Here is a 70,180-nt window from a genome sequence, read left to right as displayed (position 1 = left end):
TTCTAAAAACTAAAGCTATTTTACCCTTTTCCTTCTAGCTTCAGATGCTTATCAAACCTACCTTTCTTGTTCCTGAGAACATAATATATCTGTACTGTCCAGATGGATTGGTAGAAGGCTCTTGCACGGCTGGTGGTTCAAAATTCTAACCTAAGTGCATATACAAAGAACAGAATATTTAATGATTTCCTCCAGTACAGAGATTTTAAGTTGGTTTTTTTTTTATTAAATAAAAATAAAAAAGACATATTTGAACTTTGAGATTGATCTTCGTAACTGTACAAGGCTGAGCCATAATGTAAACAGATTAGTTTGTCAATTTATTGATAGCTTTTATTGTTCTCTGTAAATTCCCTCCCTCTCTGCAGGCCCATTCCTGACACAGTTGATAACCTTATGTAATCATTTAGCAGTAAATACTGTTGCTTCATAAGAGACTGCTTCGGGGGTGTCCTCTTTGTATGGGACTGTCTTTTGGGGCAGTCTAGGAGAGCTTGTGATGAGCTTCAGGACTAATCTCATCTGCTAATTACATGGTGAATAGTAACATGCCAAAGAGTTGCTTGATCCATTCAGAGAGAATAGTGCTAGGTGAAATTTCTTTAATAAGGTGTTCGTTTCACACAACAGCATATCAGCTCTACAGGTGAACAGACTGTACTGCTTACAGTGAGACACCTGAAAAATATTCAAGCCTTGTTTTGATTTCAGAAAAAGAGAGGAATTGGTTACTTCCACTAATACAGTAAACAGCTCAAACAGTTTGGCCCTGGCACTTTGTACTGTATGGTATGTTTGAGTTTGATAGCTTCATCATTCAAAGATGGGGCTGAAGGGGTGTTTTTGGAGAAACCAGGTAGAGACAGGATTCTGTAGGGGTGCTTGCAGTGTGTACAGCAGCATCCCTGTGCCTGTGTTTCTGAAATGTGTGTGTGGTCACTGACTTTTCTCTGACAGGATGGGGGGCCTTCTCTGGGAAAGTGTGGCTGTTCCTGGACCTAGGCATTTAAAGTATTGTTTATGACTTTGAAACTTCCCAGAATGTACTTAACTTCAGATTAATTGCCTAATATTTCCTTTCTCAGAATTTCTCTGAAAAGATATCTCAGCATTTTTATAGGGTCATAGCCTTTTATTGAAGGAATTCAAAAACAAGGAAAAAAGCTAACCAGCGCTTGGCAGCTAATATACAAATATTTAGTATCAGTATGCTGCTGCTGCCATGGTGCAATTGATCTCAGAGTTCCTGAGGAACGTAAGAGGTAGGTTCATTAGGAAAGGAGCATTTGAAACTACAAAATCTCTGAAGTTAACTTCTATAAGACTAGATATTAGGTATTGCTAATACCTAACTAGGTATTGCTGTTTAATTTGAATTTTAGATGAGTACTCTTTCTCAGCTTTTCAAGCTCGCTTTTTCCTTGAAGGACCTCATGGATATCCTTGCTAGACCGGAAGGAAATGTCCATCTCAACAGTGTTTGTGGTGGCCCGTTGTGTTGGTACTGCTTCTGAGAATGAACCAGCACAGCAGTCTGTTCTGCTGTTACAAGTGAAACTTTCACGCGCAAGGACTTGATATCATTTCAGAGATTTTTCTTCTTTTCCTACCTGTTAACAGCACTCAGAACAACACCTCTAAGGTTTCTGCTGCCTCTCAGGTCCACTGCTACCCCTGCATTCCTTGCTTTCTGCTATTCTCTTGCAAATCAAGGGTTTTTCTGTTTGTTTTTATTTTCCTTTTCTTTTTTCTTCCTGAAATAAATCACAGAGGGATATGGGATTGATGGAGAATTCATTCTTTAGCTGAAAATAGAGAGGTTTGAGTCCTTTGTCCTGTTTTTTTTTGTGTGTGTCAGTCTGGGATAAGATGTGGTCCAAGCTTTCTTGTTAACAGTTGTTAAAACTTCTCTTCTGAAGTTGTTGGGGGAATTTTTACATAACGTTTGAAGGTCAGCCAGTTAAATGCTGCTGCAGGAAATGTTTCTTCTTATCCCACTATCTCTTGGGTTTGGGGTTATCACTAGCCAAAAGTCACATTAGTGCTTAGGAAATGAACTTTTTTTGAAAGTAAGGTTACTTCCATATCCAAGATGGTACATCAGTAGACCGAGAGGAGTAGGAGCAAGCGACTGTTGAAGATGGGTGTGCTGATGCAGAAGAATCAGTGTTAAACCCATATCTTCAAAGATCAAGGAGAACTGAAAATTGTTTGCATGATAAATCCTGTGCTTCTATACAGGCCTTTTTGGGGGGTAGATTGTGCTCATGAACATTCTTCATTTTCAGCTATGGTCAGATGTACTTCCAAGGTTACAGCGAGGGCAGTGCAGAAGCTAATGTCCTCACGTCTCGTGAATGAGCTCAGCTGCTCCTTCTGCCCAGTGAGAGCTGCTTCTGCTCCATTGGAGGCACTTTGTAAAATCACGATAGCAATCATCAGTAATAACTTGCAGGCAAACTCTAGTATTTTATGGCAAGGTTTTATTTACGTACAATTTCTTCAACTTGCTTAGAAGTTGGAAATTAGACGGTTTCTTTGCTTTCTCAAGTCATTTATTAATGTAAGGGGAAGGGGGAAACATGGATTATCACTGGCTTTAGTACAATATTGAGAACTTTGTCTGGTGCTGATAGGCAGTGCTGAGTCATTATTTGATCCCAAAGAAGATTGAGTGTTGCTGTCTCGACCCTTCAGAGTTTGATTAGCTTGTGCTACTGTTCAGTGCTCCGCTGATTGCACTGTGTGCTTCTGTTTTGTCTTTATCAGAAACATCTGGACAGTAATAACCTTTGCACATGCTGCAAATGGGCAATTCTTATTGATTTCACTGTAATTAAAAGTACTACTTTACCATTGCTCTTTTAACCTTACTGTTGATTTTTATTGTCCTTAGATAATAAGACGCTCAGTGTGCACCATAGTCATGACCATGTTGGTTAAACAGGGAGTGCTTGAGTAGTCCTAGACAAGAAATCAAACATCCGGTGCTGCTGAGAGTCCAGGAAGATTTTCAATTATACAGTCATAAAGAGGCTGTTAAGAAGGTGGGGTTGTATCATACAGTGAAACAGTTTTAATCCTTATTAAAATAATATGCCGGCTCTGCTGTGAATGACAGAGGTTTGTTTTGTCTCCCAAGTGGTTTGACCTGTCAGCATGAGGATTTCAGGAGACAAAATACTAAGTGTAGTTAGAGTGAGAGCAACCTCCTTGTTTGTTCCATGTTTGTCTTCACGAGGTTTTTGATTGTTCTGTAACACTTCTCTTGGTGTGTATATGCGCTATAACTTTATTCCTGTTTTTGCTGTTTTGATTTAAAAAACAAGTTAGCCATGTTTTTGTTGTTCACTTCCATCCTAGAATTCCTGCTGGCATCAGCTGATGAGCAAGGCCAAACCTTCTATAAAGCCACAATGTTAAATACATTTCTATCTTAGCATCACTTAGGAGGGCAGAGAGAGGAAAAGAGGATGGTGGGTGGTGGTGAAATCCAGTGCAAGTGAATAATGCTTTTTGGAGACTCTGGCAGCATATTGTTGGCTTCCTTGCATAGTAAAATAAAAGACACAAATTTCCACGCTTAGAAACAAGCAGGTATAAACGAGCATGCTGCTGGAGCAAAATGAAAATGTTTTGGTTTGCTACAGCTGGGTACTTCTCACCCAGCTTAAAGGACTTGAGTGAAATGTCTGAAGTGACAACCAGTGAGTGGTGACTTCAAACATAAAGTTCCTATGGACTGGCAAGTGTGATGATTTAAAAGAACAGGAATAAATGGAAAAGCATCTCCAGGAGAGAATAAAAAATGCAGGCCAGGTGAGCGGAAATAACGATTGAGACTAGCATTGCTGAGCATCTTGGTGAGTGTGATATACCAGAAGAGTGTCAACTTGGTTCTTTTGCATTTTTGGAACTCTCGGGAGAAAATCAACAGGCATGCAAATGTGGTGAGCTGGGAGATACAGTCTAGATTTTCGTCATGGTTTTTTCCAATAAGTCTTCAACAGGTTTCCTTACCAGAGAAAAGGAGCTGTCTGGAGGGGAAGATCCCTTTCTTGGGTAAAAAATGAACGAAAATGCAAGAAAGGGGGATGGTAGGGATAGATGTGTGATTTTACTGGCACAGGCAGGTCACAGGTGGAGATGGGTCTGTTTGGATGTAGGCATGTTGTAAATGGCTGGGGAAAAAATGGGAAGCTAAGAAGTGCTGCAGATGCAGTACATTTCTTCAAGAGAAATTGTTCCAACCAGGGAGGATTGTGGAAGGAGCTTTGTGGGCTTTGAAATGTGCAGATCTGACCTAGTCATTTGAGCTGGAAATTGCAGGTCAAAGGAAATGTCCTTCTGTCTTCTCTAGGCAAGCATTTTTATTGCTGTTCCTATTTGTTGTCTGACAAGATGGGTGTAATGCACCCTAAAACCTAGCGAGGTGTGTGGAGGAGTGCTGTAAGTGGGCTGGTCAGTTGAGCAAGAGGGGAATGGGAAGGAAAGAGGTTGAAGGATCTAAAAGCTTTACAAGTTTAAAATCAGGTAAAAAGGCCATGAATAAAATGGAGAGAAATGCAAGCAGAATCTCGGGTTTTAGAGGAGCTGGCAGCAGTCTGCATTGAGTGGACCTCTTGGTGCAGAAAAGGTGCGTGTGGGTTGGAGGAAACACACAGATCCTTTCTGTGGCTGTACCACTTCATTGGAGCAGGAAACAGGCAGGTTTCTGATTTTTCTTTTTTATATGACGTGTCTGAGGGACAAGTGTGTGTAACTGTATGTACGTGTCCAGGGAGGATAGGCAGAAGGCTGAGCGGTGCTGTACAAGGCACGTTTCACACTGCACAAAGACTGGTTGTAGCAGGTGGGCGATACAGAGGCTGTCATGCCAAGTTGGTCAGAGTTTGTGTTTGCAAGCAAATCCCCCAGTTAACCATTTTTCAGTTGCTTCAGAGCAGAGGAAACACCTCCTTTCCAGGCCAATCAAGATGTGCCCCATCTGTGGGTGGACTTCGGTGGTGGAGGGCAAGCAGGAGCGTGGCCAGATGTCACCCTCTGTCTGACTGTGTGTGACCCGAGCTTCTGAGCACCCCTTGGAGGTGGTTCCAGAAAGCAAGGGGCAGCCATTCCTTGGGCTGCTGCTTCGGAACTGCTGTGAGCCACTGCCTTTTGTCCTTGTGCTGAACCCCATCTGACAGGCCAGGTTAGGCTGTTAGGCTTTGATCTCTGACTGCTTCTGCTGGCTGTGTGTGGAGGGAGTGTGATCTTCTTGGCGAACAGGCGGTTGCAGGATCAGCAGTAGCAGCACTCTTGCTGGATAATAGGCACTGATAAATGGTGGAGAAGGAAAAGCAGGTTGTGCGTTAAATCAGTAATCTGTTTGCCACGTGGGCAATCAGGTGGTTGTGGTTAGGTCAGAGGGAAGTGGGGTTTTGCTATGGTTAATGTGTGGATAAGTCTGTGGTTAGGTGTAGTTTTCATATTGAAACCAAATTGTCACTTGTCCTTTATTACAGCAGTCGGGCAAAGCTTTTACTCCCAAGCCTAGCAAAAGTAATGTGAATACCTTGAAAGTTTCCAGGTGTAAAGCGACGACAGTCTATGAGCGAGCTTCTCTTCACCACATCAAGGATTAATTTATAAAAAAGCTTATTAAAAAGACATTTAAAAATTTAGATTTTTTTTTAAGTATTCAGAATTGTTAGATTGTGTTTCAGTAGTAAGTAATTTGTCTTTGTGGATGTGCTCTCTCCATGGTTCATTGTGTTCTATTATTTGGTTACTTCGGTGCTGTTAGGGAACAACAACTACCAACAATAATTGAAATTATTCTTGTTAACCACACCATGATACCCTGGGAAAAACTGCTAGATGTTGGAGACAGGTTTGTGCTACAGCAGATCTGTGAAGCCTGTAGTGCTTATGGAGTTACAATAGAATAAAATCTCAGGGACGTTTTACAAATGGTCTGTGATGGGAGAGTGGTTACACCTGTTCACAATGGATCAAGGCCAGGCTGGACGTGGCTCTGGGCAGCCTAGTCTGATGGTTGGCAACCCTGCACATAGCAGGGGGGTTGAAACTAGATGAGCATTGTGGTCCTTTTCAACTCAGACCATTCTATGATTCAGTGATCTGTGCTTAGGGAATTCTGAGTTGCTGGGATGTCCTGGGGCCTCCACATGCTGACAGCTGAGGGCTTGATTTGGTTTGTCCATTAACATAGCCTTGCAGATTTGCTGCTCCTGTCTAAAATCATTAATGGGAGGAGGCAGTGCTATTTACAAACCTTGGACTGGATGATCTTGTAGGTCTTCTCCAAACGTGGTGATCCTGTGATTAACTGTAGCATGCTCACAGGATCTGCCCATAGCTGGGAAGAGCGCAAGCAGCTGCATTTACAGAGGAAGACTGAGAGCTGCTCCAAGGGTATGAATATACACCTTAAGACAGGGTTTTGCTTGTATTTCACTGATTTATGTTACACTCTAGCTCTAGCCTAATTACGTTCGCTACAAATTCTTACATTCTTCCTAAGAGCCAATAGCTTCAGGTGGGACAAAGCATAGGTTGGAAAACTCAGGTGCTGATTTTGTTTTTTTCTTTTAAATAAAACCCTGTATGTACTGAAATCCTGAAACAGGCTGTTATCACAAATTGAAGTACAAGTTCAAAGTCTACTGCTTTAAGCCTTCACTGCTGACAGCTGTGGTGCTGGTATGTTTGCTGTGCAGTACAGGCTGTTGCTGATCCTTTCCTTTTTCTCTTTAGTTCAAAACCCATTTCTTCACCTTTGATTGTACAAGTTGGACATGCAGAAACACTTCAGCCACTTCTTGCTCTTATGGGCTTCTTCAAAGATGCTGAGCCTCTCCGGGCAAACAATTACATGTGCCAGGCAAATCGGAAATTCCGCAGTGGCCGGATCGTGCCTTATGCAGCCAACCTGGTGTTTGTGCTCTACCACTGTGACCAAGCGAAGACCTCCAAGGAGGAGTACCAAGTGCAGCTGTTGCTGAATGAAAAGCTAATGCTTTTTCATCATTCAAATGAAACCATCTCTACATACGCAGACCTCAAGAGCTATTACAAGGACATCCTTCAGAACTGTCACTTTGAAGAAGAGTGTGAATTGCCCAAGTTCAATGGTACTGTTACTGATGAACTTTGAGGGAATTAAATGGAGTGGCTGACTTGGAAACCGATCTCAGTTTTCTTCAACAGACGTTGTGAACAAGCACTTTGGATGAAATGCTGCTGTGTCGACTCTCTAAGCCCACACATTTGATGGCCGTTATTTACCTGGGTTGTCTCGGTCAGCTTAGTGCACTGTGTATTTATTACGTAAGATGAATGACAAAACCACATTTTGTAACAGGATGTCCCTGAGTACTGGTAACAAATGTGGTGGAACACAAAGTGTGCCTGTATATTTATGTGTACAGACAAGTAATTTCCTAGGTCATTCCTCTTATGAATGTGCTGTTGATAGAATTTAGAGCTGGGATAACTGTTTATTTTGTCAGAGCTGAAGGTGCTTGAACTAATTCAGTATTGCTTCGTGCTGCCTTTTTGCTAGCTCTTGTTTTCCTATGGCAGGCATGAAATAATTTAAACTTGTGAGCTTTTTTAACTCCTTTTCCTGAGCCCCTAGCAGGGAAAGAATATATGCTACTTCTCTATAGTTGCCCAGCTTTTGCCTGGACAGCACCACATGAGGATCTCACTCTGGCACTGACAGGAGGAGGAGTTGCTATGTGCACTGTCCACCTGTAAAGGGACAAGGATTTATGTTTCTTAAGTTCTCATCAACTCATCCAGCACTGCAAGTTAGCCATCATGGTAAGTAAATTCTCCTGAAAGAGAAGGGAGGAAGAATGAGGGAGTGGGAGATATTCTAGAGCTCTTGAAAGGAAAAGTGGCCATGCAGCAGTTGTTCTCTAAGCAGTCTGGTGTTTCCTTTCACTTGCCACCATCAATTTCTCGTGTTAATGTTGGGGCTGTGGCATTCAGGTGAGGCTCTGCAAGCAATTTGAACATCTTGGTCCTCCTCAAATGCTGAAAGTTTTCTTAGAACTTCTGGAGGTCTCCAGTGCATCCTGCTGCTTGGAACAGGATAGGTGCTTACCCTAAGTCTGGGCAGGCTTCAGACTGTGAGAAGTATCTGGCTGGGACTTGACTTCTGCAAGAACCGAGTATCACTTAGGCCTTATCCACTCAATACACCAGCTTGTTCTTGAAATTGAGCTGATTTTAAAGAAATTAACTGCATAAAGGTAGTGGTCATCTCATCAGTGTATCTGCACTTAAAGCAGATTTACTTGCTGCTGAGAAAGTATTTCAGAGTTCAACAGTAAAACAGAAAAAAGAAGAAATCAAGATAATTGTCCAGAAATGTCCAAAATACAGCAAGTCAAATAAAAGTCCCTTCATTGCCTGGAAGGGAATGGCTGGTCCCAAAGCAAATGTAGGTGTGGTTTTATGGTGCTGGTAGCTCCTGACATGTGTGTGCCCTGTAACAAGTGCTCCAGAGCTCAGCCCATAAAGTGAGGGGTATTTTGCTGTGTTGACAGGGGAGAGGGTGAAGGGGTGGTATAACCTGTTACCACAGGAGTGCCATAGGCACTATAAACATTTATACCTTCATTTACTTAGGTAGCCTCATCAGCAAAACTGAAAACTTAACTGATGGAGGGAAAGGAAAGAAAAAGGAAGAGAAACCTGAACTAGTTTAAAGTTTAGAAGTTTAAGTATTGGCAGACTTGGTTCATCTTTTTTTCTAGAGGACTTGGACTTCTGTCACCTTTTTTTTTTTTTTTTTTTTTTTTTTTCAAATACACCTTAAATAAAACACTTCTGAGTTTATATATCTGTAAGTTAAGGAGCAACTGAAAAGCTTCTTTTTAGGATATTATTTTATGGGTGAAATCACCATGAGGATTTTTCCTGTCTGTTTTTGTTGTTGTAATCTAAGTATTCTTCATGGAGTAGGACGTAGGTTCTGTTTCCGTAGTAGTAGACTTCCATGGAGGCTGTGATTCTGGTCAGCAGAAGTACTGATTAAAGCTAGTGAATATTTTAGTACTGATGTCCCAGTAGAACTCTTGCATGTTTTAGCTCTGCAGGTCTGTTTCTGAAACAGAGGAGGTGGCTAGGGAGGACAGCTGCACTGAAACACCTATAGGAATATAGGTCAGGATGGTTGCCAACTCCAGCATATGACTTTTAATGCTATTTTATATCAGCTTTGTCTCCTTTTTAGCATGATACTGCTTTGAGACTGAGTCAATTGAGTGTAGTTACTGTGACAGGTGCCTGTTATGAATTTTATTGTGAGGCAGTGTTTGAGGCAAAGCTATGAAGAAAGAAACTTCTGTGTAAAGGTGGTGAAATATGGTAAATAGCAGACGTAAGGAGAAAATTCACCTTTGAACTTTTTTTTTTTCTGGTTGAGTCATCTTATGATAATTCACGATGTGAACAGAAGAAATGCGAGCTTTACTGCTGGAGATAAGTGGAAGGTTTCCATTTGTCTATTCTGTTACCCACTGTGTTTGTTAAAGATACTGTGTTCTTTGCAGAGGAAGAATGCATTGCCCTGTTTTTTCTTAGATTGTGAACCAGATAAGGTGGAAGAACCAAACAATTATTTTTGTGGTGAGGCATCGTTTGTTTCTGTGTTAAAGATGGTAGCTTGATAGAACAATTCTGTACAACTCTTCAGAGACTGTTTCTGTTTTGCCTTGGCTTAGGAGTCCGTTTGTATCTCCAGTGCAGTGGGTTTATCTACAGCGGATATCACCAGTTAACCAAGAGGGAAAATGTGCAATTTGTGATCTGTATGCAAAGGCTGCCCCCACTCACTCAGCTGGCATAATTAGAGACTGAGCACGGAAATCTTGCACAACTGCTGCAGCAGCTGTTTTGGGATGTTTATGAGTGCATGTGACTAATTCTGACTGCTAGGGATATGACTTCATATGACTCTGTTATTTAAAAAGAACAGAAAACACACATCCTCAAGCAACCAAAAATAAATTTGTACATAGACTAAAAAGGAAACCAAACAGGATCGATGAAGTTGGGCACTGGCTCGGTGAGGCAATGCAAACAGGCTGCCACCTCTCATGGCACTGCAAGTTGGCCCATCCCAGAAAAGCCCTGCAAGGAAAATGATGCCTTCGCCTTCTGCACGCAGCTCCAGGCAGAACCCCTCACCTCAGGCCTCCAGTGACAACTCTGTGTGTAACTTCACCCAAACTGGAACCTTTCATTGATGGAAGACACAGACTGTGTTCTTGGATGCTGGCATTAAACACACTTGAAATATATTTAATTTTGGATGTCTAAAGCTTTACTAATGTTTCTGGAAAGCTTATTTTTTCCTTCTAGTAAGTATTGCTGCTGTAATTCTGGCTGGCATGGAGCTCTCTGATGCTGCATGTAACATGACTTTGTGATACTGTGGGACTGACTGGATGAATTTGGATAACTGGTTTTGGATTTTCAGTGCTGTGAAATAAAACTGTGCACTTCACCTGTTTTATGAGCAACAATAACGCAGTATGTAGCATCATGCCTGTATTCTGCTTCAAACACATTTGACAGACTGCTGTTCCTGCAGTGTGTCTGTGGTGTTTCGAGTCTTCACGCTGCTGCATGCTTAATATTAAAGTACATTAATTGACATTTTACTTTCTCATTTTGACTTGAGTTGAAAACTTACTCTTCTTTCCAGGAGCACTGATTTGAAACGGATGATAGCCTCCTGGCAAGCTTTTCACAGGTATTACCAGGTGCCTGGATGTGTCCTGCATTCTGATGTGAGCAATGCACATCCTTCTCTGTGGTTCAGGATCTGATGCAGTGCTATTTTCTTAAACATTATCACCCTCTCATGTGAAATCAAAGTTCATTTCATAAGGAAGAATTAGAAGCAAACCTCATGCAATACATTCTGACCTGTCCTTTTATAGATACTTACAGTAGACCCTCATGAGTGAGTATCTGTTAGTTTGTTAATTCTCTACATAAAAGCTTTGCCTGCAGCACTTTCCTGACTGTGCTATGAATGAACTCATATCTTTGATCAAAGGCTCTTTCCTCATTTTTCCAAAGTCTGTTATAATGAATTAGAAAACAATTGATGCTGCTTTGTTTAAAATACCTGTACAGGAATAGGAAAAAAGGTAAAATTATTTTAACCAAGCAGGACTTGCTTCTTTGGAATGGAAAAGAAGAGCAGCCCTGCCATACACACACTTCTTAAAAATTAGTTTAAATGCAAGTATTGTCAATAAACAGTTACTTTTATTATATGCATAAATTTGCAAAGGGAGGTTAATTTAATCAACTTGATTTGTAGTTGCTGGTGTAACAGAAATAATAGTTTCTCTTCTTGCTTTCTTGGACATGAAATTACAGGCAGTGCCTCCTGATGCTCAGTCACAGACCATGCTGACCTTACTGGGCTGCAATGTTGTCCTCTATCCTCAGTGAAGGTTAATCAGTTATGGTCCAAAAAAAAAAAAAAAAAAAAGAAGGAACTCTGTACAAGTGCAAACGGTATGTACTGGTAAGACCACTGTAGTGCAGCACCAGCAATTGGCCAGGAGCAGGCAAGCCAGCAAGAGCTCCTAACTTGGTGATTTCTGGGGAATTTTTTTTTTCCCCCAGCCTTTCCTTGTGAATTTATTGACCTGATGCCAGAGCTTCATCACCCCCGTTTCCATGTGCTGGTGAGGTCGTGCTTTGTTTATATGCAATGGTGTGGAAGTGGGTTTTGTTGTTGCTGAAAGTCCTGGCTGGTTTCTGTGCTGCTTTGGTGGGTGGGAAGTGGAACTCTTTCATCCTGCAGCAAAGCAGAAAGGGAGATGTAAGAGTAAGGAGAGCAAATCTATGACTAGCTTTTTGTATAGCTCTAAGTGAATTTCTCCTCTACAAGGCTCTCCTGCTGCTTTCCAACCCCAAAGCCTTAAACTGGCTTGTAATGGGACATGGCGGATGCTGTGGCTTTGTGACTCTCCTATCTTTTTGTTTGAACCTGCCACCTGTTAGACTGGAAATTCAGCCACGTCTGCAGCAGCCTAGATTTAAATACGTAACAGCTTTCTGACATAGTCAATTAACAGAGTTAATTAACAAAGTTTAAAAAGTTGATTGTCAGAAATTATGCAAATGTCTATGTTTGGCATGTGTTCTTGCAGTTCTTGAATCATTTTGTGTGATATGGATCTTGTTCCAGTGTTGTCCTAAATACCAGCAGTTCCTCAGAGTCCCTGGAGCATCCGTATTGGGAAAGAAGTGAAAACATTTCATCTCCTTGCATCCAGCTGTGCTACTTATGTCTTCTCCTTTCTCCCTGATTGGAGGCACCTCTTGTTTATTTGTTCCTTGTACTGGAGTCATTATGTTCTTTTTGTTGTTGTCACTGCTATTTGGACTTTTGGCTTGGTTTTATCTTGTGCCTGTATATAGATATACACGCGCACGCAGGTATGTAGGTCACTCTGAAAGTAATGCTTCCTATTTATTTCCATGGAAAGTACAACAGATACAAAGAGCACAATAATACTACTTGATAAATCAAATTCTTAGCTACAAAACATGCATTTTTCAACATAATCACTACCATCAGCTCTATATTTTCATCAGCAGCCTGCATGCTGTGCTCATAAAAATCTACATCAGCAGAGGTGACATGCTGTTTCACAGTGTTTCACACCTACTGCCTCTCTATGCTCACATCCACTGGTTGGTTTCTGTAAATATTCAGCAAGCATTGATAAATGTGAATGGGTGCCACGTCTTCCACGTGGAAGAATTCAGTGACACACCTTTGCTTCACATGCGCTCCCATGTCAGACACCATTCTGTCAGATTACCCCTCTGCTGCCATCTGTCCCATGGCAACAGCATGGAATGGGATATTGGTGGGAAGGTTCAGTCCCTACTGCTGTACCACCAACATCCACCTCTGACACCGGGGGCCAACAGAACAACACAGGAGGCATTACTTTCTGAGTAACCTTCATATTTACTGAACTGGATTTGCTGCCTGTATTTAAGGGCTTCAGGAGGGGCAAAATGCTGTTTTCTCCTTAGTTTTCTACTCCCAAGAGCATCTCATTTATTTTCTGCTGTCCTTTATGGGTAGTGAGCAGTGGGTCGTAGTGTCTGTGTGTCCTTCCTGTGACCTCTATCTCACTCCTGGGATGTGGTGATCAGCTCAGGTTGTTTTTGGTTTGGTTTTTTTTGCCAGTTTCCTCTACCTGCCATGCTGCAGTTTGCTGTTCCCAGGAACAACCCAAATCTCCTAAGTTTAAACGCTTGCTGTGTCTTTTAAAGCACTTTTGCAGTCCCTTCTCTTCTGGGATGACTCTGGATCCTCAGCACATATTGTCACGTTTTCCCTTTTCCAGGCTGTTGACAGGCACAGTCCTGCAGGACTCATTTCACAAAGTGGCTGCTTCGGCCTCCTGTTTTCTTCTCCTTAGCCTGTCATTCAGCCTTGCCAGGACCTTCTATCTCATCAGTGTGTGCTCAGTTTTCCTAGCAGGTGTTGGTAAAACTGCTGAAACTGTTTGGAACTTGCTGAAAGCCTCCAGTATCAGTACCAACTGGATCTCCACGCTTTCTCATGTCTCTTAACTTTCCCAATCTCTAACTTTAAATGAACGGCACAAGCTTCTCTCAGGCTAGCCTGATGGAAAAAAAGCATGTTCCTCCTGACTCACCTGAGAAATTGCTTTGATGCTGAGTGTCTGAGCAGCTGTTGTATTCCCCCTGATGCTGGGCTGATATCCCCAGCTTCTTCTGGGAAGATTGAGTCCCCTGATGACCATTCACTAGTGACTGAATCCAAATGGCAAACAGCCCATCTTTTCATGAGTTTAATGACAGCCTAAGGGGACAGCTGCCCTTGGCTTTAACCAACAGGAAAAGCAGAGCTTAAGTGATTTTTTTTCTACCTTCCAAAGTGTCAGAAGTATTTCCTTTTGAGTTAGTCTTAACAGCATTAGAAAATATTAGCAATCAATGTTCTGTGGTTGGTTTTCAAGGAAACAGTATCCTCTGCATAATATATTCCTTCCTCTTGTTAGAGGCATTTTAATGTTATCTCTTTGGTTATGTAAACATGTGTAAAAATAGGAAAAGTTTTGTATTCTAACACTGGTGGAGTTACATTATCACAGAATCAAAGAATAGCACGAGTTGGAAGGGACCCTAAAGACCATCCAGCCCCAGTTCCCTGCCATGGGCTGGTTGCCCCCATCAGATCAAGCTGCCTAGGGCCCCATCCAGCCTGGTGCTGAAAGCCTCCAAAGATAGGGCACCCACAGCTTCTCTGGGAGCTCTGCCAGGGCTTCACCACCCTGAGTAAAGAATTTGTTTTCCAACATCTAATCTCAATTTCCCCTTTTTTAATTTAAAGCCATTCTCCTTTGTCCTATCATTATTAGACTGTGTAAGAAATCTCCCCCTTCCTGCTTCTAAGCTCCCTTCAAGTACTGGAAGTTGCATTAACTTGTATTTTTGCTCTAGAAAGGGACTGAGCAGCACCGGCCTCAGATCTAACTCTGGTAGGACTCCTTCCACTTTGAGGGTGAACTATCCTCTATGTCTGGTTTCCCAGCAAGTACTGTATCAGTGCTTCCTTTGCCTTGATGTAGGCATCACTGCCCACGTTGTCTAGGGGATCACAAGGCTTTTCTAGCTGGTTGTGCACCTGTGGTTTCATCCCCTCTCTAGAACAAAACTGGCTCATTTGCACTGCAGTTTGCCTTGGGCAGTCCTTGCAAGCTGTTATTCCTCTTAGTGTTGGCTCCTCCATGCCTACAAAGAGTTTAATCAAATGTTCAGCATTTTTTCCTGGCAATTTAAATCCAAGCAGCCATACCTGTAATCCCTGTCTCCTCTAGTGCTAGAAGTCTCTGGCCAATGCACAGGTAACTGGTTGGCTCTCTAACCAGTCAGCTGCACTCTGTTACTTTCCTGCTTTTAATTAGGTGTGTTTCATTTCATGCATGTGAAGCATTACTGTTCAGCTTTTGGAAACACGTAGTGGCTCTTTGACAGGTGAACAGTGTGCTGTTCTCAGCACATGGATCCCATGGTCCTCCTAACACTACAGAGGAGAAAATAGCAAGGGTCTTCCACAGCCCCTGCTTTCCTGAATGTCTTTCACAATTTTGTCCACCTATTGATTTTCAAAACATTTCTAAGTTGCTGCTTCCTTGTATATCTGCCAAAAGATTTGTTAACCTTTTTCTCCTGATTTACAGCCTATGTACATCCTCCAACATTGTCACCTACCTGCCTGGTACTTTTGCATCTCATTTCTCCTTGCTTTGCCAGATCTGATGAGCTGATCTCTCTTAATCTCTCCCCTTGGCTTTCCTCCTCACCTGAAACATTTTTTCTGTGTACTGGCTCTGGTTTCACTTCAGTTCTTTTGAACACAAATGATCACAGTTGTGCTCTGTTTTCCAGACAGGATCCAACTCCATGTGATTTCCTTTTGTTTCTCTCCTGGAGAGGTTAATCATTGTGCAAGTGAGGTTTTTATACTTACTGTTGTGGCTGAGGGCTGTTTTCTGTGGCACTGCAGAGGTCATGTGCTTTTGCTGCTGGAGAATTCTCACCAGGTGTTGTAGATCACTTTTTGTGTGTGGGTTTGTGCATAACAGATCTGTGTATAATATTTAGAGCATTGTCAGTTACACACATGGGAATGTTCCGAGTTGCCAGCACGCTCCCTGCTTTGATGATCCAGTGCTGCTGCATAAACTAGTGCCTGGGGCCATGTGCCTCCAGCCCTCTCAAACATGAAGCATATGCAGTCCTGCCAAGGCTTGGCTTTGTGGTAATGCCTTTGGGGTTCAGATTTCTTTTACATAACCCAGAATTACAGGATTCTTCTCCATCCCTTGGAGGCCTTGGTGTGGTGCAGAGCGGCAAGTCTTTCCTCTGGAGCCAGTTGAAATCCATCAGCCTGAAAGCTCTCCAGGGATTTTTCAGTGCCTGAAGAGTTAATGCTAGAAGGTGCTCCCTTTCACTCTGCACAGTTCTTCTGGAGCTGAGCTAGGGGAGATGCTCACGTGTCACCTTGCAGTAGATGTCCACTTCTCCCTTCCTCCGTCTCCAGGTAGCCTTTGTGCTTTCTGCTTGTGAAACATGCCCATGCCAAGGCAGTGATCCCTTTCAGTGTGCCCGTGTACCCTGTGTCCCTGGTCAGTCAAAGAAGAAGTGGTAAAACAAATTAATTCTTCATAACTTCAAGTCCTTTTTCCCTGGTTGTTGGTTATTTTTCCTTGAGGTGTTGCATCTGCTGATTTCAAACCAGCCCTTGGCGTGGGACTTGAGGAAGAAGTAAAACCCAAATCTGGAGGTGGTTCTTTGAGCTGCAGGCATCCAAAAACAAAGCTAACTGCAGAGCTCCATGTGACCTACTTCATAAGCTCTCCTGGGTAGCCTTCAGATCAGGAAGCCAGACAAGAGACAGCTTTCATGCTAAATGAGAAATTGCTTCCATCCTATATGTCAGTAGGTTCTTTTTAACTGCATCACTTTGCTGTAGCACGAATATCACTGCAGTTTTAGCCCATTTTGAGAAACCTAACTCTTCCCTGACAGTGTTGACAGACCCCAGCTAACTCACCGTGGCAGTCCAGCAGCTGTGCGCGATGTTGGACCTGGCCATGAGGAGAAAAAGAAGGTTCTCTTTCTAGGCTGGAAAACGTACAGGTAGGTAGCTACTTGCACAGAATTGCTTCAGAAAGGCTGAGGAGAAGGTGACCATTGTGTAGGTGGAGAACAGATGTGTTTGCCCACTGCAGTCTGAATTGTTTCCTCTTGCCTTGGATATCTACTTATGTGCCTGCTAAAACCCAAAGGGAAAGCCGAAGTCTTTCAACAAAGCAGAGCAAACAGAACTCTCTTCTCTCTCCATCTCCCTGTTTTATAGTGACAACAGGGACAGAGTGGCTGCTGCATGACACTGCAAGGTTCAGCAGGGCGAGGTGCTCTGCTGAAGCCAGGATATACAGTCTAAGAGCAAGAAAGGTGCTGTTTAGCCAAGTCTCTGGGTCTCTCTTCAGCAGGCAGAATATGCCTCATCATTTCTGCTTAGTGCCTTGGTGGCTGTTTTTTTTTCTTTTTTTTTTTCCCCAATGATTTTCTCACGGTGAACTGAGAGTAAGGGAGAGTGGATTGCTGGAGCACCCCTTCATGAGATGTACGCTCAATCCAGTGCCATCCTGGACAAGGTGTACAAACTCCACCACCCCTGGATGCTCTTTTTAGGGAAGTGAGCTGATGTGAACCACTCAACTGCTGTCTCAACCCACTTCTGGCTGAATGCCCGTGAGTGTATTGGCAACGGTGTGTTTGAGACATACCTGCAGCCTGTTATGAAATGTCCTCATCTGTTGGGCAAAACCACCACAAAACAAAGTATTCAGTGTGCTTTTTCTGCCAGGAGACAGCTGCTAGGAACGACACAGTTGTCTGATCAGCTCTGTTGGGTTGCTGAAGATGTGTTGCTCTCATTGCTCTTTTCCTGCTTCCCTTTTGTTCCATGGATTCAACTGATGTTTAAGGTTCATGGGAACAGATATCACTCCCTGTTCCTTTGGCTAGGGACTCCCACAGAGCAATTGGCAAGGTGGGCTTGGGTGTCTTCTTGGTGACTTGAAATGGAAAGAAACAGTTAAGAAAGACCTTCTTTTCTAGTATTTCCTTCTATGCAATATACATTTTCAAAGACACTGCTGAGGTTTAAAAATGCTTGGATAAAGCACCCAAAGTCTTTCACAACTAGAAAATAATAGTAAATAAATAGTAAATAAAACAGTAAATAATGCCAACCTAATTTTGTGAAGCTTATCTTTTGTTATTAATAATGGCTTTTCTAGGAGAGTGGTAAAAAAGACTTCTCAAAGTAATTCTAGAAATTACAAACTTGAAATAAAGTTTGCCAAACACAAAGTCTCTTAAGGAATAAATTAAGGGTTTTCCTTCAGGTGGTTTTCTACAAGAAAGTCATTTATCTTCTTCATTGGTGGCTACGTCTGTCTTGGCTGGAAGATGCTGCCTGGCAACACGTGACCTACAGTGGAAAAACCACAACTAAAATAATGAGTTAAAAAAAAGAATGGTGGAGGTCCTAAAGCATCTGCCCTCGCACAAAGGGAAAGACAGACAAAACTGGGTGAATGACAAAGCCAAAGACCATGGTATTGTGTATAAATTCACTGTGTATTTAGGAAAAAATTCTTGGAACTCGTGTTCATAACTGCCTGGAGTTTGAAGAAGAAGGGAAGGAACAGGTAGAAGCCGCTCTCCTGCAATACTCCTTCCTTTGCAAGAGGATTAGGATGAACTTAGACCTCAAAACGTTGTGATAGGAGTTGACTGCTACCTGCCTGTGCTTGTCTAACACTAGCTGCCCCTAGAAAAGTTGTGTTTCCTTGGCTTTTCCTTAACCTCTGACTCTTCTGTTGTGATTGCTTTGTTGACAGTTTTATCCACAAAGATACCAGGCTGCCTATTTTATGCATTTTTCTGCTGCTTTTGTAAGAAGACACCCGTGGCTTTAAATCTCCTCACCTGAGCCCCCAGAATGCAGCAGTCTGTAGGGAAAAGGAGACTGAAAATGAACCATTGGTGTCATTTCAGGAACTGAACTCTTTATTCCAGTATTGTAAAGGTGAAAATGTAGGAGCCAAAGTCTATGAAAGGGACAAGAAATCACACAGGGCAAAGGTGATATATCTATAGCAGAAAATTACACTCAATAAATAAATATCTTTACTGCAATACGGCGTCACAAAATGATAAGAACCTTTGCCTTTTGCTTCAGAAAGTCCATTTACTTTTTAAAATCAATTGTTACTAAATGATAATTCAAGGTGAGTGCAAAGAAACCTGACTTTTATGGGCAGAACAATCTGCAGTGTCAAAGCCTTGCCTTAGCTGAATTCCTCCACAATGAGATCTACAACTGTGGAAAATCAGTCAGACAGAAATTGCTGGCTATTTCTGGTGCTGTTTTGCTGATAAATACCCCTTCCCTTGTGTCATACACCTAGGGTGTGATGAACACCATCTCCTCTGCTGTGCAAGTTGTCTTTTCTCAGATGTCTCCATGCTAGCTCACCAGGCAAAGCTACACACAAAGCCTGGTGCCCACACTGGGACGTGGAGGTGCTCCAGTTGTGATTTGGAGCCTCACACCTGCCCTGCCTGATGATGCTTTGGGTTTCTAACCTGAGTTAAACTGTCGGCTCTTTGGAATAAAATCCTCCTCCTGAACTACCTCTTGGTTGCTATTGCAGCCATGCTATATAAATGCAAGGAGAACCTGCAGTCTGCCTGCAAAACACAGCTGACAATTGCTCTACACAGCAGGTAGAGAAATCTCAAAAGCTGTGTTGGTTTTTGAAGGCAGACAAGGAAAAAAAAAAGAGAAATAAAAATAAAGAGTCTGATGAGAAAAATGAAGGACTCTTGTTACAACAGTTCAGAGGTGTGGGTATTGAGTGGTGCTAGAAGGGTGAGAGTAACATTGGTACCTGCTCAAGAATAGGACAAAAGAACTTGCTGTGTAATTACGGAATGTGTACTGCCACCCATTCCTTAACGATTATGGGACTTGCTGCACATGGACTTGCTGTGTGGGGCCATCATCTCAACAGCCAGGCTAGCTGGAATCCTTCAGAGCTGTCAGCCGTAGACCAGAGGGTATGTAGGAAAATCATGATGATGAACATTAGCAGTTGCATCACCAAGGAGCAGTGACTGAAAAACGTCCTGGAAATCACAGATCTGAGTTGTTTGGCTTGAGTTCTGAGGGGTGGGTGGAGAGCAGGCAGTGTGTGCCAGTTGGTCAGAGCTGCATGATGGTGGCTGTGAAGCCTCCTCCATTCGAGGAGGATGTGGGTGTAAAGATGGCAGCAAATTAAAACACTCTCTCCTCACCCTTGTTCTGTGATGTGCTCCTGTACAGAAGGATGAAAACAAGTTGGTGAACTTAAGCTGAACTTTAATATATCTTCTGCCTGGGTGACAGGAGAATGTTGATGCCCTTTCTTCCAAAATAAGAGAGGTGCTTTTTTGTTTTCCTGAGTTTTTGTGTGGCGTTCTAAAGATGCACAAAAGTATGCTAGTACAAATCATGCTTCTGGCTTGGACTCCTTTCTGGCATTGTGAAATCTCTGGCAAACTGGTTCTGAACATAAGATTTCTGGCTGGCTGTGGCAGTCCCCAGCAGCAGTGGGTGTTGCTGAGACTGGAAGTTTCTGTGGATGATTTTTCATAACTTCTGGAGCTTTTGTTTTTCTTGAGCAGCTTTCCCAGTGCTGGGGATAATCCTGCGTTTTTGAACTACAGAACAAGAGGAAAAATAATGCTTCCTGCTCTTACTAAAAGGCCAACTTGCGCATGCCAGCAGCCAGTGCCAGCCCACGTCTGTGGTCAAGCTTCCACTGTGCTGTGCTTTGCTTTAGTAGTTCATAAACGTTTCTGATTTAGTGTCTTACAAGCAAAGTTTTAGGGCTGCAGATCCAGACTTGCATTTTATGCAGGATTAAAAAACTGTTTATGAAAAGCCATGTGTGAAAGGAGACGTACACAAGCAGGAACTGCTTGTTGGGGCAGTTCAGTATCGGAGCTGATATCTTTGTGGGCATGACAAATTACAGGGATGATGCCAAAGGGCTTACACTTGTTAATCTGTGGAACTCTTAATTTTGAAAGGTGCCAATCTTACACTCTGTATTTGCTGAGCAGAATTCATTAACCTCCCAATGACTGAGCAATACCCCATAGCCTCCCCTGGGACTTTGCTGTCTGCATTTCACAGAATCACAGAATCACAGAAACACAAGGTTGGAAACGACCTGCAAGATCATCTAGTCCAACCACCCTCCCATTCCTATCAGTGCCAAAAGCTACTAAACCATCTCTCGTAGCTCCTCATCCAGGCGTCTCTTGAACACTGCCAGGGATGGCGACTCCACCACCTCCCTGGGCAGGCCATTCCAGTGCCTGACCACCCTCTGAGAGAAAAAGTTTCTCCTAATATCCAACCTAAACCTCCTCTGGTATAACTTTTTATTTATAATATTTATTCTCAGATCAACTGCTGACAAGCCTGAGTCTGCTGTCAGGTGTTTCTGCACTCATTTCCCCTGTGGGCTCCTGCCTTAGAGTTGTCTTTGCACTGTTTGTGTTCTGCACAATCTTTTCCTCACTGCTTGCAGAAGAGCAGCAAACCCTGAACCACTTTGCCCAGGCTGTTCTTGTGCTCTGCCTGGGCCTGGCCATCATACTGGCTCTATACGAGTGCTGCAGCAGCTCTGGACTGGAGAAACGTGGAAGTGCAGGCAGCACAAAGCAGAACGTACTAAAGCTAATTAAGAGAAGGCAAGAAGAAACCATGCTGAACATCTTTGTCTCCATTATCTGTAAAACAGAGCAAGACATTCATGATTAAGCAAGCCAATCAAGCTGAAGCCATCATCTGTGAGTTCCCCAGTTTTAGGAAAGTGAATCAAAGAGAGAAGACATCACGTGGTAGAGTAGTTTGAGAATTGCTCATAGGGCTCACTTAGTCTGGTATGCAGCTTCCATGGCACACAAATTTGAGCTTGGCCATCATTCCTGTCTCCTCCATCCTCTGCTTCTACTTTCCCAAATGTACAGCACGGAGCAGATGGGAGGCACCATGGGAATGGCATGACTGGTAACACTGCAACTGATCTGTGGGCTCCTGAGGCTGCAGTGTTAATGTGGGCAATGCTTCTGTTGCTAGATATCAGCACAGCGAGGGGAGTCATGCAACAGTTTAAAATATGTGGCCATGCAAAATGAGGGACAGTGACCCACTTTATGTCTTTCAGGTGGGAGAGTGCTGCAGAGGATACTTCTCTACTTCCTGAAGGCTGCAATGCCTTTTGGGAGGATCCAGTCCTATGAGCTGTGTCCTGAGCTTATGTCCTGTTTCCACTACTGCCACCCTGAAGGGGGGTAAGGGCTGTGAGTGGCAAAATATTTGGTTGCTGGTAAACAGTTATGCCAGGCATGTTGAACTGAGTGTCGAGGAGACCAACGGTCATGCTGGGCTTGCAAGCATTCAAGTAAAAGAACAAAAAAACCTTTTTTTACAGATATATTAACAATAAGAGGAGGACTAAGTAGAGTCTCTTTCCTTTACTGGAGGCAGCAGGGAATGTGGCCACTGAGGTAAGGAAAAGCCTGATGCTCTCAATGCCTTCTTTACATCTGTCTTTGAAAGTCAGACCAATTGTCCTCGGGTTACTCAATCTCCCGACCTGGAATTTTGGAATGGGGAACAGCATAAATGGCCCACAATAAAGGTGGAAACAAACAGTTAGAGAAGTACTACTCCACCTGGACTGTCACAAGTCCATGGGGCTGGATGGGATCCACCCAAGGATGCTGAGGTGACTGTCAAGCCACTTTCCACCATCTACCACAGTTTCTGTCAACCAGCAAGGCCCCAGAGGATCAGAGGCTTTCCAATGTGACTCCAATCTACAAGAAGGGTCATGAGGAGGATGTGGGGAACTAAAGGTCTGTCAGCCACACCTCGGTGCTAGGAAAGATTATGGAACAGATCATCTTGAGGGAGATCATGTGGCAGATGCAGGACAGCCAGGGGATCAGGCTCAGCAGCATGGGTTCATGAAACGCAGGTCCTGTTTGGCCAACCTCGTCTTCTTCTGTGAGCAAGTAGAGATGGTGGAGTCACCATCTCTGGAGGTGTTCAAGAAACATTTAGTTGTGGTACTAAGGGACATAGTTTTCTAGGGAAATATTGGTGGGAGGTGGACAATTGGACAAGATGATCTTGGAGGTCTATTCCAACGTTTGTGATTCTATGATCATAGAATCATAGAATCACTAAGGTTGGAAAAGACCTAAAAGATCACCCAGTCCAACCGTTCACCTATTCCCAATAGCTCCTACTAAACCATGTCCCTCATGATCCTAAGATTCTAAGTGTGTACTGATGCTTTTAAGCAATTTCTTGGTTTATGCTGCGTGAGATTTTTGGCTGTGAAGGTGTTGTGGTAGGTTTGTGAGCAGGAAGCTCTGTTCATCTGTAGCAAACACCTTGCAGGCAGTGGCTCACAGGGCCTGTTTGGTGGAGTTATATATAGATTTTCCTCTCTGTGGGTCCTGTTAGTGAAACAGTAGGTTGCACAATGGGCTCTTAAGAGAGCTGTTTGTCTAGAGATTTATTGCCTCTCTGAGATCAGAGTATCAGGGCATTATAAACTTTCTGAAGGAGTGCTGAATAATCCCTATTCTCTGTGCACAAGGGCAGATATCCAGTGAATAACCTGCATCTGCCCCCTCCCAGTAAGGAGAGGAACAAAAGTCTCCGATCCTGTGAGCAGAATGAGAATGCTCGCAAATTATAACATTCCCTCTAACACTTTAGCATACGTAACAGGGCCCAGAAGTTGCCTAATCATTCACAAGGCTGTTTTTCATTGAGCAGGGAGGATGCTCAAGTGCCCTTTTCTCCATCTGGGGAGATTTTTGACCCTCTGTCTGCCTTGCTCTGGTGCTGCTTCTTTTGTTGACTGTGGTAGGCTGCAGCTCTTGTAGCTCGTTAAATAGCTTGAGAGGCTCTTTAATGAAAATTAATTGAGTGCCACTAATTCACGTGTCTCTTGAGAGAATAAACTAGATTCTTCCTTTTATTTTTCCTTAATTTCTGTATCATCTATTATCTCCTCAGAAAGAACATGCAAGTTAAATCTGGAGGCAACAGCTATGCAGTTTTTTAATTATTAGACGTTGAAAGAATTTCATACCCCTCTCTGCATTGTACTTGGGGAAACAGAGGAGGAAAAAATCTTCATCTTTTTTTCATGCAAAATATTTCTTACTTGCTCAGATTCTCGGGAAGGTCATGCAGTCAGTTTAATTCCTAGAAAGGAGGTATCTTTGATGAAATGTGAAATGAAGAGTGATGCAACAAATAGATAACATTGACTTGTTCACTGTCTCACTGATTCATATCTGAGGAAGACATGGAGGTGTTACACTGCACTTAATGCTACTTCTTCCAGTTACGTAGTGGCACAACTTTTTCTGTCTTTTCCCATTTACCTTTCTTCTGTTAATTTTTAATAGGAAAGAACTTCTTTTTTCTTCAAAAAATGTCCTCACTAAAACTAGTCCTGCTGGACTGACCAGAACATCACGAAGTTCAGGCAGAGCCACAAATGCAGAGAAACAACCCCAGGCACCAGGACATGCTGGTGGCAACGTAGCAGGGAAGCAGCTTTGTAGAAAAGGCCCTGGCTGGAGGTAACCAAGCTGAACATGAGCCTGCAGTGCGTCCTTGCCACGAGGTACCCTGTGCTGCCCCCAGACAAAGCACTGTCAGGAGGCTGAAGGAGCTGATCCTCCCCCTCTGCTCAGCATCGGTGAGACCGCTCCTGGAGTGCTGGCTCCAGTTGCCCTATAAGGAGAGGTGCCTTTAATTTCACAGAGCCCTTCTTATAGTTTCTTTTTCTTACTGTTGTCTGCCAGACAGTTTTAAATGTTTTTTGTTACTGAAGATACACAAAGGAAAGGTGATGTGGTAGGGGTGTAAAAACACATATTTAAAGTTAATCCCACATAAGGGCAATATTGTATATTTTTATCCAACTAAGCAAACAAAAACTCCCTTAAAAATAACCCTTACAGGAAATTAAGACTTGTTATTAGCTCATCGGAGATAATTACACATTCTGCTGTGTTCTTGTAGAGCAGAGCCACAAATACAATGACTACTCTGGTTAATTTGGAATCACTTGTATTTTCCCCAAGATTTCACATTTTGCCTGCCAGCTCAACATAGATTTGACCACTTCTGAAGCTCTCATGTTGACAATTTATTCAAATCCACACGTAAAGAAGAGATGAGATGCCTACTCTGGTACTCTGGTTCAAAAATGGCATCAAGTCACTTCTGAGCACCAGCTAAACAGACCAAGCAGCTTTAGTCAAGTTTGGCTGCCATTGTGCTTGAGGGAGAGCTTAGCAACACCCATTTGCTGTGCACTCCCAGGCTTTGTCATTTAGCATGTCCTTCTCCTGTGTCCTGGTTGGACAATGGTCGTGGGAGGGTTCTTTCAACCCTGCCTTTGTACCAGGGCATAATTTTCCCATGGATAATGTGTTTGTGCTTGGTTGTCTGCTCTTCCAGCCGTGCTGTATTGTTCTTATGGCAGGAACTTAATCTGCAGCTGGACAACTGAGGAGAAGAAAAAAAAAAGCAATCTGAGGAAAGGCATGAAATGAGAGAGGCTAAAATATCACCTTGGAATTATTAAATCAAATTAATCCCACGTGTAATGCAATGAGTTTAATTGGAATTACACCGTGGATTAGTGCAGCTATCACACTGTAATAGCTGTGTGGCTTCAGGAGTTGGTTGAACAGGTGTTCCTTGCCTCCTTATATCTTTCCAGCTTCATTCCTTCACCTCCAAGTCATCCCTGCTCCTCCGTCCCCACAATGGGCCTCACTTCTCCTTTTGAGGAACTACGTTTACACCACTATCTTTCCTCTCATCCCTCTTCTGGGGTTTCCCGTTTTCTCGATCCTTCTCCCATATATCTCAGAAGCTTGGCAGATGCTCACTATCTTTTTCCTTTAGGGGCATCTTTCACAGCAACAGCATCTTTAAGGTCCCTTCCAACTCAAGCCATTCCAAGATTCTGCCATCTTAAGCTCTTCTGAGAGAAGGGCAGAGATGAAACAGGAGTATTTTTATGGTGATGGACACACTGGCAGTAGAGGAACAAGTACCAGCAAACGCCCACAGTTCCCATGCTCATCCACATATTGGAACTAGGGAGAGCACTTGTTCCTTTGGAGATGATTAGAAGTTAGTTATCTCCTGCTTAGTGGGGAAACAGTCCTGTTTGCATAATCGTCCTCACAGCTGTGGGCTCGATTAAGAGTAGGGACTGGGGGATGGGAAGAAGGGGTCAGAGAACAAGAGCAATGCTGGATGGGGCTGTGCATCCTCAGGGCACGTGGAAGAATCCAAGCCATCACGTGCAGAATTACACACCCACTGTGAGTGTCTTCCTTTACCACTGGCTTGCAGGTCATCTCAAGGGTGCTGTGTGGTTTCCCTCCACAGGGACCGTGCCTGTCCTCTGGTTTGGCAAAGTCCTGAGCTCTGGGCTTTTTTCAGCAGTGGAAAGTTCCATGGGTTAGTTGTGGATTTTCTGAAAAGCCGTCAGGCATGGCATTCACCCGATGGGTTTTATGTGGCACAGGACTCCTGTGTGTTTCTTCCCAACCTTCGTAGCGTTTGCAGAGTGAACTGGCCCAGCACCGAGGGCCTGAACGCGGGGCGGATCGGCTTTTGGCAGTACCGTTATCCTTCAGGGGCGATGCTGAGGCTGCTGATTCGAGCCGCGCAGTCCCAACCCTTCCCTCGGTCCGCCCCCCTCCCCAAAAGCACCCACTGTTACTGGGCCGAGCAGGAGGCCTTCCCAGCATGGCGGTAGGGGGACAAATCCCACCTTTTGGACAGAGGCAAGCTTTCAGAGGCCGTTTGTACCCGCGCCCCGCCTGCATCTCCGCACCAAGCCGGCGAGGAGCCTTGCCGCGTGCTGGCTCCCAGTCCGGTAGCCGAGCCAAAACCAAAAGGGCGCATCCCAGACAGTCACCCCGAGTTTATAAATAACCAGGCTTCGGGGAATAATACGTTTCCATCCCGGCTTGGCGCTAAGGGCCGGTTCCGCGCCGCGGTTCCGCGCCGCGGTTCCGCGCCTCGCTCTGACGGCCCACCCGCACCACCACAGCAGCGGTGCCGCTCGGTCCGACTGAAGCGCACGCTGCCGGCCGCTCCGCATCTTCGCAGCGCGGCGGGCCCGGGCCGTGCCCAGCTGGAAGCGGGCGGCCGCGAGGGAACGCCTCAGCGCCGGGCCCCGGAGCCGCTCCTCCTCCGTCCCTCGCCACGTCGGTGGCCGCGGCGGGAGGAGGAGACGGAGGAGGGCGCAGGTCGAGAGGGGCCGGCCCGGGGCAGAGCTACGTGTCGCGGAGCCCTTATAGCCCGCTGTCGCCCGCCGGACCTGGCCCTGCCGTGCCGTGCCCCGCCGTGCCCCGCGTCGCCCGGCCGGCACCATGTTGAGCAGCCAGCAGACGGTAGGGCCGCGCTTCGCCGCGGGGCCGCTCCCTCGGGGCTACCGGAGCCGCTGAGGCGACGGCCCCGGACGGCTTTCGGCGTCCCGCGGAGTCCGGGTTGCGGGGAGCGGGAGAGGGCTTCGTTTCGGGGGCGACGGCCTGGGGCGCGGCGTTTTCGTGGCCGGCCGGACACGGGCTCCGAGCGGCCCCTCCGTTCGCCCCCGCCCCGGGCAGCGGGGCGACCTTTACCAGCCGGCCGCGGCCGACCTTTGCACCCTGCTGTCACAGGGATGCCGAGCGCCTGACGGCCGTGCGCGGGTTGCCCGGGGAGCGCAGAAAGGGGCTCGCCGATCGCAGGGCTTCGCGATGGGTCCCGCCAGCGATGCGGTGCCCGGCCGGGGGCGGCCGCGGCTGGCCGGCGTGGGACGGTGCGTGAGGCGCGCGGGCGGTGTCGGTCACACCGTGCCAAGGGGAGGGCTGCGCTTTATCTGAGATTTTGCTGAGAAGAGGGGCGAAGTGCGCGACTGCGGCCGGGCGCCTGGCTGTCGTGGCTCGGGGCCGGAGCGCGGTGCTAAATCCGAGGCTGGAAAAGGGAGCGTCACCCACCTGTCTGAGACCCTGCCGGCGTAGTGCTTCTTTTTCTTCTTCCTTAGCCTGCTTCTTTCCGTCCTCCTCTCCTGTTAAAATCCCGGTTGCTACCACTTCTTCGTGGTGTGGGCGATGCGTTCATCTTCCTCCTGCGGGAGGTGAGGCTTTTCAGGTACGCTCCGGGGAGAGAATGGATTCTTCCAGCGTTATTCGCTGTCCGCTGACATGTCAGAAATGGGTTTGGTAGGCGACACTGCTTGGCTGCCCGCTGTGGGAAGGTGCAGTGGTGCAGCTACGAGGTGAGCTGAGGTGATGCAACTGCTCTCCCCGTTTTGCACGCTGAGCACCCGTAAGCCCCCTGCTTAAAACATGTATTCACCCTGCGTGCTGCGTGGAGTTTGAGGTTATTTTCACCTAGCAGCCATTTATTAATGTGAGCTCATGGTAAGATGCAAAGAAGAAAGCTTAGGATTTTTGATCTTTGCATGTGTTACCTTTAAAAATCAGTAAGGCCCCTTGGCTCTGGATAAGACCCAGCACTCGATATGGGGATTCTTTTGCTGCTAACGTGGTGGCACTCCCTTTGCTTCTACCTGTGATACTGTGAGAGGCATGAAGTTCTCCCTGTGTCTGAGTTTACTTCAGTTCCAAGACTTCACTGACAGCAGGCAGTGCTTAATCCTGACCCCTCTCAGAGGTGACTTTTGGAGACAAAGAACAATCTTTAATGGCAACCTTAGCACTCCTTATATAAGCCTCCTGTGTGCCCCTATGGTGAAATCTTACTCTCGGGAGTAAGCGTACCTTAAAGTAATTGCAGTGAGTAACGTGGAGCGGTGGAACAGCCCTTGTTTATTGCACAGTGCAGCATTCATGGCTGAGTAGTTCTTTCAGTCCCGACGAAAGAGCAGCTTGTTCTCCCTACACCTGCGGCACTGCTGGCATTTCCTCTGCTTGGTTCCTCTCTGCACTGAGCGGTGTTCTTACAGCAAGCAGAAGGACACAGGCAGTGCAGTGTGCCCGGAGAGGCAGCCCCAGCCCAGAGGGACCATCCCCTTGCCAGGGCAACCGGCTGCACAGCTCGCTCCTTCAACAAAACACGAGTGTGTGGAAGGTGCAGCTCAAATTCCTCGTGGAATCGAGGTGTTTGGTAAGCATGCAGGAGACCTGTCTGAACCCACATGGGAGCAACACACATGGGATGAGGCAGCACTGGGCAGAGGGCTGGGCAGGGTCCAGCTTTCTCCTCGAATATCCTTACAGATGCTATGGGCAGAATGAGGGCCCCTAGAGAAACTGCCTGCTTTGGGGTAAGTGCTGCAGCCTTGTTTGCAGGCTCTGTGAGGGTGCCTCCAGCAGCTGAGCGATGCGGCACACAGCGTCCTCTGGCTTCGTGGACGAACCCTTCCAGTAGCCCAGCAGATCCCAAAATTGTAACTTCTGAAGGTTCAGTTTTGCTTGCACAGGGCTTACGTGTACAAGTTACTGATCCTTATTGAAAGGTAAATTAACATGTAAAAAAGATTGTAAACTTTTCTTCAGTTTACTTAAAAAAAAAAAAAAAAAAGAAAAACCTGTGAGATTAGATGAACAGTGCTGAGGAAATATGAAGAAAGCTTCATTTCTTTGCCTAAAAACTGTTGAAAAAAGTGCAACCACAGGGCAGAGTTCAGATGGACTGTGGTATCACAAGCTGTGCGATAATGTTTGTACAGCTTTATCATTCTGACTGTGAACCAATGTGAAATAAGTAAAAAGAGGTTGTAAAAGTTTGTTTGTCTGCTTATTTTTTACTCCTGTTTTAAATATAAAGAAATTGACTGAGTGATCTTCTGACATCTCTAAGGGTGTTTATATTCAGAGCAGCTCTGCAGAGCTCGTTGAGCAGATGCTGAGGTTGGTGAAGTGGTACAGCTTGGCCTTGGTGCACCTGTCAGGACTGGGCTTACAGCTGCATTGTGCTTTCTGAAACACACTCGTTGCACCGTGGTGGTAAACGGTGACCATTTCCTAATTGCTTAGGTTGTCTGATATTCCTTGTATTATTTTATGCCACTTTTTTGATTTCTTTTGCCTTTGAAGATCAAGATGTCATGAGACTATCACAATACGCTCTTGTTTCTACTTTTATTGTTTCTTATGGCTCTCTGTTTCTTTTTTAAGTCCTTTGCTGTTAAATGCTCCCTTCTTGGTCTGTTTCTCTCGCCCTGCCGTTTCACTAACTCGTGCTGTTTTGCAGGGCTGCCAACATACCAGCAGCCAGTAGCTGTGAAACACTCTCTGTCCTGTGAAAGCAGCACTGTTCATTTGGGGGAATTTCATTCAAGAAAGGACAGAAAAAGTTGCAGACTCCCAGATATGAATGGCTGTTTCTTTCCATGGGAGGTTGAGTCACCCAGGGGATGGGGAACAAAGTGATCAGTGTGGTCCAGCCCCAGGAGCTGTGTGCTGGGAAGGGCGGCTGTGCTTTTCTGCAGGGCAAGTGGTCCCTGCCTGAACGACCCTACAAGCTTCGTCGTTTTCCTTCTCGTAGGGACAAGTGGCTCATTTGTTCTCCTGCTGCCTGACCCCTGATCAATAGCATCCGGCCTCATCTGTTCTTTGGGCAACACCAGTGAAGTCACAGAGAAGCTGCCGGACAGTTACAGCCTGTGCCAAAATCCATCACTCAGGCATAGGTTTTCAGCTGTATGCATCTTGGCCAGCTCCTGCAAGAGATTTCAGGCCATACAGGGAACAATTTTGAAGACCCCAAGCTATCCAGACATGTGCATTGCAGCTGCGAGTTAGATTTAGGTCACAAGGATTTTGTTTTTCCTCAGGATTTTCAGGAGAATATTGGCATACTTGCATTTTTTACTGGGCTGATGTTGATCCTGGAAGGTGTTTTTAAGTAGTCTTTAAAAATGAAAAAACCTTTTCTATCTGAAATCAGGTATTTTAGATAAACTTGCAGCTGTACACACCCACGAAAGATAAGGGGTTTTAGGGCCTGTGTTAATACTTGTCTAGTGATATCCTCTGCCTTGAACTTGTACTTTGATTGCAGTGCTTGTAGCTTTTGTACTTAAAGGTCCTTTCAGAGAAATGTCATGTGATTTGGGTTATTAGTTATTACTTTACTGTTAACATGAGTGTGGTGACTAACAATTAATCTCAGAGTAAGCTCTGAATCACAGCTGTGGGAAGTGAGAAATAGCTCCTTAATGGCCTTGTAGCTTAGTCATTTTTAAGTGAAAATTTACTTGGAGTGTATCGTTAGCAAAAGGAGGGAGGCAAAAAGGAGGGCCAAAGGAACTCTGTTTGGATGTGTGTCGTGAAACAGGATGCTAGAAAGTTAGGGTTTGCCCATCTCTCGTTGCCAGTTGTGCAGCCTCCCATCCTCGTGGCACAGTCCAGTTTTGTTTGCTTATACCTTGGCAGAGCTACAGCTGTTGGTGTCAAGAGTTTTATCTGCTGAGCAAGTGCCAAAGCATATTGGCCTGTTTGGAGAGCAGAGCTTGAGAGGGAAGGCAGCATAAGCACTCTCTTTTTCTTAGTCTGGCTTTTCTTTAGACACAGTGCTTTGGAGTTTGTTGAGGTTATTTTGCCACCCGCTTGCTAGATTGCTCACCTATGGAAAATGACCATTTGAACTTGCATTTCCAAGACTTTCTGACTTCGAGGTCTTCACAGAATCTCTGGCAGAACAGCATTTCCATTTTTCAACTTTCCAATGTAGCGCAAAAACGTGTTTTGGGTGGGAGGTCATTTTTCAGTCCTACCCAGCCCTACTGGTGGGCAGATCATCTGTTTGTGAAGACCCAGGTGGTGGAAAGAGAGACAAACTTGATTTTAAGAGAGGTGAATGTGGCTTGGGGGGTCAGTATTGCACTCGAGGGAATGGCATGGAGCTGTCAGGGGAGAGGCAGCTGGGGGTGAGGGAACGGCTCTGCAGCAGAGGGTGGTGGGCATGGAATGGACTGAGGCAGTGGGCGCAGCCCTGAGTTCCAGAGCTCAGAGTGCACTGGGACACTGCTCTCAGACATAGGGTTTGGATTTGGAGTGGTTCTCTGTGGAGCCAGGGGTGCAACTCAGTGATCCTTGCAGATCCCTCCCAGCTCGAGGTGTTCTGTGATCACATGCTTCTGTAGCAGTTGTATGGACTGGGTATGCAGACAGGGCAGGAAGCCTTGATTCCAGAATCTCCAAACTGTAGAATACAGTTTTTGAGCCTGGCTCATGCAGCTGGTAGTATAGGTGGCGTGGTAAACTGCGTCCCAGTGAACGCAAGCTGTCATCTGACTGGCAGCAGTGTGGCGGGGATTTAGAGGTGCTGAGCAGGGGAAAGACTGGTTTGGACACATCTGCAGTCTCCAGCAGCAGCTGGGTGTGGGGCCCATGGGAGAGTTTACAGCTGAGATACATGTCCTGGTGTGTCATCACAGCTCCCCTCTGTGACCTGAGGTACCGGATGGTGCCTTGCAGCCTAGCAGTGCTTTGTAGATCTCATAATCCTCGATTCTTTCCTTGAGTTTATTGAATGATTTTTTTTTCAAGCCAAGTGAACTCTTGGCCTGTCTGGATTAAGTTCCATTGAACCATGTCCTGTGTTGCATTTCTGTCTGAGTGTCCCTAACTATTTGCACTTTGCAAATGTTCAGTTTTGAAATAGAAAACGCCACTCTGAAGTCAAGGACGTGAAGCCTGGGTGACACCAGATTGAGGACTGGGTCCCAAATGAGGTGGGCAGAGGTGACACCGAGCCCCCAGCACCCCTGACTCATGTCTGGGAATAGAGCCTTTGTGGAGAAAATCATGAGCCTGATGTGTTTTGTGTCATTTTGCACGTCCGGGACTGGTGGTGGGTATTGCTAAAGTGGTGGGAATGCTCAGACCTCTTTCAAATGCAGCCCTGTGCCATTGCTCTGGGGGCAAGTGGCCTTGGTCCCCAGGTTTTATCTTTTCAGCCCACTGCCTCGATATCCTGTAGAGAAATGGTTCAAGAAGGTTGGTTCCTTTATGACAATAAGTATTTTAAAGCCTGGTGAAACTTGACATGCCTGCAGATGTTCTGCAGCTCTCATGCTTATGAAATAACTAAAGCTTCTCAAATGTCACAGGGCTCCTTTCCTGCAGGAATACAGCTCCTGTATGTGGCAGCATGGCTGAATTCTGATGGGCTCAGTTCAGCCTGTGCTGGTTGGTGCTGGAGGAGATCCTGCTTTCCTCAAGAAAGGTGGTGTTTTTGTCTTACCTGTGTGCTCTTGGCCTCTGGGGTAAAACCCCATTGCAAACTCAGTGAGTAGGGGCACAGAGCTGCAGTTTTGTTTCAGAGCAGTGCCACCAGTTCAGCCTTTAAAGAATGATGTGTCAGACTTGTTTCTTGAGCTCTTGAAAGACATGAGCTTGATGAAGGGGCACATTGCTCTGCCCAGTGCAAGCTGGTCACAAGCCTCAGCTCTGAGCAGCAGAGCCATATTTTTGATCTTGCAACTTGTAGCCCAGTAGAGCTCAAGGGATGATTGCCCGATGCTGCATTGTGGGTTATTCTTTGCTTGTAGGAATTATCATTATTTGATGTGGGAATTCTGACTGTCACCTACCCTGCGACTGCACAATTCCTTTCTTTGCAGTTTTCTCTACAATTAAATGGACATGCTCACTTCATACCTGCGGGTGTCCAGCCCCAAAACAACAGTGTGAGCATGACTTATGTTCCCTTGTTTTGCAAGAGGACCGTGTTTTGTATTGGCTGTGGTCCCATGGGTCTGTCAGATGCCTCAGCATCATCCAGAGCAGCCTCGTAGCACACTTAAGCATCAAAGGAAAGCAGGTCTCCTTCTGCCGTGTAAAATGTAGTATTTGCAACATGCACATGAACCAAACTGCTGAAATGGGTTCATTTAGTGGAGGTAGTTTAGCAGAACACATGTATAAAAAATAGGGAATTCATGGAAGGGTTTCCTGTTCAACGTGTTATTTTTGCCAGCAGATGTCAGGCTGCTCTGGCTGTGAAATACTTGCTTGCCATGCAGATTTCCCTTGTAATTTTTGGAAAGAAGTTGGGAATAATTTTTATTTTCTAACATCAGTCCTGGCCTTCCAAATTGGACGTGGAAGTGTGTGAGCACAGAGTGACTCACTAGTTTTAGTGGGTCAAGGAAATTAGATTAGTGACATCATCTGTCCAGAGATATTAGAGACCAAAAATCTGATCTGGGTGGCTTCGGAGAGATAGCTTTAATGCTCAACCCCTGCTTTGAAGTCGTACTGTCATGAAATCAGAGCATGATTGTGAGGTGACAGGCGTTTGAGCTTGTGTATTGAGCCTGATTTTTTGCAAGGTTGTATAACACCTGATTGTGTCCACTTCAAATGCGCAGACATACTAGAAGAGTGTTACAGCAGCATTCAAAATTTGGATATTGCTAAGAGCTCAGAAATTCCTATGTGTAAAAGTCCTGTGTGGAAAGAGTACTTTGCCTAGCCTCACCTTGAAAACTATGTTTGTTAGCAAAGTTTGGCATTGCAAGGTGTCTGTCTGCAAGCTGAAAGCCTGCTTGTTTCAGGTAACTGGAAGCTCTCTGCTGAGCCCCTGGCAGTCTCTGTGCTACGTTCCTGGCAGGAACAAGGTGCTGTCTCAGTGGTGCCAGGACAAGCAAGCAGCAGCAGGAGAGCTTGCCAAGGACCACAAGTGGACTGCTTGGGTCTGTGGGAGTGCTGAAGATCCTGGTCTGGTGGTTCGCGACCCTGCTCTTGGCAGGGGGGTTGAAACAAGATAATCTTTGAGTCCTTTTCAACCCAGGCCATTCTGTGATTCTGTGAAGGAGGAGGGAAACCCAGTTCAGCAGCCTGCCTGGTGTGAGCAAACGCTGGCAACCCCGGCAGGACATCTAGTCACCCAGTGCTGTGTTCCTCAATTAAATCTTACTATTTTGTAATATCTTTGTCACTGCCTGAAGCTAGTGCTCCATCCTCCAAGTCCAGCTGTGGCAGTGGGATCCTGGGACCTGTAGCAGGCAGAAATTTCCAAGGTAATGCTGGCTCTTTGGGGGCTTTTCCTGGGAAAGAATAGAGCTAGTTTTGAAACACTTATCGTCATAGCCCTTTTCAGCAAGTTACACTTGGGAAAAGTCAGTAGGTTTTGGGTTGTGGGAATTAAATCAGGACTTCAGAAACTCCAAAATTTCTCCATCTTCCTTGATTCTGATTGTAAAGGTGAGCCACTGACAAGCAAACCCCCCCCCTTCATGTTCTTCCTCCTTTTGCATATGACAGGTTTTCTTTTCTGTGAAAAGAAATGCGAAATTCAAGTGACTGTCATACAGAAGGATTTCCCCCTGTGATGGACTCTTGATGTCAATGCACCCATTCTCAAGGGCAGCCGTGGCAATTGCCCTGGGAGAAGAAATTTTCTACTTAAGAGACCCAGAAACACAATTTTCATGCATCAAGTTCAGCTACAAGTTGAAATCATTTTTTTATTAAGATGGCAGGATGTAGGAGAGGGTTTTAAAAGTAAGATCTGTCTCTGTAGGCTTAAGAGTGTTTGATTTCAGATGATGTCCCATGCAGCTGATGGACTGGGGTTGGTGTGAGTCCCACTGTTTCAGACATGGGGATATCTTGCCTCTTTAGCAGCAAAGCTGCTCATAACATAGGAGCAAAATAGGAGGGATCTGGTACCGGCAGGTAGGAGGGGTCTGGAGTTAGAGTCACAGCCTGGCTTGGGATGGAAGGGACCTTGAAGCCCACCCAGTTCCAACCCCTTCCGTGAGCAGGAATGCCACCCACATCTGAAATTGCTGCTGGGTTGCTTTCCCAAGCTCCAGAAGATGCTAGTGCGAACAAAAAAACCTGCTCCAAGATGTGCGTGGTGCAGATTTGCAGCAGCATCTGCTTTAAAGATAATAAGCTCGTGATGTCAGCCAGGTAGGAACGTGTTAGCACAGACATTATCGTAGTCCCTGTCGTTCTGGGTAGATCAACGCCTTGCAGAACCACATTGCAAGGAAATCAGCGTGCTGCCAGAGTTCCTGCTGACACAGGCAGCAAAGGGGTGTAGAAAGGATATTTTGAGTGTGTGGGTTTCATTTCTCTGTGCTGAAATACCTGCCTCTTCTGTTGTCGCTTGCAGATAAATTGCAAAACTGCTGTTCCGTATGCTGGATCATGGAGGGCTGTGCAGTTACTGCTCAGGCATCGTGCTGCACTGAGCGGCTCCTCTGCAGGGCTGAGCCATGGTGTGCTGGCACAGGGGTGCTCACACCATGGTGCCGGACTTCTGCGAGGAGTAAAGCTGCAAAATTTGCCTTTGTGTTTTGTGAGCAGGTGTTGTCTTGCTGGCTGTTACCTTCTACGTGTGCTCATTTAATCCTGCTTCAGGAGTCCAGACTGCTGGGGACAAGCATAAATTAAACCATAATGGTGATGTCTCAGCTTGCAAGCTCCAAATGTCCAAAAAGACAGTCCCCCTGCAAAACAAACTAAAAACTAGCACACACACAAAAAAACACACAGAACAATCCTGCCTGGTTTGGGGAGTGGAGGCTTTGAAGAATTGGCAGTGTGCTGCAATGCCTATGGAAGGTCTGTGTATTGGTCCTGTGTGCCCGCAAGCAATTGCAAGTGGAAAATTTCACCTCTGGTTTGCAAGCATAAAAAGAGGCCGATTCTGATGGTTTTAGCTGAAGTGGAATATAAATTGGGTGTGAAGTTCTGAGTCTTGCTGATGATATCTCTGTGATCTCAGCTGAGATGCTGGCCTCAGAGAGAGAGAAGAGGGAAGAAGGATGTTACTTCTATTATGGAATGGTTTTCACTTAGATTTTTAAGCAGACAGAGCCCTCTGTTGCCTGCAGAACACCAAGTCTCAAGTGCGTCCTTCTGCCTTTGATAAACTGGGCTAAAATGGTAATGACTCAGAAGGCAGAGGAAAAAAAAGGCTATTCTGCAAACACTTTTAAAAGTGAACTTCTTAGTCTCCTTTTTTTTTTTTTTTTTTTTTTTTGGTATCTTGTCAAAAAACCCATCTCTGACACATAAAACACGCTTACTTCCCTGCTGTGACTTCAGATGGAGAAATATTTACCTAGCATGACACAAACTGTGGGAAAGCCCAGCCCAGCCTTCCCCCCGCCCTGCACCAGAGATTTGAGGGGGATGAACCTGCATCAAGCAGAATGTGGCTTGGGGAGAAAATATTTCTGTGTTTGCTCCTGCTGGGACTTTTCCTTTCCTATAACTGACACCAAAGGCAAATAGTTTTCTCACTGTTTTGCCAGTTTTCTTCCCATTTTACCATGTTGGTTGTAGCATTTTCCTGTGCAACAGTGTTCTCAGCATTTGCTGCAGTGGCTTTTGCTGATGTTCAATGAATGTACGTGTCTCTTCTGTCCTGGCTGAGATTTTCTGGTGTGTGGAGTGCAGCAGGGTAACAAAAGCATTTTGTTTCACTCTGTTTTTCTTTAGAGATCAACCAATGTGGTTTACCAAGCCCATCACGTCAGCAGGAGTAAACGAGGACAAGTTGTTGGTACCAGGGGCGGATTCCGTGGCTGCACGGTTTGGCTAACAGGTATTTTCATCCACATCGCTGTACACATGAGAGCTGTGTGGACAGATGAGGAGAATGGCTTGGAGGTGGTGATCTGGGGTCTGCAGGCAACACCAGCACTCCTTGTGAGCTGGTGCGAATTTGCAAAGTGATTTTGTACAGAAGCGCGGTGCTGGCAAAGTAAAATGATCTTCCTGCAGTGGCTGCCCCTAAATAAGGCTTTTATAAATTTTGCAGCTGTTGTTGGGGCTTCCATTTGCTTGCTCCCTTGACTGAACACATGGAAAGCCCTGCACATTGCTCTTGGTGTTCCAAGCTGAGGAACCCTTGGCTCAAACTCACCTGGTCCCTGGCAGCAAAACGCGCTCAAGATCATCCAGAGCAGCATTCAGAGATTTTCATTCTGGGTCGGTGGAAAGTTCATGGGGGCACCTAGGTTTCCTGTGTTTCAGAAACCTTGTGAGTGGCAGAACAAGTTGGTCTTGTTGTCTGAAAAGGAAATACAGACAGTGAATCGTGCTAAAAGTGATTTCTTGCACCTTCTGATGTGTTGCCTTTCTCTTTTGTTTTGAAAAACAAATTCAAGATCTGGGGCCCAGGGAGCATTTGTTTTTCTCTGCTGACATTTGCACAACTCTCTTTTTTGACACTTGTCCAGGTGTTTCTTTGCTTGTTAAGTATTGCTATTCTCTGACTGACAGAAGATGTTGCAAGACATGAATGGAAGAGTTTGTAAAGCCATTCTGATTCAACACATCATTGTGTGCTGAATGCTGGAATAAAGCACATCTCTGTTTTCTTCTCTTTCATCTTGGGAAGAAGGCCCGCATCTGATCTGTTTTAACCCATTTCTGAAGCTGAAACATCCTATCCAAGGCAATTCCCTTCTTTCTAGTATCATTTAAGGACCCTGTATGTGAAAAATGTGAACTTCTTTGACTGATGATTATTCTTTGAAGTATACAGCGGTCTCCTAACTTCCTATCCATTGACTTTTAAGAGACCACGTGGGAGGACACTACATGGACTGCATAGATTAAATGCACAAGTGGACAGAGCTGGGTTGGGATGCATCCGCCTCCCTTAGGATCGATGACTTTCTACTGGTGACCCCCCGCCATCCCATTCCTGAGCCTCACTTTCAAACCGGAACCTCACTTTGCTGTCTCCAACAGGTCTTTCTGGAGCCGGTAAGACAACCATTGGCTTTGCTCTGGAAGAGTACTTGGTCTCTCATGGCATCCCCTGCTATTCCCTGGATGGTGATAACGTTCGGCACGGCTTGAACAAAAACCTGGGCTTCTCAGCCGGGGACCGTGAGGAGAATATTCGCCGCATCGCAGAGGTGGCCAGGCTGTTTGCTGACGCTGGGCTTGTCTGCATAACTAGCTTCATTTCTCCTTTTTCAAAGGTAAACTGTCTGCGTCATATTCTGCTCTTTCCTGGGCTGCTTTGATCTCATGAACACTCCTGGGAAAGATTAGTTCATGTAGAGGACCTTCTGTATGTGCCTCCAGATCTTCTCTCTTCTGTGCAATGCCACAGGTTTACAAAATTAAACACCATCAGTAGAGTTTTCTGGAGTGCCATTTCACAGAATCACAGAATGGCCAGGGTTGGAAGGGACCTCAAAGATCACAAATCTCCAATTCCCCGCCACATGCAGGGCCCTCAGCCTCCCCATTTAATACCAGACCAGGCTGCCCAGGGCCCCATCCAACCTGGCCTTGAACACCTCCAGGGGTGGACAGGGCATCCACAGCCTCTCTGGGCAGCTGTTCTAGCACGTCACCACTCTCATAATAGTTTGACAATGTTTTTGCTTTCAGTTCTGCTAGGAATTGGTTAAAGGCTCAGTGACATTTGAAATCTCATTGTGTAGCCTCCTACTATTAACTTTGTAAGAGAATAAGCATAAAGTCAATAGCCTGTCATAGTGCTATCAGTATTCTATATGAATAAGTTATTGTATTTTTGTGCTTCCTGAGAATACCAAATGTCTGACAGTATCAAGCCAACACAAACAGTTGCTTTTTTAACACAGAGCAGATAATTATTCTCATCCCAATTTTGGCTGTCCTACTTAATGAAGTGGTCTTCCAAACTAGCTTCAAAGAAAAGAGGGTAACGGGAATAAAAGCCGTTATTAAAATTGGTTTAAATTTAATAAATCTATACCAGAAAGTAATTTACCTCTGTCAAATTTCAGGAAACGTCAGAGAGTAGGAGGGTGCTTATTGCAATGCACACGTATCATTTTCCTACCTTTCTTCTCACAGGATCGTCAAAATGCACGGAAAATTCATGAGGCTGCTGGGTTGCCTTTCTTTGAAATCTTTGTTGATGCTCCTCTAAATATTTGTGAAAGCAGAGATGTGAAGGGCTTGTACAAAAAGGCAAGAGCCGGAGAGATCAAAGGTATGGAAGAATGAGGTCTTAATTTGCCTTTTGCTTTCCAAAGCTTCAGATAGCTAATCTTGGCAGCTCTGCACATAGAAAATCTCAAGGTGTGTTAATAAAGGCTCTTTGTGGCACAAAGGGTATCCTGTTTCCCTAATCTTACTGTCACAAGTGTACTTGTAGTACTGAGTATGGCTGAATGCTCGTTGGTTGTTTGTGTAGTGTGGACTCTAGGGGGCGGAGTATTACATTAAATGTGTTTGGTTTGTGTTTAATTGTCAATAGGATTCACAGGGATTGACTCAGACTACGAGAAGCCCGAATCTCCTGAACTGGTGCTGAAGACGAACATTGCGTCAGTGTCTGAATGCATCCAGCAGGTTGTGGAGCTCCTGCAAACACAAGTAGGTCACTTATTTTTACCACCACCACCACTGTCAGCTAGTAAATCTGACTTCATATTCTGGGTTCTTAGTGTGCATTTAGAACCAGCATTACCATTGCTCTCTCTCTCTTTCAGAACATTGTGCCCTGTGCATCAATTAAGGATGTTTTTGAGCTGTTTGTACCCAAAAATAAACTTGATGCTGCTCGAGCTGAAGCAAATGCACTGCCATCCGTGGAGATCACAAAGGTATTGTCTCGCCTGAATGCTGCGCTGTAACTCATCCTTGTGCTGTTTGAAGGGCAGAAGCTTTGTTCAGTGCCTTGTTTGTAGAATCGTGGCATGGTTAGGGTTGGAAAGGACCTTAAATGTCATCTAGATCCAACTCCTGCCATGAGCAAAGACACCTCCCACTGGATCAGGCTGCTCAGGGCCCCTTCCAGCCTGGCCTTGAGCACCTCTGTGGATAAGGCGTCCACAGCTTCTCCGCGCATCACCACCTGTCCCAGTGTCTCACCACTGTCTGAATACAGAATTTCCTCCTAACATCTGATCTAAACCATCACACCGACACGCAGCACCACTTTTTCCCCTGTAGGAACATCCTTTATTTAATGCAGTGAGACTGCTTTCGCAGCAGAAGGGAGGGTAAAGCAGCATGACTTGGTGACAGAGAGCCATCTGGGTTTGTTTTGTAGCTGGATCTGCAGTGGGTGCAAGTGCTGAGCGAAGGCTGGGCCACGCCACTGAAGGGCTTCATGCGCGAGGCAGAGTACCTGCAGGTCATCCATTTCGGCACGCTGCTGAACGGTATGGGCTGCCTTCGTGCTCACTCTGTGTGTATGTAACATACATATGTGTGACTCACACCATGCTCAGTTCTCCTGGGGTAGAGCAAGATGCAAACCTCAAACCAGGGGAGGCTGTCAGGCTGAATTTCAAGCGGGAGCAGGGGGCAGCTGCTCCTTGGAAACAAGGAGAGAGTCTGATTTTGCTTTTCTATTTCTTATTTTCATATTTCTCTATTACCTTACCCTAAAATAAATCGGATTTAGCTGTTAATTAGCTTTAATTAGCTGGGGGCCTTTTTGTCTCTGGAAGAGGCAAATATATTCAGACAGTGCCAGCCAATTCCTGAGCCTGGTGTGGTAGATTTTTGTGTCCCAGGTCTCAGACAGAGATGCAATTGCCATGCACACATTGGGTTTTAGACCTAGCAGAGGTGTCCAGCCTTAGGGGTTCAGGATCTCGGTGCAGGACACCCTGCAGGGAGTCTTGCCCTCCTCCTCAAGGACCCTGATACTGCCATAGCCATGCAGGGCAGCAGCTTGGTGCTGGGTTAAGCAAAGGCACTGCTTAGCTCAGGACAGTCCACACTTGACTGAGCAGGATCTGCAGGTGGGCAGCTGGAGCATGTCACATGTTTTTGTAGCTTTTTTCACACTTTGAGGAGTAAATCTACACTGAAGTTTTTGTTGAGTTGCTTTGATTCTGCAGACTATAACAGGTGCCTGTGGGTGTTAATTACCTTAATTATGTTTGTGTTCTCCCAGGAAAGAATTTCTCTGTAACTGGTATGTATGTAACTATCCTTAGGTTATATGGAAATCACTACAATTAGAGTTTCTGCTATTACTTTTTACTATTTAAATTCTTAAGACTGGACACAAGCACGTCTTGTTTATGATTCAGCTGTTTATCCTGCATCCTACTGACCAGTCCTCACAAAAATCCTAGTCATTTTGTAATTATTCACCTCCACTGGAGTGATTAGCATCTTGCGTTTGGAAGTGGAGCATAGAGATCCTCAGCTTCAGCATCCTTTGTGGGTTTCATAATCCAGCTTTTTCCACGCTGACTTTATTGACTGATCACTGGTTAGTTACACATAAAACAGATATAATGATTATATTTAATCAATATTTAAATATTAACATGTTTGTAAAGATTATTCAAATAACTTCATATATTTAATTGGTTGATTGGTCCATATGTGACAGTAGTTACGGGTACCCAATTACTCATCAAGGTGCTTGAAAATTGCTGCCTGTCAAATGAATAATGTCTGGTCATGAATTAAAGCAAATGGAAGCATTTAAAAAAGATTAAACAAAATAGTCAAAATCTTCCAGTCTCTGGTGTCCAACATGATTTCTGTCAGATCCAAGCAAAGTGAATCAGTGATTTATGATCTGTTTGTTCTTGTTCATGAATAGCAACCCATGGAAAAACTTACAATCTCAGTGTGCTAATGCTGGCATGCCCAAGTAGAAGAGGTCTGAGTGGAGGTTGTTGTCCTGAAAGAGGATACCTGGGCTGTAGCCAGGGCCGCGATCACCAAGGACACTGAAACTCTGCAGAGACATTAGAACAACTAACTGGAAAAGAACGAATCTTTCTGGGAGAGAAAAAGAACAGCGAGATACTCTAGGTGTCCTTAGGACATCTCAGACAGTGAGATAAGGAGCTTTCTTTGCCCACTAATGTTAGCATTTGTTTACAGCGCAAAACAAAATTTGGGCAGTGAATAAATTCATGTCACTGATGGCAGGTCACTGAGATATAGGTAGAAAAACTCAGCCTTCCTCTTCAACAAGAGAATTTGTGCCTCGAATCATAGAATCAGAAGGTTGGAAAGGACCTAAAAGATCATCTAGTCCAACCATTACCATTGCTACCACAAGCCACTAAACTATGAGTGTCTCAGTGCACTCCAGCCTCTCCCACCAACCCTCTGCAGTCCATCCCAGTGCCAAAGAATGCCGCTTTAGGTCTTTGGAGGACACTGACATCCACCCTTCTCTTTGCAGATGGTGTCGTCAACCTGAGCATCCCCATCGTGCTGCCAGTGTCAGCACAGGACAAGCAGCGGCTGGAGGGCTGCGGGGCGCTGGCGCTCAGCTACGCAGGGCGCAGGGTGGCCATCCTCAGGGACCCCGAGTATTTCGAGCACAGGAAGGAGGAGCGCTGCGCCCGCATCTGGGGCACCACCTGTGCCAAGCACCCACACGTCAAGGTGGGTCAGCGCCATCCCTCCTGCTGATGGAAACCCAGGCAGGGTCAGAGCTATGCACAAGAGATCCAAACCTTTCCAGGGTTTCCACATTGTTAGCTCTCCAGGAGGAGTGTTACTTCTCAAGCATGCAGGAAGACTGAATGTTTAGGCTTACATGCTGCTTAACAAGAGCATCAGTGAGGTAATAAGCAATTCAGAGGGAGTGCAATCATGCTGCTAAGGAGTTGCTATTTTCATTTCCTCACCTTTACCTGTATACCAACATCCGAATGTTTTTAGCACAGCCAGCAGCTCAAAGACTTCCTGAACCTGGGTGTGTAACAATTTCCTAGAATCATAGAATCAGGAAGGAGGAAGGTGGGAAAAGACCACTAAGATCATTTAGTCCACCAACAGCCCATCACCACCACCCACACCACACTTGTGCAGTCAACAAATATACAATTAGCAGAGTGGTATCTACAGGTCTTATAACTAAAAGGATTATCAAGGGGGGAAAAGGATAATGGAAAATAAATGAAAATGCTCACCTGTGTCCTAGGCTCACAAAAAAACTCCGAAGGGAGCAATCTCCAGAAGGATCCTTCCTCAATGGCAGTCAGCCCTTAAATGGGGCCTAGGAGAGGTGCAGCCAGGCTCCAACCCTTCTGGTCACACAGTTGAATTGCCTTCACCTGTGCTCCGTGGCTGACTCAGTGCTTGCCTCAGGTGGTCAATGAGAGGTTCAGGCCATGATTCAAAGTTCCCATACACCACTAAACAAGCCATGTCACTCAGTATGGCATCTACTTTTGCCTTGAGAGCCTCCAGAGATGGATGCTGTCAAACACTCACACTGCAGACCCCTGGCTGTGCTCCTTTTAGCTACAGGCTGCTCCTCAATTTGCCTGTCTGTACTGGCAGTCAGCAAAGGAGTTGTTCCTTATAGTTCATGAGTTCATCTTTCCCACTGTCATGTAGCGAGGGACTGTTCTGGGTTATGCTGTGTGACCTGAACTTCAATGGCCAAAGCAATGCTAATTCTTTTCCTCTAACTTAAAATACCTCCATTAATTATTTAGCAGCAGTTGCTCTCTTGAAACAGGCATCTTTTTATCTTAGTTGTGAAAGTTTAATTATGCCATTGATGATGAGAAGAACAGCTTTGACAGTACATTAAGGCAAATTTGAGGATTTCACACAAAGCCTTGTGCAATCCTAAGTGGGTCAGTGCAGGGTAATGAGGTCAGGAGCTTCATTATTGCAGCTGAGGGAGATTTCCTTAAGATTGTGGGGCTGCACACTCCCGAAGCAGTGCCCCAGATGGGAAATAGCATTTCCAGCGCTGGATAGAATGGAGGGTGGATGATACAGTGGTGTTACCATTACCAGAGTGCTGCTCGCAGAGGGAAGGCTTTGCAGGAGCAAAAGTTGAGGTGGAAGAAGGGCTGTGCCATAACTTCTTGGCCCTGGGCTGCAGAGGTGAGCACAGCGCACAGCTGGGTGTGGTGGTGCAGCCACTGGTGCCTTGCTAATTTTCGTGGTAGTTTTGACCTACAGTACACAGAGAAAGGAGGATCGCTCCACAGGCAAAACCGTGCCTAACGAGTTTCAGAGGAGACTGGGAAATGAGAGGGGGCTTTTTGCCATCCTGAGAATACGCATGTAATTCACAGATGGTGATGGAGAGTGGAGACTGGCTGGTGGGGGGAGACCTCGTTGTGCTGGAAAAGATCTGTTGGAATGATGGCCTGGACCAATACCGCCTGACACCGCTGGAACTCAAGCAGAAGTTCAGGGAAATGAATGCTGGTGAGTGCCTTGGGTTAGCACCAGTGACAGCATCGCCTTGCCCCCCCATAGAGCACAGATATTTTGTGGCCTGTAGCTGTGTCATTTCAGACTGGAATATTTCAGGGAAGTGTTTCTAAGGGGGTTCAGCCTAAGGGGGCAGGCTGAGAGGTAGGAAGTATTGTACAGCCTAAGGATCTATCGCTTCCTTGTGAATTCCTGTTTCTGAGCACCAGAGGTGTCTGTGTGCTCAGACAGTCTGTGCCCTGGCTAAAGAGTGCTTCTGCAAAGTGCAGTTGTACATGGAGCAGCCAAATCTGGGAGCTCCATTCTGTAGCTCTGGCACTGTAATTAGAGCCATAAATCTTCTGTCATGTCTGACAGCTCAGGCTCTTTCTCATCTATGCCACCCCAGAAATGGCCTTTGTAGTGTTCCTGCAGGATCAACACATTAGGGCTAATTAGGTTTCATGTGCTGAATATGATGTTAACTCTTTCTACCCTCTCTTGCCACAGCAATGGCATCCGAGCAGCAGATGCTAGCCCCCTAGATGCTTATTTCAGAGGGGAAGAGAGTATTGGCCTTTGTGAAGGTGACATTGTGAGGTTATGGAGGTGACAGATTTCTTAAAGAGCCAGGAAACTCCTCAGGGATGTGGATTTCTATCCAGTGCTAACCAGAAACAAGGCAGAATTGCTGATCGGACTAAAATCGGCCCCAAAGGAAGGATGTGCAATGAAAATAAATTGACAGAGCAATCCAGAGGTGCTGTACATGTGTATTTAAGGTCTGTTTAATGTGAAGATAGGACAGCAGATCTGTGCCTGTCTCCTGATGGTGTCATATTGTACAGAGCACTTAAACAAGGCAAGCAGAGGGAAGCTCAGCACAGGCCCACGACCCTCTCACTTTTCTGTTTCAGATGCTGTCTTTGCATTCCAGCTGCGCAACCCCGTGCACAATGGGCATGCCCTGCTCATGCAGGACACGCGGCGCCAGCTCCTGCAGAGGGGCTACAAAAACCCTGTGCTTCTCCTGCACCCCCTGGGTGGGTGGACCAAGGATGACGATGTTCCGCTGGAGTGGCGGATGAAGCAGCATGCGGCGGTGCTTGAGGAGCACGTCCTGGACCCCAAATCCACTGTTGTTGCCATCTTCCCCTCTCCCATGCTCTATGCCGGCCCCACAGAGGTAAGGTAGATGCTGGATGCTTGTTGATAGGCCCTGTCTTTGTGCATTCAAATAGCAAATAGCTTCCTCTGTTCACTGTCACACTGGAACAAAATTGTTTCCAGTCCTGGCATTTCCCACTGACATATGTGTCCGCAGAAAAGCTGAGATGTTGCCCCAGGTCCACGCAGTGAGAGATAAATCTGTGTGTGCTGACATGAGAAGTGGTGTGGCTGCTCACATCTCCACCGTCCTTCCCTGCTGTATGCGAGGTCTGGCTGGCCAGGAGCTCCTTGCAGTCAGGGCTGCTGGGCTCAGCATCCCTGTCTCTCCTTCCCAGGTGCAGTGGCACTGCCGGGCTCGCATGATTGCTGGCACCAATTTCTACATTGTGGGGCGCGATCCTGCAGGCATGCCTCACCCCGAGACCAAGAAGGACCTGTATGAGCCCACGCAGGGAGGGAAGGTGCTCAGCATGGCGCCGGGCCTGACGTCGGTGGAGATCATCCCATTCCGTGTAGCGGCTTACAACAAAGTGAAGCAAGCTATGGATTTTTATGAACCAGAAAGGTAACGTGAGCACCGCAGTCTTCTTTTCTTTAACCTACGTAGCTGCTGGGGAGGCATTTCACCACAACTGCAGCTCGTTTGGAGAAAGCGTCTCCCTCAGGAGACGGTGCTGCTGCTGATAGGAACCTCAGCATGGGATGTTGCTGGCGGGGAGGTGGCACCAGGGGCTTGCAGCTGCATTCCTGGTAGGGCTGAACAGCTGCACTGGGACAGCTTGGACCACTTGGCTGACCTCACCCTTCTCTGTTTTGCTTTAGGCACAGTGACTTTGACTTCATCTCAGGAACACGCATGAGAAAGCTCGCTCGCGAAGGGGAAAACCCACCGGATGGCTTCATGGCCCCCAAAGCTTGGAAAGTGCTAACTGAGTACTACCAATCGCTGGAAAAAAAGAATTAACACTACTTCTCCTCCTAGAAATACTTGTATTAAGAGTGAGCAATGATTGATTCCCTATGATAGAGATCAGCTACATGGCATTTTCACTATTCTGACTGGTGGGACTTTTCCTGTCTGGATCAGAGTAGTTTTTAATAATCAGAAATACTTTGAACCAAGTCCTCCTCCCCTCAGAGCTGGAGGAGGAGGACAGCCAGCCCTTTGCTTCCAGCCTGGTGCAGCTCCAAGGTGCCTGGTGCAGTGTTGAATGAGGCCAGCTGGCTCATTTGGTGCTGCCTGGGCAAATCTGTGCACCTGCATGGAATAGAAGCAATGAAGTGTCCTTCCTTTACCCCTTGCCCAGCGCTGCCCCAAAAGAGGGACCAAGGAGTGGTTGCTGCTGGCCCTCAGTGCTTGGATCCAGTTGCTGCTCTCAAGGTCGCGCCTTAGACATTTGCTAACAGTGAGACTTTTTAGTGCCTTTTTATGAACAGCCTCATTGCTGAGTCAGTGCCTCACTGGTCTTCTCTTCCTCCTGCTTGCCCCCTCTGGTAAAAAAAAAACAACTGGCTGTGATCCTGGTGCTCTAAGCTCGCTTCCCATGGGGACGCTGGGATTCCCTGTGCTCATGGCCCAGTGGGCACCATGGCGGCCGTGTGGAGCATCAAGTAGCCTGGGAGATCACTGAGAAGATGCTGATCATACAGGACAGTGCGAAGGGCTGAACTGGGGCTGCCTTTGCCTGATGGAGAGCTCTTGCAGCACTATTCTGGTTTTCCCCACCACGGACTTTGCCATCGCACCTCATGCCTTCCCTCTGATTTGTACTGCCATGGTGTTGGGAAGGGTGAACAGCGCCTTCCCTGACAGCTGCACTCGGAGGGGAGGTTTTAGGGGACAGCAGAGGGAAGGCAGCCATGCACGCATTACCACCAGCTTTTGTGGCCTTTGCACACATCCTCTTCAGTCAGTTCCGCAGGGCTGCTCAGCGCAGGTTTCACAGGAACTGTTCTGCACGTGCCGCCTTTTAATTACAGATGGGTCCAGGCTCAGCAAGAACAACCCTGGTTCTGCGGGGGACTGCGCATCAAGCAACGCCGCAAGCTCAGAGCTGTTCTGCTGTGGCCGTGGTGCAGTACCAAGATTACACATGCAATTGGGAATATTTTTGTACGAAGCGTCTTATTTTTCATTTGTCACCTGATGTTGGTTTTCTTTTTGTAATCTTTTTATATATTCAAAGAGAAGAACAAAAAGCTGTGTTATACCTCAACATTGTGCTGCAGCCACCCCGGCAGTAGCCAAGAGCATACCAGCACCAGAGCCTTCCACATGCAGGCCCTCTGGCAGGGACCTGGAAGATAAAAGCAAGACACCAATTTTTAATTGCAATATTGGCTATTTTGAAGCAGCAGTTAGCTGTTGCCTCTCATCCCAAAAGAATCAAGCAGTGCAAGACAATGTACTTAATCCAGATGGCCACAGCAAAACGCAATTGTTGAATTGTTCTTTTAAAATAGCATAGTATACAGATTACCTCTGATTAAAATAATGTGGACTAGTTTTTTTGTGTGTATTTATTAAAGACATGAGACTGGAATTTGTACCTCAACTGATGCATCTCCTGATTTAATATATTCTGACCCTGATACTCTGAGACACTCACTTTTAGTACAAATAAATATTTATACATGTAAACTAATACTGACATTGTGATTGTTGCCTTATTTTGAGTCAGGCGAGGCTCATTCAGCAGCACTGAGCGCTGTGCTGCCTGCCGCTCCCAGACCCCAAGCACCCCTCAAGATGAGTTTCCCCACACACCAGAGGGGGTTTCCCATGTCCAAACCTCGCTCAAATAAGGCTGTAAAGAAGCAGCACTTGCAGAATTCAGACACACTCATAAACATTATGTTCTTGCGTAAATCCTGCAGTATCCCCGGGCTCCCTGGCAAGCTCCTGGGAAGGGCCTCTAAGGTGCAGAGTTGTCCTTGGAGAAGTGAGAACAGCTCAGCTGCAGGAACTATCCCTTCGGCAACTGCAGATCACCCCACGTGCCACCTCTCCCCCCCCCCCTTCTCTTAGGCCTGGTGAAGGCAAGATGAGGAGCACGCCAACAGCCCCTTTGCTGGGGCCACATGGACAGGACCGCAGCATTCAGCTGGGGCCCAGGGTGCTCCTGCAGGCATCCCTGTGTGCAGGTTTGATGTTTAACCTCACACTCAGTCTGATTATAAACCAGGATTAAACCGCTTCCCCCAAAGTAACACACACTGTGAAGAAGGATGGACACAGCTGAATGGACTGAGCAGCTCGAGCTCTGCTTCTGGTGCAGGCATAATCCCAGCCTCCAGAGAAACTGCCACAATTGATTACAAAGGTCAGATTTTGCAGCTCACCCCCGTGCAGCGTGGAGGGTGGCTCCCTGTCCTCCAGGGGCTTCCAGGTGCTCGAGCTGCTTTTTCAGCCTACAAGCTGAACTCACACTGTCAGCAGTGCCTGACACCAGACAACACCTCACCCCGGCTCTCTGCATTGCAGATTGTTCCATTTTCCACTGTCACCTGCTTTCGCCGCTTACCTCTCCACAGCCAGCAGAGCTGTGACAGTGCACTGACCCTTGGGTCGGACAGCTGTGATGATGTGTCTGTGTCAAGTTAGTGCACAATTCACAATTATTACGAAAAATTAAACTACTGAAAACCTGCTGACAATAACTTTACCACTTACATTTTAACCCTTTGCCTTTATCATTACACAGTGTTACATGAATTTACCAAACTGTTACCAACAGGTACAGCAGAACATCACTAAATCATATTTATAAACCTGAAGTTGCCTCCTCATTGCCTTCAGTTTTGCACAGCAGAGCAGGTGACACAGCAGAGCACCATAGGACACCTCCACTCGCCATGGCACAATGGGGCAGTGCAGCAGTGCCTCTTCCAGAGATGAAACAGCAGTAGGCCCCCACTGTGACACGTAACACAGCAGAAAGCACAGCCTCAAGAAACTCGAAAAGGTGGGGCTTAAGGAAAAAGCAGTTAAGTAGACTTCACCCTTAATTAAATCACATTGGAGGGGAAAAATAAGAACAGCATTAAAATGTCTCCAGAAGCAGAATTCATACAAAAGAAAAAGCATTCAAACATTTTTACAGTAGTTACTATCTTTACTCAATGGCACCAGATTTCAAGTGGTGATGTGAAAAAAAAAAAAAAGTATCAGTAACATTTTCAATTTTCCCTCAAAGTTATTCTAGAAGCAGAATTTCTACTTGCTGCTCAAAGGAAGAAGTGTGAGCTGAGTATCGATGAATCTATACATCTTCTGATTTGGTTTCATTCAGGAAGTAGAAAAGATTTCCCATACTCAAGTTATCTACATATTATGCCTACATATAAAAACAACGCGTGGATATATACACGTAATGCATACACACACCTGTATGTATGCACACAGCTGGCAGCAGGCAGCCGCTGCCCTCACACCACACCAGAACCTGCTTTAAGGCTTCGCAGTGCATCCATAAGGGACAAGACACAGGCAGTTGCTCTTGGTCTGAGCTGTAATTGTTCCACTTCGTGATCTACTGTTACATTTCTAGTTGTGCATGACAAAAATTTCAATAACTTAGCATTTGCTGTATAAAAACAATTCCAGAAACAGAACTCCCTCGTTCAAGGAGTGTCCCCACTCCCAGCCCCTTCCATTGCTTTCGCTAACTGATTACAGAATATAAATCACATCAGAAACAGCAAGCACACTCCTTAGCCTTAATCTATAATGACATGCATCAGGTCATTGTGAAGCGTGGCCTTCTTTGATTTCCTCATCTTCTCAATTGCCCTGAGGAGATCCTGCTGCTGCACAGGCCGAATTTCATCTTCATCACGGCTTCAGGATAGAGAAAGAAAATAAAACCAAGAGAGTCATTTGGGTGACGCATGGCACCAATTCAAATAAAGAGAAGTAATCTCTGAGAACAGCAGCTCTGACTCTGACCCAGCACTACCCTTAGAATGTGCTTCTGTCTGTGCATGCTGTCTACCTGCAAGCATGGAGATAAACAGAGGAACATAACAGAGTACAGTTCCGTGTGCACAAGAGCATTGTGTCACCAGCGTTTCAAACTGGTAGCACACACAGTGAAGAAGTGTTACTCTTGCTGGTTTTTGCCAGCTCAAGCTCGACGCCTTGGAACAAACAGTTCTATTTTGATGGTCAAAAAGAATAAGATAACTTATTTAGTTTTTTTGGTCGTATGGTGGCAGTTTGTCAAGAAGGAGAGGACCTCCTGTTTTCTGTCAATCAGGGAGAGGTTTGACAAAATTGCTATAATTTGCCAGTTATATCAGAAAACAAAACCTAATAACTGCTCGATATGTAGCACCAAGAGCCTTCCCACTTGCTGCTTCGCTACTGTAACAGAATAAAGGCACCTACTTCTCTTCTTCGCAGGCAGAATTAACATATTCCCTGACGCAGAGGAGCGCTGCATCCCGGCACATTTCTTTCAGATCGCTTCCTGAGAATCCATCAGTCTCTTTGGCAACCTGGAGGAGATCTACATGTCTGTCCACCTGTCCAGAAACAAGAGAAAAGAGCATGGAGATCCTGAAAACTTCACTTTGTTCTACAAGTACAATAAATGGTTGCCTCCAAGTATTTTTACCTACCCTAAGGCGGGGGTTTTTCCATCTTGCCTTTTTGAGAACTAAAAAGAAAATTATTTGATAAAGTCTGAACTTTCCCAGGTAACCAATTTCATTAAATGAAAGTGATGTTTCATCCGATAAATCTCTTAAGCATGAACAAGCAACCACATGTGAATCATCACACTGCTACCACCTGTTACTGACAAGGTTCCTGAGCAGTTTCGGAAGCCTGATGGCTGGAAAACAGTATCATAGAAATAACAACTTGGTTTCCCCAACACCCTCACAAGTTCCTTGCAACTCAAAATGAACGCCACCCAATGGATCCCCCTTCTTAGCCACAGCCTTTTTTAGTTTGTTTTTAACATTATTCAAGAGACAACATTTTATTTACATAAGCACTTGCTTTGACCAGTAATACAGCAAGGCAGGAAAAAGTTTACCTTTTGCTGTTGCCAGCTCTCAATGCAGAGTAAGAACTTCAAAAGCTGTTGGTCGAGTTAATGAACAACTAATCCTATTTTACACAACCATGAAAGAGGGAACTTAGAGGCAAAAGAACATCTCTAATCCCATGCACTGGATCAGACTGGACTCATTCTGGTCAAGACCTCATATTTATTCACCCAGTTTACAGCTCCTTCCAGCAGATTTTCCACTCAAGACACATTTTCCTTTCAAGAAGCTGGAGTGATGGAGTGATGGAGTGGACAAAGGCAATTGATGCCATCTGCCTGGACTTCTGCAAGGCCTTTGACATGGTCCCCCACCACATCCTTACCTCTAAATTGGAGAAGTACGGTTTTGAAGGGTGGACTACTCTGTGGATAAGGAATTGGTTGGAAGGTTGCAGCCAGAGGGCTGTGTTCAATGGTTCTATGCCCAGGTGGAGACCGATAATAAGCAGTGATCCTCAGGGGTCTGTCTTGGGACCAGTATTCTTTAACATCTTTACCAGTGACATAGATGATGGGATTGAGTGAACCCTCAGCAAGTTTGCTGATAACATTGAGCTGAAGGGTGCTGTTGATACAGCAGGAGTGAATGCCATCCAGAGGGACTCCGATCAACTTGAAAGGTGGACCCTTGATAAATTAATGAGGTTCAACAAAGCAAAGTGCAACGTTTTGCACTTGGTTTTAAGGGAATCCCAGATATGTACAGAGACTGGGAAAAGAACTCCTTAAGAATAGCCCTGCGGAGAAGGACTTAGGGGTTCTGGTTGATGACAAACTGAGCATGAGCCAGCAGTATGCTCCTGCAGCTCAAAAGGCCACTGGTACCCTAGGCTCCATCAGAAGAGGGGGGGCCAACAGGGACAGGGAGGTGACTGTCCCTCTCTACTCTGCCCTCATAAAGTCCCACCTGGAGTACTGCATCCAGGTATGGGACACCGCAAAAGCTCCATCTCTCTTGTGTTGGAGAGGGTCCAGAGGAGGGCCACAGAAATGATCAGAGGGCTGGAGCATCTCTCCTATGAAAACAGGCTGTAAGAAATGGGCTTTTTCAGCCTGGAGAAGAGAAGACTGTGGAAAGACTTTATTGCAGCCTTCCAAAATTTAAAAGGAATGTAGAAACTTGCGTTTCTAAACGCAAAATCAAGTTTTTACACAGGTACATAGTGATAGGATGAGGGGATTTTAAAGAAAAAGAGATTCACATTAGATGTCAGGGGGAAGTTCTTTACTATGAGAGTGGTGAGGTGATGGAACAGCTGCCCAGAGAGGCTGTGGGTGCCCTGTACCTGGAGGTGTTTAAGGCCGGGTTGGATGGGGCCCTAGGCAGCCTGATCCAGTACTTGATCTGGTGTCTATGGCAGGGAGGTTGGAATTGGATGACCTCTGAGGTCCCTTCTAACCCAAGCCATTCTATGATTCTAAGGTGTTAAGGCCAAAGCAGTCTAACCAAAAGACTGAGATTAAGGAGTGATTTCCAAGAGGGAGATAATTTCACAGAACTGGCTGCATGGTAGTAAAAGCAAAGCCTAGCTGTCTCTCAGTGCTCTGCTTTAAGCATGGCCCTACACACAAATATGGAAGCCCACAGGGCTCAGCTGGAGGAGCCACTCAGTTTGGCCATCAACAACTGGATGCAGCAGTGTAGCTGGCTAAGAAGAACCTGGAAACGGGGATGCTGTGCTGCAGGTACTGACAAGGATATCCCTTCAAGTCAGGAAGATGAAACAGTACTCTGAGACAGGAAGGGAAAATAGCTAGCATGCTTACAGCTGCCATGTGAAGGGCTGTCCAAAGCTTGTTCCCTGGATGGAAAGAAGCTAGGCTTGAGAGATCCTCCTCCTCCTCCAATGGAATAACCAGTGCAGGCTGATTTCTAACCCTGCCCCAGCAAGCATCATTTGCATAGCTGGGATTCCCTACCAAGTGCTTGATACACCTTATGCTCTTTCAAGGCCACATTCAGAAGCTATTTGAGGTTCCCCTTCAATGCCATAAGAGCAAGGTGCTTGAACTCACAGGCCCAGCATCCCAGGCAAAGGATCTGCACGAGTCTGATTGCATGCAAAGGCTGCCTGCAGTTACTGGGGAAGCCTGCTTGAAGGTCTGTTATTTGGCACATCTTCCTAACAACTCCTGAAAGGAGTAATGATTTGGAACCACAGTTTGCAAGAGGTTTAGTTTGTTTGATGTTTGCTGCAAATAGGTCAGATTTTCCTCCACAATTCCCTTGACTTTTAGCATCAGTTCAGTTTTTGCATTTATTGTCAACTGCCTTCCAGTCCAACACAAATGATCCCAAATGACCACCTGAAAAACAGCCCCTTCAATATCTGCCATTCATGATGACGAGCTGCAACTTTGAAGCCTCTTAAAAATATCATTTGTTATTAAAACCAACTGATTTTCTTTTAGAATATGCATGAACAGACCCCTTGCAACATTAACTTGATGAGAATTAATGCTGCAGCCTAAATTCTGTAAGATTCCTAGATGCACTCACTGCTACTTTTCTTTTCATGTTGTATGGGAACTGCTGAGTCACGGCCTGAACCTCTGATTGATCACCTGAGGTGAGCCATGAGTCAGCCAGAGGAGCACAGGTGAAGGCAATTCACCTGTGCTACCGGAAGGGGTGGAGCCAGGCTCCACCCCTCCTGGACCTATTTAAGAGCTGGCTACCAGAGGGGAAGGATCTCTTCTGGAGATCCTCCTCTTTGATATCTTCTAGTGAGCTCAACCCAAGGGTAAGCTCTTCTACTTATTCTCTTTTGTGATCCTTGTTTGCCTTACTCTTTTGATTATATTGCAATTATAACATCTTGGTTATACAGCTTTGCCTTACTCTTTTGATTATATTGCAATTATAACATCTTGGTTATACACATGTGCAACCCAGATGTGACAGGAATAATATATTCAATATATACAATATAATTTCTAAAAACACCCATAGTAGTTTTCCCAAAAGGAAGTATGAACTACGAATCACAGTGTTTCTTTCACTGATCAAAGCTATTTCCAATCATGGTTCACCTTTAGCTGCATCGTTAGTGAGATGAACACATCTTGTTTTAAGAAAAGAAAATGGGGACAGAAGTTATTTTCTTCACTGGCTTGCACTTAAACCAAGAGGGAAGTCTACTGCTTCAAACTGACGCCACACTTAAGAGAATGAAAGATTCCTAAGTTATAGGCAGGAATACTCAGGTAGATCTCTACCTTATCTCAAGAAAATCAATTACAAAGTATTTGCAACAACTCCAGAGCATGTGCTCATGACAACAGTTTTACAGTAAATTAACCATGAAGAGGAGTCTACTTACATTTTCATTTTTCAGAATTAGTTTCAAGATTGCTTCTCTTTGCTTCAGAGCCTTAAACAAAAGAGATTAAAGTTATTGGAAAACAAAAATAAACATAAACAACACCACATCAATCTTGCACTAAGTGGGCTTTTGGGTCTATTTCAGTGACAAAATCTGATCCCTCAAATGGGAGACATGAAAAACACAGGAAGGAAACCTATCTGACAGCAATTAGGGAAACCACTCAGCAAAATCTAGGGCACTCTGACTCCAGGAGCACACGCAGTTGAACACTTGAGCATACACATTTACACTAACTGTAGAGAAAGAGAAATGCACTACTGTGTTTAGTCTTACTTTGTCCTAAGTACAATCACCTGTCCCCAGGGATTTCCTATCATCTTTAACAGAAGGCCAGTTCCAATAAGATAGGTCTGGGAATAGGACTGTTTCAGTCTCTCAGTTTCTGCACAAAATGATAATTAAGCATATTACCATTCTTAGAAAGGAATGCTGACAACCACAACTGAGCCTTTTACAACAACACAAGACATTTTTGTACTGATATCATAAAGTGCTCAAGGCTACTGAAATACCTTGGAAGGGATGGCAATAGCAAAATATATAGAGAGGGTAACATTGTGACTGCTGGCCTAGTTGACACAGACCTTAACTTACTGCCCACTTGGTGTAAATTGTGGAGAATAAAAGCTAAAAGTTTCCCACATTGCTTGCTGTGCTCAAATATGGAAAGGCTTAATCAGAATGTAGGTTTTGATACCCTCTTCTCTCCTTCAAGTCTACGTATCACATATCCAGAAACTGATGTACCCCCAGTCTGGTTGTCACTCTGTCCCATAAAGCAGTGCACGCAGATTATTTTGTGCCTTTTGTGGTTGTTTACAAGTTAGAACTAAGATCTCCCGAAAAGGCAGCCTGTGAAGTAAGCTGCCTCTCACCTCAGCACCATTGCCTTTGAAGTTCTTTGTTTAATAAGTTGTTTTCTAAGATGCTGCTCCTGGTACAGACCTTCTGGCTCATGCCCTACCTGCAGCTGCCTGATAATCCCTCACGGAATTCAGTAACTGTGTTACCTTGCACTGTAGAGAAGACAGCTTATCAGAAAGAAGGCAAAACCTCAACAGCAAAGCTGCACTGGAAAACAGCATGGTATACTAGCATGAAGAGTGCCCAGTGCCAACTGCTGTGAGCAGAGATGGGATGTGCTCAGGTCTTATGCCAAGGACTTCCTTAAACTTCATAAAAATGCAGAAAATTAGTTTATTTTGTATTTATTTATCCCACAGCAAGGAAAGAGTGACTGAGTACAGCATCTAGATGAAAAAAATGGGCTGGAAACTCTCAGGACAGACAGATGGAGTTCTTTCAGGTAAAAGAACCAAGGAACTAGGTTTTTCTGGCAAACTCCACCCTAAAAGCAGAATTCTATAAGCTTCTAAAAACACTAAAAGCAGACCAGAACAGTACTCCATCTCTATCTCCTTGAAAAAATCAGCCAGATACGTGTCTTTTGGGGCTGATAGAGCACTTGCCTGTTGCTAGCCCCCAGGCATTGTTCCAGCAAAGCTGGCAGGACTTACGGGTTGATTGATATGAAAGCGAGTTGGCATCCTTCTCATGATTGCAGAGTCAAGGTCCTGAGGACGGTTGGTGGCTCCCATCACAATGACCTGCATACACAAAACAACAACGTAGCCTGATACCCAATTTTAAAAACATTTCCATACCGCAATTTCAGAACAAAAAATGTGACTCTTCCACTCTTTATCAAGAACATCAACATTTAAATAAACTACATGAGGCTTCTTGGTACAGATTTTTATGCCAGTCTGACACCCCTTGATCCCGAATTGAAAGTTCAAACACCGAGCAGTAACTCAGAAATTTCGACTATAGGCAATGGTCTGGAAGGGACTTGAAAGAAGATACGTTGATCAGGTATGAAAAATCTTTTCATTCTTTTGCAGTGTTTAAAAAAAAAAAAAAAAAAAAAAAAAGACAATTAGTTCTCTAGGAAAGACTAAATGGGCAGTTTTTACAAAGCGCTGAAGTGTTGTTTCCTTTTTACATTTAGAAAGCATTAAAAATCAAGCAGAACCCATATGCCTTCAGTATACCTGTGGTATACTTATAGCACACTGAAGGAGCAGTGCAGTAGATGTGTATAAGCCAAGTTCCACACAAGGAGAGCATTAACTCATTTGACTGGATTTCAGCTGTTAGCTTAAGGACAAATTTACTTCCCATTGACATCAATCTTGTATTCTCATTTGTTATTTTAAGTTATGTACATCGTAAACACCCAGTCACAACAGTGAAAAATGTCCAGAAAGTAAATTTCCTATCAATAGAGCTTCCTGACACCCTCCTGCTCCTTTGTCTGGGGTCACTGTTCCGCAACGAGCCCTGGCACCTCCTGCTTGCATCCTCTGCATCGGAGCCACCCTGCCACCTAGAGGCTTAAGTATGCGGTGGCAAACTGCTTCACAGAAAAAGCCCAAGGCTCACTTTTAGCTGGGGCTCAGGAAATCTCAATTACAGGTCTGTCTAGAAAGGGTTGTGCATGTAAATTCCATGGTCTTGCTTGTGTGCCCAATGCTTGCTGATGCAAGAGGCATCGCTGCATCCCTGCTGTGCTTCCCGAGGGTCTGTCAGGGCCCAGCATTACACTCGAGGTGGTTTTCCCTCTGCATCAGGGCTAGGAGCTTTCCCAGAACTGGCTTTGTCAAACACAGGCCCCTCCAAGAATGAATGCAGCAGCCAGGACTTGCAGCTTTGAGCAGAGCAGCCCCGTTTCCCAGGCACTGAGCCTTCAGTCCCTGCCAGACTCATGATGACAGCAGGTTCAAGCCAAAGCTGAAGATACTTTTCAGATGCAATCAGCGAAGGAACAAGTAATGCTCATTATGGTGATTTTACAATTTCCTCCTAACACTGGCAATTTTTTGTACAGTAATAAAAGCCAAATTTCATCCTTGTTCAAAGGAAATTTGTTTAACGAAAATCAGACAAGCAACCCAAACCTTCCAAGTAAACACTGGTATGGAACAAAGGAGCCCCATGAGCTGGCTGTCAGAAAAGCCACACATCAGAACCACAACCCAGGAATGTCAAAGGGAGGAGCCTGAAATACTGTACCATAAGAAAACACTCCCGAGAAACCTGAATCAATCCCAGTGTCACCAATCGTTTGCACTGCATTTTTATCCCTACGGCTCTCTGTCATGCAAAGGCATAGCAAGTAAGGGACAACAATAACTTGCTCAGGCTCAACATGCTGAGCTTGAGATGGGTAAGGCCACATATTGTCTTACTACACAGAACAACCTCACTTGCTACAGGAAGTTGCCACTAGATTGGAAAGCAGGTAACTAACATTCATGTACTACACAGAACTTGTGCGTGCAAGATCTTAGCTTACACTTAGGTGTTTGTACCATTAGTGATAAGCAAACACTCTGCTTAAAGCCTCTGCAATACCTACATTCATCATCTTTGGACCTGTTTTAAAAATCCACTGAAAAGCAGGTTTCAGTAAGCACAACCCAGAGAGCAGGAAGAGCCCATTTCGTAAAGAAAAAACTGATGGAGAGCTGAGAATCAGAATTCTTCCACAGTCAAATACAAATCTAAGAGGCTGAAAATTCAGTATTTAAAGAATAACCATCCTTTTCTAAAACCTTAAAATCACTGCTTCAGGTGACACCCCGGCAGCAGGCTCTCCTCTATGTGGCATCCAATTCATGTTCTTTATAAAGCATCAGCAGGTTTTGTACTTTTTCCCCCTCCTCTGAATCAGAATGTTTTCATAAAGATTATGGGAAGGGGGGAAAGCACAGAAGAACATGGGGTGGAGCCACATCTCCATTTAACAGAATTTATTTTGACCACAAAAAATTTAGGGAAGTTGATGTCTCAAAGATTAAGAATTTCAGTTTAATGCTTACTTAGAGCTAGTCTGATGCTCTTCTGGAAAGAAAATAACCTACCTGCAACTGAGGTGAATACTCTCATTTTTCATATCTTTCCTGAAATCGAAGATTCTATTTGCCTAACGAAAATTTCGTTGGCAACCTGTTTTTCCAAACAGTTCAAAATTCCAAATTTTGGCAGCCTGAGTTTTAAAGCTGCATTACTGAAACTTACAACACTTCTGAAAGTAGCAGCTCTAAATTAAAAACAAAACACATACAAAAACAGTATTCTGAAGAAGAAAAGTAATTCCTTAATATAATTCATCTCATTCCCATAACACATGGGTGTTCACGAACAGGTAGAGAAATTCTTTTTGCAGTTAATACATGCAATCTGTTACCCCTTCCCAAATGATCCAGCACACCACAGCTGGGATGACAGAATCCCACTGCTTTTCTCTCTGCTTACCTGGCAATTGTAATCTGTGTCCAGGCCATCCCACAGACTCATGAACTGAGCTTTCATCATAGCTGTTGCTTCATGGTCAGAGCTCGAACGACTTCGCAAGAAGGAATCTGTATTAAAGGATTCAGTAAAGTAGCAGACTTACAATCCTGCCGTTGAAACTACAGTTAGAGTTCTTGTATGCTGATGGCATACTCTGTCCTATTTCTAAAATAAATGCTGTCAACAAATGAATAATATTTCTTACAATGAAGAATACAGCAGAGGAGTCCTAGCACATTTTTAAGTGTATCTTTTATGTTACATCACATGTTACATACATGTGTAACTCCCACATCAGACTGTCCCAGATCTTAGCTCCTGGTTTTCACTTTCCCCAATTCATGGAAATTTAAATTTCCCCTTAATTTCTTATGTAGAGATGGAATCATTAGGAAACCCCAAAGCACAAGAGAACAGCAAGTTTCAGGACTGGCATGAATCAGGCTATGCACTTTGCTATGCAGAGCTCTGATTTTTTCAGAAGCCACCTAAACAACATCCACCAGGTAGGAAAAGGCACACTTTTCACACTTACAGGAAGGAAATAAACACATCTGAAGAAAGCAGACCCTTCATAAACATGAACTGGACAAAGCTTTGTCATGCTCTTTCTACAAACTGCACAATTCACTCTGTGAAGTGCCAGTGCTAGGAGAAAGAGCAGTTTCAAAGCTGCTCACAGTAACTTAAGCATGATAGCGGCAAGCCCAACTGCGTGGAACAACTGCACTTTTTCTGCTTTCCTATCTGGCGTTCCCATCCTATTTCACTAGCCTTATTAAATTACTATTCCCAAGCTTTTCTAATCCCATGTTTTATTGCCCATAAGGCTTTCCTAATTAGCCCAGCAAAAAATAAGCAGCAACTTGTTGTAATTTCCTGCACTAACACAAACAGAAACGCGATTTTTCCTGCTTTGCCAGGATTACTTTCCAATACCATATGTGTTGCTAAATCTTGCCTCATTACCATTCTTCCTAAGGAAAGGCTGGCAGTAGATCAATATAACCTTCAACTTGAACCCACAGTTCAACGGCACGCCGCTACTTACAAAGAGCACAGATTTTTACCTATTTCATCGATAAAAATGATGGACGGCTGGAGCTTGATAGCAAGGGAGAAGACAGCAGCAGCAAGTTTCTGAGACTCTCCATACCATTTGTCAGTCAGCGTTGAAGGCTGGAGGTTAATAAATCGACAACCTGCTTCCTTTGCCGTAGCTTTGGCGATCAAGGTTTTGCCACAACCAGGAGGGCCATAGAGAAGTACTCCTGAAAAAGCCATGGTGCTAATGTTCCCTGCTTGCAATGCAGAAAACACTCTTGGCACAACAGACATGAAAGTGCCTGGGATTGTATTTCATTCAAGTTTTAAGAGAGGAAACCAAGTTGCACAGTGTTCCATCAAATCAAACACATTTAAGATATCCTCATTGTAAGATTAAAACCAAGAACACACACAAAAATATATAGTGAAATTGAAAGAAGACATTAGTCTGAAAGATGAGTGCTTTATTACTGTGACTGCAAATGTTACATAGACTAGCAAATACACAGACTGCAAATGTTACAAGACTAAAAATCTACTTCTTACAAGCATTATGGTAGGCCTCATTAGTAGCTTCAAGTTCACTAAGAAAGCTTAGTACAGAGGGGTTAAAAACAAAAAGGAACCCACAAACATTTTAAACATATCATGCACAAATGAAGTGTGATGCTTCTCATTATTTTTAAACTTGCTGTGTTGAAAGAAATCACAGCAATGTTTTCCTAACACGGTTGTAAAGAAAATAAGAAAAAAAAAAAACAAAAAAACAGTAAAAACAGAGAAATAGTTTGTTTTTTTTCTGTTTATACAGTCGATGATCAGAAAAACAACTACTCTGAAAAGATGACTTCCTATTAACACTTGCTGCAAGCCACTAAGAAAACAGGGAGCTTGCCCTATACAGAAAGTATGCTTAAGAAAGATGAATAATTCTCCTCCCACTTATTAGATCATTAGAACAATTTTCCAGACAGTTTCAATTTGTGATTTAAGAGAGCATAGCCTTGAAAAAACTGAACCAGTTACAAAACTGTTTCATTTTCTTTCTCTTGGTACATAAAATTGAGAAAAGACAGCCACAGATACAGGCAGCAATTGGTTTCCAGAGAATTTTGGGAGGAGTATTAACAATAAAATTTGGCATTTTGTTCACAGAATCACAGAATCACCCGGGTTGGAAGGGAACTCAAGGATCATGTAGTTCCAACCCCCCTGCCTAGCAGGGCCACCAAACATAGACATTCAGATCAGGTTGCCCAGGACCCCGTCCAACCTGGCCTTAAACACGTCCAAGGATGGGGCATCCACAACCTCCCTGGGCAGCCCGTTCCAGGGCCTAACCACTCTCCTAGTAAAGAACTTCCCCCTAACATCCAACCTAAATCTTCCCTCCTTCAACACTACATGTTCAACACTACATGTTCAAATTCTGTGTGTTTTCAAGAAGCATACAGCAAATACAACCAGCTGCATTCTGGCACAGATAGTTCTGATCTACTCAATTGCCTCAATATTGTCCAGCTCAACTCCAGAGAGAATCAAGGGATCTCCAAAATAAAAATGATGTCTTTAATGACTGCAATTTCTAGGATTAGAACAGAGAGCTGTGAACAAGATCAGCTTAACGCAGTATTCACATTTGTGACTTGTGTTTTCATGATACTATAAAAAAAAACTAATAAAGCCTACAAAGTTGTACAGCAAAGGACAAAATGAGGTCTAAAAAAGACAAAGCTTCCATAATTTAGATGGTTAAAAATGCAAACTGTATAGATTAATGCATTAAGATGCATCATCAATAACTAAGAAGCAATTATCACTTCATAATTAATAAGAGCCATTCACTAGAATTTACTTTCATGGCAATAGAAGAGGGAAAACCAGAGGGTTTTCCCTGGCATCAGTCCAGTTATACTTTGGATAATTATCAGCCCACTTTCTCCTTCCTTTCTAAGTGATCCTAATGTGGGTTTTTTTTTGTAGCTTTTGTTTTTTAATATCAATACAGAAATTCATAACATATCCTTCCTACCTTTTGGTGGCTGTAAGAGCCTGGAGTTCTCAAACAAGTATTTCTTCTTGATGGGCAAGATGACAGTGTCTTTCAAATCTGTAATGATATCATCTAAGCCTGCAATATCATTCCAAGTTACCTGGTGTGGAAAAAACAGTATTAGAAGTGATTTTAGTCCCCACCAACAAAACATACCCAAAAATTTAAGTAGTGTTGGGCCTTCCAGAAAACAAAAAACCAACAAGAGATTAGAAGTTCTATTCCTAATGATGTTACTACAGTTTCAAATCACAGAATCACCTTCCGTGTATTTCCATAGACATATACATATGCAAAATAACGCCATCCAAAGAAAAAAAATTAACATCTTCCATGTCTGAAGTGCTTTACTAGGAATAAAATGGAAAAGTATTTCTTACATGCATGCTTAGTGGGTCGACGAGATGTGCAGCAATACTCATTTCATATTCAGAAAGCTTGACATTTTTCACTCCAATTTGCTTCATTAGCTTTTCAGCCTAAGGCATAGAACACCAAGAAAATTAGAGAGGGAAGTAGATAACTTAATTCAAAAATTAATTTTTAAAGGACTGCTACTTGGAGTCTGAAAGTTAGAAATACAAGCTTCTCAGTAAATCACATCTGAAAAGTGCCCAAATCCTTTAGAAGAAGGATTCTGCTGTTTCCAAATTACATGCTGTCACTTCAGTGAAACAATACTACTGCATCTGTGAGGAATCAATGTATTTTCAAGGAAAAGGGAAAAAAAAAAAACCAACGATGCACCAAAGCCAGATATTTTTTCTAAGCATTCACTGTTTTCTTTTTCCCACTTTAAAAAGAAGTCATTTGTTGTGGCAACATACTTTCGCAATTCGTTTTCTCTTTACGCTCAAACTTGAGGTTAGATCTGACATGCTTTTGGGATATTGCAACCTCTTACATAACAGCTGGCACCAGCACAGATTGTGAAAGCTGATTTTTAAAGGGAACCAATTTTTTTTACTGAAGATTTCATTTGAAAAAGGAAAAAAAAAAAACCATCAGAATTAGGTTGCTTAAAACCTAATTTGAATAGTTTGAATACGTGGAGACAGGCCTAACAAATAAATAAATAGATAGGTAGATAAATAAATATTGCAGTATTTGCTTCAGTACTTTCCAAAGGAAATGTTTAACATCGGGTACACAAAGGCACCTACACCTTTTCTAAAAGCATTAACACCCACGCGCACATCATTCCAGTCCATCATAAGGAACAAGGCTTCCCCTTTTTCCTCCCCTTTCCAGGGCATTTTGACTGCAACCAGGGGAAGAGACAAGCTACAGTTGCGCTTGAAAAAGCACTTGGACAGCAGCATTCCTCTTTGCTATGAGCTACTCCAGCCCTGCCTCTGCCATCAAGTTGCCAAAAAACAGTAGAGAACTAAGTTATTTCTGGTCAAGGACTTTAACAAGCAACCGAAAGCATTATTTAATGTGCTGCTGCTTAGCAAAGCTGCCGGAAACAGAAGAGACACTGGGACCACACGCTTGCAGATAGTTAGAGACCACCACACCATCATACCACACAGCTCTTTCACCACTATGAGCTAGAGATTTTAACTTGTTACAACAGCTCAGACCCTGTACTAAAATACACTTCCTGTTTTTCTATTATTCCACTCCCACAAGCTCTCTTTAATTACTTCATTGGCTATTCCTAGCCCAGTTTTCAGATTTCTCTGCCTGAACAGTAATGAATGAAACAGTGTTCTGCAAAAATACTTGCGAATAAAATCCTACCTGTTTCTGAGCTTCTACTTTTTGCTTTCTGGTGGGGTCGATGGCATCAACCATCCACTTAATGGTGAAGTATGTTACAGCACCAAATATTGTCAAACGGAAAATCAATCCGACCACTTCATTCCGGCTCAGGGGGCGTGAAAACGTTTCAGCGTGGACCATCCTGCCTCTCAATGCTAAATGCAAAGGAAAGAGGAAAAGAAGTTAAAGCTAAGAAAACACCTACTTTACATTTAAACACCTTTCTGTTTCCATGCAGATATCGAACCCAAAGTTCATGGAGTTACCAGGAAGTAACTTGACAGCAGCACAAAAAAGGTAGCAGAGACACGCGGGGCTGTAGGCAGTGACAGCATGGTTTCACTTCCACTTTCGGTAAGAAGAGAACAAAGGGCAACAATGAGCTGGGGCCTAGCTGGACCGATGGGAAGCAAAATGGTCCCAGCTTCAGTCTTAAGACATCTGTCTTCCTTTTGGCCGTGTAATACCTCCAAAGACAGACTACCTCGGTGCAAGATGCACATTCCCTTTAAGACTGAGACGTTACGTCTTTTCGAGCTAAGAATGCTATGTCACGGAGATGTAGTGATTACCTCACTTACACGGACAGCTGTGTTTCCTAAGAGGAAGCCGCAGGGAAAGTCGCCCAAACGCCACGCTGCAGAAAGATCCACAGCTTGCATTAATATCCCTTGGCAAGGGAACAGGCTGGACTGGCACACAGCTCCCAGGGGAAGGGCCGGCTACTGCCGGAGCTGAAGCCAGAAAGTGCAGCACCTTCAAGCGAGGGCAACTGAGAGGGAAAATTCTCCTTCAAACACAGAAAAAAAAAAACAAACCCTAAAAATCGGGCCCCCTCCGTCCTCCATCTACTTTCACCCAGCCGTGGGTTTCCTGCCCCGAAGCTCGCTGCAAGGGCAGCACCACCTCCAGCCGCCCCGGCTGACCGCCGGGCACGGCTCACTCCGCACACCCCGTCCATCCGCGCCGGGCTGGCGGCCCGCTCTCACACAGGGACGCACGCAGCACCGCGCCCGGATTCCCCGCAGCCCGGCTCCTCCCGCCCCGAGGACGCCCCCAGGCAGCGCGCTGGGCCCGGCCTTCAGGGCCGCGCCGCCCGCCCTGCCTTCCCGCAGCGCCGAGCGTACCGAGTACCGACGGTGCGGCCGCACTCCGGCCGCTCGCTGACCCGGCCCGGGGCCGTTCCGAGCGACGCGCAGCCGCAGCACGCTGGGAGCGGCTCGGAAGGAGGCGGCGGTGCGGCCCGGCTCGGAGCGGAGAAAGCCCACTTCCCGCTCCGGCCGGCTGCCGCCGCCGCGCACCAAGGTTCCGGCCGGCCCGGCTTCTCCTCGCGGGGCGGGCCTCGTCCTGCCCGCTAGGACTGCCGGGTGTGCGGGGTGCCGCGCGCGGATGGCGATACGTAGCGGTACCGGCGGAGGAGGGCGGCTGTGCTCTGCGGGGCTGAGGTTGAGCTGCACCGCGCCGTACGTTGGAGAAACTCGCCGTTCTTCCTGCACTTCCCGGCCCCCAGACTCTCAGCTTTTTACGGCTGTTCATCACTTCTATCGCTATTTATTAGTCTGTGCAACTCTCAGGTAGCACGTCACCGAGGCCGTCTGTGGCCGTGGTGTGCTGAAGTGCAACCAATGACACACACACATAAATCTCCACAAATGGATGCGTTCATATTAAAGAGTAAGAAATGGCCAAAAGATATTTAACCAAGAACACATGTTTAACGAGTGGTTCAGCTTCCAGACTGTTCTCAGTCACTCTGTGGCTAGAGCAGTCTCTGTGGAACTCCTAACATTTCTACAGCAAAGAGATGTCTTTGTAAATTGGAGGGACTGTTTGGAGGGGACCTTGGAAGGTCCCACATCAGGGTGCAGTTGGGGAGCACAGAGCACAACTGCAGCTGTGCTTTCGCTCAGAGGTGGTACACAGGCCCAGTGACCCAAAGCTCGCCATAGCTGGCTGATTGTGGGTGCTACAGGGATTCACCAGGACTAAAATGATCTACATTTAAGAATAAACCAGTACTTTTAATAAGAGATAACAAGAAAGCACTCCCACTTTCAACTTGCACAGTATTGAAATAATAACTTAGAATAATACGTATTATCAGGAAAATGTCCATATAAAGGCCAAAACAATTGATCTTTCTAATGAATATGATCACTTGGATGTTTTATCAACTTGCCTTTTGTTGTCTTCAACCCTTCTGCTCTTGCAGCAATGCCTTCTACTCCTGGCTTTTTCTGAGATAGAGCCTGATGACTTTTATTCTTACCTGTGATTCATATATTGTTCAAGGGCTCACTAACAAAACTGCACCAGCTCACTTGGGAACCTGCTTGGGTTTTCAAGAGCTGTTAGCATTTCATACAATCTTATCTTCACTACAGGGCATTTTTAATCATCATCCCTTGTACAAAAATGCAGGAGTTCCTTCACCTACACCCTACAAACAAGTCTACTGAGCTTTCTCGTGGCCGCAGCAGCTACTCCTATTTAACTCCTCTCAGATAAAGAATGTGATAGAAAATTTCCTTCCTGCAGTGCATCTGCTTAGTGCTGATACCTGAGCACACTGCAGTGACCCAGGTGGAACAGACCTGCCCCATAGAAACCATCCATCATCACATCGGTGATGCATGGTGCTTTCATCATTAAATCCACACACACACACAAAAAATACTCCAGTTCTCAAAATGATTGGGATTTTACCAGAATACCAGGCCAGCAGTTTTTGCTTGGTTCCAACTTCCTGGGCCTACACTGAAGAAAAAAAAAAAAAGTTTGAAATAACTTTAGCTTCTTCAGGAGTACTGGAGGTTACCTTTTGTTGTCCTATGTGCAGTACATCTCCCAAAAAGGAAATGTATTTAATCAGGAAACAAATGTGTCCATATCTAAATTGATTTACAGAAAGCCCTCTTGCTTCTGCCGCTTCTCCAGTCTTTAATGGTAAATAAGATGTAGATATGTATACACTATATATATATATATATATATATATATATATGGTAAATAACTATATATATATAACTATATATATATATGGTAAATAAGATGATAGCTGTTATTAACTTGAGGCTCACAGAGGTTCTTGTATTGCCCTTCTTGAATAGGAAAAGAACAATCGTTTCACTGTGGGCATTTCATGTACTAGAAAAATGCTGTTGTGTTTGAATCACTGGTGCTGTAGGAAAATATTTAGGACCCTTGTTTTTTCTCCCACTCTTAAAAAATGACATCTGTTTTGTTGCAATTAAGGATAAATGCAAACACGCATGCATGTAATAAAAACTTGAAACCAACATTTTCTCACTGCTATTCGACAGCTGTAGCATGAACGCTTGAAAGAAATACTCTGCTGAAAAGTGCATTAAATTTTTTTAATAGGAGATACAATTTTTTTTACAGAAGTCAAACAGGATCAGGTTGAAGGTGAGGTTAGTGCTTTTGGTTTATATTGTATGGAATCAATTGGGCCAAAATTTCTCATAATAGGGAGAGATTACTATTTCTTGAACAAATATTTCTTAAAAGCAGTGGGATATACTGAATTCATTCTGCTCTACTAAATACACTTTCAAAGCCTTTATGTTTTGAGCTGAAGGCTCAACACTAGGACTTGCTCTCAAACCTAATCTGACAAATGCCTCTGCACCTCTTACATCACTGGACTTTACCCTGTTTACACAGAACTGTTCACTGCTAGTTTTGCTTTGCCATCACTGAGGACATGTGAGCTCAAATTCTAACATTTCAAATCCAAAGTATGGATGACGTGGTTCATCTCCAGAAGATTGTAGCTCCTCAATATGGCACGAGGAGGTCCTAGTGGGACCTATAGGGACCTAGCATGGTTTGAAAACTCAGAGGGGTTATGATAAAGGCCACATAGTGGTTGTTTTGCTTTTGACTGCTGAGTGCTTTGCCAATAAATATTATTTTTGGTGAACTTCAGTGTCCAGTGGCTGCAGGCAATCAGGTCTCCTTCAGTGATGTGAACAGGAGCAAGATGGGAAAGAACTGGCATGCTAAAAGCAAAAGCATCTGTGGTGGCTAGAAGTAGGAAGGGGTTATTGTTGGCTGTGAACAACAAAACATCAAAATGGTGTAGGTATGAAAGGAGATCAGTGGAAAGCAAGGCAAAGTACATGGAAAGACCAAGGTGAGTGATGGGGAAACAAAACAAAACAAAACAGGAGGAAAGGGGATGCTTGGAAACACTCTTGATAACTGCAAAGTTTTTTTTCCACAAAAACTCTGCTGGGCTTCAGCAACTTGTATACCAAAGACTTCAGGCACCAGAGATTACATTTGCAGCCAGTTCTTTCAAGAATTTCTCCTCTCTCCCCTTAAACCCATGAAAACTTTTGGCACCTATAGCATTTTGTGCCAAAGTTCTCCAATTTAACTTCATGGATTTGTTAGAGCAGGTCTAGAGGAGCATCAGTGAAGATGTCCAGAGGGCTGGTGCACCTCTCCTTTGAAGACAGGCTGAGAGAGTTAGGGTTGTTCTGCCTGGAGAGGAGAAGGCTTCAGGGAGACTTTCTAGTACCTAAAAAAATGGGCTAGAGGAAAGCTGAGGACAAATTCTTTGTCAGGGGATGTAGGGATAGGACAAGATGGCATGGTTTCGAACTAAGAGAGGGGAGATTTAGGTAAAACACTGGGAGGAAATTACGTACTCAGTGGTGAGGCCCTGGAACAGACTGCCCAGAGAAGTTGTGGATGCCCCATCCCTGGAGATATTCAAGGTCAGGCTGAGGCCCTGGGCAGCCTGATCTAATTGGAAGCAATGAACCCACAGCAGTGGGGTTGGAACCTGGTAATCTTTAAGGTCCCTTCCAACCCAAGCAATTCTGTATTTCTATATCATTACACCAATTACCTCTTTGTTGTTCTGAATTTATCACCAGCTAGTTTTGTCTGCAGTCCCTACATTTTATACAGAAGAGATGGCTAAGAAAGGTAGACCCTAACCAACCTCTTTGAAGTCTGGGAAAGGAAAATTATGGTCTGACTGCACACAGTAGCTGGCCCCAAAATAGCTGCCAACATGACAGGGAAAACAAGGCCATGAGAGATCTTGGGAGCAACATTCCTAACAGGGTTTAGAAGGGGTTAATAGCAGTGTCCTTGTGTCCGGGGGCAAGATACTGTCAAGAACACCATGCTCTATTCTGGTAGTGTATATTGAAAAGAAAGAATACAGAAGCAGGAGCAGAAAGTCACTTCTGAGACCAGTCAGATGAAGGCCAGGAGGAACTGTAAACACACAAAGGGTAAAAAGGGTAAATGCTATGGAGTAGGAGCTATTTAAGGCCAACACTGGTGCAAGAACTTGTGGATACAAACCAGTCACAAATATATTTAGCATGAAAATGTGAAGGAGGTTCTGGGAACAGCTTCCCAGTGGGAATAATGGTGGCAAAAGATCTTAACTTGATACATTTATGACAGAATTATATAATATAGCATTT

General features: G+C 44.8%; 3 protein-coding genes across 9 annotated transcripts in view; 2 read left to right on the top strand and 1 right to left on the bottom strand.

Annotated features, from left to right (window-relative positions):
* The window catches only part of MINPP1 (multiple inositol-polyphosphate phosphatase 1), a 41,391-nt gene extending 30,714 nt beyond the window's left edge, over positions 1 to 10,677 (top strand). For 2 of the 4 annotated variants that reach the window (XM_042862660.1, XM_042862657.1), the window contains exon 5: positions 6,760 to 8,819. In XM_042862660.1, coding sequence (XP_042718594.1) covers positions 6,760 to 7,159 — 400 coding nt within the window. In that variant the 3' untranslated portion in view covers positions 7,160 to 8,819. Of the gene's footprint in view, positions 1 to 6,759; positions 8,820 to 9,740 lie in introns of those variants that run through there. The other 2 variants (XR_006177350.1, XM_042862659.1) reach the window with 2 other exon arrangements.
* A 16,429-nt stretch (positions 10,678 to 27,106) lies between these two features.
* PAPSS2 (3'-phosphoadenosine 5'-phosphosulfate synthase 2) lies at positions 27,107 to 48,677 on the top strand. Of its 2 annotated transcripts, XM_042862655.1 has the most exons (13): positions 27,107 to 27,180; positions 37,201 to 37,306; positions 38,461 to 38,696; positions 39,565 to 39,703; positions 39,971 to 40,089; positions 40,206 to 40,319; positions 40,769 to 40,880; positions 41,624 to 41,644; positions 42,881 to 43,086; positions 44,742 to 44,877; positions 45,780 to 46,048; positions 46,368 to 46,597; positions 46,855 to 48,677. In XM_042862655.1, the coding sequence occupies exons 1-13, from the start codon at positions 27,160 to 27,162 to the stop codon at positions 46,994 to 46,996; spliced, it is 1,851 nt and encodes a 616-aa protein (XP_042718589.1). In that variant the 5' UTR covers positions 27,107 to 27,159; the 3' UTR covers positions 46,997 to 48,677. The 2 variants fall into 2 exon arrangements, with proteins under 2 accessions (XP_042718589.1, XP_042718590.1); XM_042862656.1 differs by lacking the exon at positions 41,624 to 41,644.
* Positions 48,678 to 49,701: 1,024 nt separating this feature from the next.
* Positions 49,702 to 65,936, bottom strand: ATAD1 (ATPase family AAA domain containing 1). 3 transcript variants are annotated; one of them, XM_042862662.1, is made up of 11 exons: positions 65,834 to 65,884; positions 65,279 to 65,496; positions 64,686 to 64,861; positions 63,320 to 63,418; positions 62,919 to 63,039; positions 60,910 to 61,110; positions 59,801 to 59,907; positions 56,998 to 57,087; positions 55,415 to 55,465; positions 51,422 to 51,558; positions 49,702 to 50,872 (listed from the first exon to the last, which is right to left on the bottom strand). In XM_042862662.1, exons 3-11 carry the CDS (start codon positions 64,845 to 64,847, stop codon positions 50,752 to 50,754), a joined length of 1,089 nt encoding a protein of 362 aa, XP_042718596.1. In that variant the 5' UTR covers positions 64,848 to 64,861; positions 65,279 to 65,496; positions 65,834 to 65,884; the 3' UTR covers positions 49,702 to 50,751. The 3 variants fall into 3 exon arrangements, with proteins under 3 accessions (XP_042718596.1, XP_042718597.1, XP_042718595.1); XM_042862663.1 differs by having other exon boundaries at positions 65,288 to 65,496; XM_042862661.1 differs by lacking the exon at positions 65,279 to 65,496 and having other exon boundaries at positions 65,834 to 65,936.
* Positions 65,937 to 70,180: the final 4,244 nt, after the last annotated feature.

The sequence above is a fragment of the Lagopus leucura genome, unplaced genomic scaffold (genome assembly GCF_019238085.1).
Source record: "Lagopus leucura isolate 7727_CA_CO unplaced genomic scaffold, USGS_WTPT01 Super-Scaffold_739, whole genome shotgun sequence".
Lineage (NCBI taxonomy): Eukaryota > Metazoa > Chordata > Aves > Galliformes > Phasianidae > Lagopus > Lagopus leucura.
This window is presented reverse-complemented; position numbering and strand designations above follow the sequence as displayed.

What these genes read in the sequence shown, in the direction of transcription:
- ATAD1 (XM_042862661.1), bottom strand. Translation starts at nt 64,847, where the DNA reads ATGGTCCACGCTGAAACGTTTTCACGCCCCCTGAGCCGGAATGAAGTG. An exon ending in GCTTTCATATCAATCAACCC is followed by an intron (nt 55,466 to 56,997) that starts GTAAGTCCTGCC and finishes CTTTTGTTTAAG; the next exon opens with GCTCTGAAGCAAAGAGAAGC. An exon ending in TCTGCCTGCGAAGAAGAGAA is followed by an intron (nt 50,873 to 51,421) that starts GTAGGTGCCTTT and finishes TCTATCCTGAAG; the next exon opens with CCGTGATGAAGATGAAATTC.
- PAPSS2 (XM_042862655.1), top strand. Translation starts at nt 27,160, where the DNA reads ATGTTGAGCAGCCAGCAGACG. An exon ending in TCATTTCTCCTTTTTCAAAG is followed by an intron (nt 38,697 to 39,564) that starts GTAAACTGTCTG and finishes TTCTTCTCACAG; the next exon opens with GATCGTCAAAATGCACGGAA. An exon ending in CATCCGTGGAGATCACAAAG is followed by an intron (nt 40,320 to 40,768) that starts GTATTGTCTCGC and finishes TTTGTTTTGTAG; the next exon opens with CTGGATCTGCAGTGGGTGCA.